Raw genomic sequence first — 68743 nt, forward strand, 5'->3', positions numbered from 1 at the left:
CCTGGGCACTGTTCCTGAGCTTTTCTAGCTAGCAATTTACCACTCTGAGCCACAGCTCCACTTCCAGTTTTCTGATGGTTAATTGGAGATAAAAGTCTTAAGGACTTGCTAGCTTCGAACTGCAATCCTTAGATCTCAGCTTCTTGAGTAGCTAGGATTACAGGTGTGAGCTACCAGTGCCCAGCTGGAACAGTTTAGATGAATGAATCTACGTTTTCAACAGTTAATCTTATGAAACCTAATACAGGTAAGTAAGCTATTTCGGATGCAATGCCATAAGTATAAAATACACTGGATTTCAAAGACCTGGTATAAAAACGTTAATGTTAAATGATTTCACTACAGATTTTTATACTGCTACCATTGAAATGATAAAAGTTGGGGTATGGGGCTGGGAAGTGGCTCAGTGGTAGAGTGCTTGCCTTGCATGCATGAGGCCCTGGGTTCCATTCTTCAGCACCACATAAGCAGAAAAAGCCGGAAGCGGCACTGTGGCTTACGTGGTAGAGCACTAGCCTTGAGCTGAAGAGCTGAGGGACAGTGCCCAGGCCCAGAGTTCAGGCCCCACGACTGGCAAAAAAAAAAAAAAAAAAAAAAAGTTGGGGTAAATTGGGTAAAATAAAATAGTATTAAAATTAATTGTATCTGTTTTATTTTGATTTTTTTTAATGTGTGGCTACCAGAAAATTTGAAAATACACGTGTGACTCAATTTCTCTTTCTGTTGACTGTCTTCTCTTGAGATGTTCATGAAATGTTCCTCAGCAATGTCTCCCTATGCCAGACACACATCTGTTCCTGACTGCCCCAGGGGCCTTCGCAGAGAAACTTTGTCTAAACAGCAGGTTGCTTCCACCAGTATCTGCATTGCAGAAAGGGCAACCAGACTAAGAACCAGGCTTACAAGTCTCAATAAGATGCAGATGGAAGATTGTGGAGAAGAGGGCATGTCACGAACTGGAGAATAGTTAGCTGGATGACCATTGAATTGTGTGTGAGGAGGCTAGGGGCTCAGGGATAGGCATTTTCAAGAATGTTGGCTTGTCCAGCTTTGCTCTTTAAACTGCTAGGTTCTCACATTCACCTTCACTCCCCTGAAGAGTTTGTCTACCCTGAAATCCAGCTTTGCCTCCTCAGTGGCATCAGCTGCTCTCACCTGTCTGGGAGTCTCCTCGGAGCAAGGACGACAGCATTGGCTAGCAAGCTCAGTGTGCATGTGGTTTGGTGGCAAGGATTCCACAGGAAGAAGGAAACTAAGGACACTGGGCAGGTGTTGTTGCCGAGAGAAAGGCTCCCAGCCTCGTGATTCTCTGTCTGCCCTCCTCCTGCTCCTCTTGGGCCCCCCCTTCCCCCCTTTCCCCTGTGATGATGCTGATGCTGTCGCCTGGTCTCTTTAGCTCTCAGCATCTCTGCATTTTTGGGGTTGTGCTTTGTCCTCTGTTGGAAGCATACTCCTTGGTCGTCAGCAGTTTCACCGCTCACTCCTTCCCTATCTGGGTGACGTCTCTCCAGAGACAACTTCCCACTGAGTCTGTGCTAAACATGGATCCTATGGACTTGCAAAGTTACCAATGAGGCATTTCTCATGGCTGCTGCTTTTCCCCCACTTTTTCACTGCAGCTTGCTAGGCTGCCCTCCCTTGTTCCTTCAGCCTAGCCCCTCCTGCTTTTGGGGTCTCTCCTTTGACAGCTTTGACAGATTATTCATTTTCTAGGAGTTCCCTTCTTCTGACTTTCCCCCAAGGGCACTAGGGATCTTCAACCCTTCCAAATGACTTAGAAATGTGAAGGAAGACACTAGGTGTCCTAGGCTGGAATTTCTGCATGAAGGATTACCCTGGAACATGGAATCTCTCCCCCAGGCCCAGAGATGAAGCATAAAAGGGAAAGTATTGAGAATGAGAGGAGGGGCTGGGGGTGCTGATCTCTCCAGGCATGATGGGCCTCCCTAATCCTGAATGTCAGGTTGGATTAGGTGGAAGCAAGGTCTACTGGGGTACATGATCAATGAGCAGCCAGAAAGGAGTAGAAATAGACTGACGTAAAGAAAGTTCCAGAAATCGTGTTTCATTTTGACTGCAACTGTAGTGGCCTTTGGCAGCAGATTTAATGATCAGACAATGGAGGCTGGAAGCTCATGCAGACATCATGCCAGTGTATAGTTTGTCCTTTCCCCAGCCTCCATTTTGCATGCATCCTCTTCTCAGCCTGAGGGTCCTTGGCTCTAGTTCTTTGCACCTAGGAGGAGCGCTGGTATAGGAATAGGAAGCAGAAAAAAAAGGGAAACTGCCTCAGAGGAGCAGAGACTTTAAAAAGCAATTGGCACTTCCCAGCTTGAAATAATCTAGCTGTGTTTGGCCACTGTTACTGGTTATTAGAAAGGTAGAAGTGTGTGAAGAATGCCTAGTGATTAGAATAATAGGCTAGAGCCTTGGTTCTGTTTTCTGCTTTGTGGGTGGGGGAGGGAGGATTGGGCTGATTACAGAGTCTAGATCTGCAATTCCCTCAGAGGAGAGATGACAATGCTCTCTTCAGCCTGGGAAAGCATGGGGCAGCAGCCCCTCTATCAGAAGCCATCACTAGCTGCTCATAATGCAGGCGGCTGCTGTGGGAGATCTGTGCTGCTGGGGATGAAGTAGAGGTCCCAGGGGCCTTGGTTGGTTCTGTCTTCCCCTTTGGTATCAAAAGTGGACTTGGCTGGGTCTCCAGTGTGGAAGGAGATGTCAGAATAGCTTGGCAGTGACCCTGTTACCCCCAGAGTTCTTATCCCCAGAGGGCCGAGGTGCCACAAAATCGAAAGTCATGTGATGCTTGACTCGCCCCTTGCCCTTGCTCCAGAGGGCAATCAGACCAAAACAGAGGGTCACCGAGGTGAGGAAGGGTAGGAAGCCCATTGCTAACACCATAGCCACACCTCTGCTGTCTAGAAAAAATGGCCCTGGGGCTCCTGGCATGGTGATGTTGGGGTCCGAGAGAGTGCCATTTGGTGGTTCAATTTGGATTACTTCCAGCCAGGTTCTCAGGGAGTCATTCCCAGCTACATTGCTTACTACACAGACATAGGCTCCTCTGTCCCGTAGCTGCACCGAGCGAATCTCCAGCGTCCCATCCTCTAGGACCCTCACTCTCCCACCTCTTCCCAGCCAAGCCCCTGGAGGCCTCATCCAGGAGACTGTGGGGGCTGGGTCTCCATCTCCAGAGCAGGAAAAGAGAGCATGCCCCCCCTCCTCTGCAATGACCCACCGTGGCCCCGACTTGCGGATCAGGGCTGGCTTGCAGGTGAAGTGCCCTGGAGGTAGGATGTCTGAAAATTCCCTCAGGCTCTTCCCTTGGACATGCTGGGGGCCAGCACAGGCAGGGGGGGACGTGCCAAAGTCCAGGTGTCTTCGTAGCCTGAGCAGCCAGAGAAGACGGCAGTCACAGGTTAGAGGGTTACCAGACAGCCTCAAGGTGACCAGTTTGTCTGGAGAAGGAAAGGCTGTTTCCTCCAGGGTCTGAAGGGCGTTGTCTGCCACATCCAACATGTGGAAGGCAGTCAAGCCATGGAAGGCCTGGGCAGCGATGGAGGTGAGGCAGGCCCCCGATAACCGGAGCTCCTGGAGCCGCACCAGGGGACTGAGCCTTCGGGCTGGGATGGCTGAAATAGGGTTCTGGGATAGATCCAGGACCCTGAGGAAGCTCAGGTGGTGCAGTGCCTGGAAGGGCACTGAGCTCAGATTGCAGCGGGTGATGGCCAGGCTACTTAGATTGAGCCCAACCAGGCTTCCTGGGTCCAGAGCCTCCAGAGATGGCCAGTGGTGGATCTCCAGCTCCTTTAGTTGCCCCAGCCCCCGCAGGGCTCCAGCTGGCAGTTTCTCAATATCCAGTTCTCTAAGCCTAAGGGCCACTAGTGCTGGGAGCCTGGCAAGGGCTAGACCAGGTACTGTGCTTAGGTTGCAGCGCTCCAGGGTAAGGGTGCTTAGCTCAGTCAGTCCTGCAAAGGCTCCTGGAGCCACAAACACCAGGTGGTTGTCCCCAACCTCCAGCTGCTGGAGGCTGCCTAACTCACCAAAAGCTCCATCTAGGAAGAGGACAATCTGATTAAGGCGGAGATCCAGCAGTGTGAGGGCAGACAGGCCTGAGAAGATGCCGGGCCCCATAATTCGGAGCCGATTCCCTTGCAGCCTCAGAGTTAATAGACTGTGTAGACCATGGAAGGCCCCTGGCTCAAGGGTGGAGAGCTGGTTGTGGCTGAGGTCGAGTTCCCGGAGGAGGCCCAGTCGAGAAAGCATGCCCCGTTGAAGTCCCCACAGGCGGTTTCCACTTAGGTCGAGGAGCTCAGTGTCCAGTGGTAGGCCCCCAGGGACAGCCTCCAGTCGCCTGTGGGCACAGAGCACTGCCCGGGGCTGGGAGGTGCAGTCACACACAGCAGGACAGCTGCTGGTGTTCCCTCCAGGCAGGAGGAGCAGGAGAAGCAGGGGGTGCCATGGGGACCAGGCTTGCTTTGGAATTAGGGCTGCGTCCATCCCCTGAGTCCTGGAAAGATGGGAAAGAAGCTTTAGATGATGGTGGTCCCTGGACTTCCCTGGTTCTCCTTAGAGGGGAGAAAAAGTGATCTGTCTCAGCATTGCCAGAACAAAGACTTCAAGTGCATCACCTCCCTGGGGCTCCCTCTTGGGGAATTTTCTCTGTTTCACTCCCTCCCTGGATAAATGGCCATGTGTTTAGCTCATGGGACCCTAGTCATCTTGATTCCTATGGGGAAGGCTTTGTGGGAATGGGACGGAGAGCAACAAAGAAGTAACTGAGTCTGTAATGGGTTTTTCTGCACCTGTGAGATCTGGGCATACCTCAGGTCCCTCCCTTCTCCTTGATATCTGCTCTCTACAAATTCTTTTCTATTCCCTTTGACCCACCCGTTGGCCCAGTATTTGAACCCACAGTCTTCCCTAAGGCTCAGGGAGATCACACCCTTGGCCAGAACTCTCTGGTCTAACTGGAGAGAGGTCTTCTCTTTGACTAAGTTGCCGGAGTCTGGGGAACATGCTCACTACCCCCAGACTCTGCCCCCTCTCCAGCCTGGCCCAGAGCCCGCACCCTGGACTAGCAGATCTAGTTTCTGTTTGGATGACAGCACAGCTCCACATTGGCCATGGCATAGAGTACATGGGACACTTGATAGAGACGCTGAGAATCCTACAAGAGCCTCCAGGCAGTCCCTTTTCCCCTACAGATGGAGTTGTGGTGTGTGAAAGATCCAAAGGGTGCTCAAGTTTTTAATTCTGTTGCTTGGTCCTTGGTTTTAGGCTTCTTTTATACCCCTGTATCCTATGTAGGGATATATGGGTATTAAGGATGTTTTGTAGCTCTGAGAGAGAGCTCTTGACCTCTTTGGCCCTAACTGTCTGAGAATATATAAGAGGCAGATTGGGATCAAGTGAGGCATAGATAAGGGAGGAGAGGTAGCTTGGGAAGGAAGGGAGCTCTAGGTTTGCATAGCACATACCTGGGCACAGGCAGTGTACAGATAGATCCTATCTAAAGTGGTCTCTGGGTACCAAGGGCCTGGGCAATATCAAGAGGATAGTGCTGGGCAAGGTGATAGAGGAAGAGGGCTATCTAGTGGTAAGAGCCTCTTGGCTCCAACCATTAAGTGCAACCCTGGAGGAGGTGATAAGAGATGACAAAAGAATAGGAGCAAGAGCCAACTGGTGCTCCTGGAGGCAGCATGCCTCAGTTTCTCCCAGGCTACAGATCTCATCACCTCAAGGCTTTGGGACTTGAGGCTTTCTTAGCCCTGTGAGGGTTAGCTTTCTGCTACATGACCCATTTTCTCCCATGCTGAACCACAGAAGAGGCAATTTAGGAGATGGCGTGACTTCATCCTCTTCCTTTAGCCAATTCACAGGACTGTAGTATTTGAGCAACTAAAGAAAGAGGCTGATGCAGAGTGGGAGGGGGTTGGAATGAGGCATGCAGGAAACCATGCTTAGCTGGAGTGGTAAGAAAGAGAAAAAATGGTAAGGGGCAAAGGCTGCGGCTCTTCTTGCCCCTATCCTAACCTAACAGGTATCTCGGTGGCGTGCTAAGAGTTCTCCAAGGAGATCCATGTCCCAGCCTCCCTGTAACCATTCTGGGAAGTCCACCTGACTGCTAGCTCTTCATCATTGCCGCTGCAGTTCCTGCTCATCCTTTTTTTTTTTTTTTCTCCCTTTGTGTGTTCTGCATTCAGCAAAAGTGCAATGAAGCGTGGAACCCAGCTTCCTTCCTTCCTGCTCCTGTAAGTTTCCTCTTAGTCCCCAAAGCCTGCTGAGTTAAGGACTAGGGGACCTAGGGCTGGCCTCTTTTATTTTTAAAGTGGCTAATTTTTATCACAAACTATCCCTACCATCCTCTGTGGCTACACGACTGGCATCTGGCCACTTTGCAGGAAGAAACAGCCTTATCAAAAGCCCTTCTTTCTTCCCTGCAACGGGGTGGGGTCTAGGGTATCAGGGACCTCAGGGACAGGGAACTTTCTTCTTATCTCTGTGTGTCGGTCTGGAGACACATGCAAACATGGATGTCCTCTTTAAAGCGTACCTGATAGAGGCATAGGGACCTTGAGGAGGTGGGCTCCTGGGAAAGATCTCTGGAATATCCACACAGAGGGGGGTGCTTCCCAGAGGTAGAGGAAAAGTGGGAAGAAGGAAAGGGGATCTCTTTGGAGTCCTTCCACCCTGGGGTATTTTATTTTTCCCATCAAATTCCTGGGGTGGGGGGCTAGTCTTGGGATAGTCCGGGGCAGGAGGGCAAATCCTCTTTCCTTGATAGGCACATAATCTGGCCTTGTCTGTGAGAATGTTATGGCAAAGGGCAGTTGTGGCTTCAGGACAGAGGGTCGGGGCACTTACCAGAGAAGCTGGAGGGTAGCATCAAGTTGGGCACTGCATCTGTCCAGAGTTGGGGGCCTGTCCCATTCGTGCGGCACCTCAGAACCCCTGCACCCTCCTGTGTGTCTGACTCCCCACTCCCTGCCACCCGCCAGCCAGCCGCCAGCCGGCCAGCCAGCCAGCCGCTGCGCTGCTGTGGCTGCAGCCAATGCTGCCAAGACTGAGGGAGAGAAAAGAGCCAGGAAGCATTTCTCCTTTTTCTCTCTCTCTCTCTTTTCAAACCAGGCAAGAATGAGTCTGCCGCAACCCTGTTGGTGCAAAATAAATAAATAAAGCAACCAGGGAGGGCTGCAGCAAGCGCCACTACAGGATGACGAGTAGGGGGAGGATGCAAGAAGGGCTCTGTGCCAGGGAGGGATTGGAAAGCTTGAAAAGGTCCCTCTGACATCCTGCTCCCCCTCTGGGGTGCTGAGAGCTCTCGTGGGTCAACCACTACCAGAGGATTGTCTTTTAGTGGCTGAAATGCTCAGAATTTCTATGCAACCTCTAAACGGCCCCAAGGGAAAGTTCCCTGCCCAGAACATCCCCCTTGGAGCTTAGCTTGAAGCCCTTTCGTGGAGGTACCTGATGATCAGTTTACAAACGTCACAGGGAGATTGGAACTCCAGCCTTGGGAGAATCAGGGCTTGGGAAGGGAGGAGAAGGGGACAAAAGTCCTATGAAACAAATGGATTGCTGACTCTACATAGGAAAAAGACCAAAGGTCAGAAATGTAGGTAGTTGTATTCAAAAGGCTCCCTCCACCTCCAACACACACCCGCGCCCCCACACACATCCACACATCCCCTATACCCCACACACCATTTGCTTTAAATCATTTTATAAACAATGGCAGAAGTTGGGGTTTAGGTTTACCCAGCTAAACCTTTCCCCTGAGCAGAAAAAAATATCCCCTTCTCTCAATCATCTCGTACTTATCCCTTATGGAGGGTCTGCAGTCATTTACAAAGCTGAGAGAAGTTCAGGGGTGCGATCATGGTAAGAGAAACAGGTCCCTGCCCTGTTCCTGGTCTCCCCCTCATGCTGGAGTCAGAGGCAGGCAGTCACAGATGTGGGATGACACCAGCTTTCTGTAGAGTGAGAGCAGGGCTGGAGGCCAAGGTTAATGAAGTTCTCCCAGGGGTTGTCCTTGACATTTTGATTGGCAATTGTCCAGCTGTTTCCACTTCTATTGGGGGGGTTTGTGTGATAAAAGACAGCCGGAGCTGGAATGGAGTTTGTACATCCCAAGTTTAAGATAGGTAAACTGAAGCACCATGGAAATGTTCTGGGGTCCTGTCAGACAGGGGGACTTCCCTGAGGCCACTTGGTTTCTCTGAGTGAACTCAAGGAGATTGTGGCCAGGTGCTGGTAATCTTATCTACTCTCAGATAGAGGCCAGGAGACCACTCCAGATAAAGGATTTGTGAGACCTTATCTCAACCAAGAAAACTTGGCACAGTAATACACACCTGTTTATCCCAGCTGTTGGGGGAAGTGTAAATATGAAGATTGAGGTCCACACCAACCTGGGCAAAAAGCAAAGCCCTATCTAAAAAAAAATAACCAGGGGAGCTGGGAAGGTGGCTCAGTGGTAGAGTGTTTGCCTTGCATGCATGAGGCCCTGGGTTCCATTCCTCAGCACCACATAAGCAGAAAAAGCCGGAAGTGGCACCATGGCTCAAGTGGTAGAGTGCTAGCTTTGAGCTGAAGAGCTGAGGAACAGCACCCAGGCTCAGAGTTCAGGCCCCAGGACCAACAAAAAAATAAAATAAAATAAAAAATAACCAGGGCATAAAGGGCTGGATATGTAGCTTAAGTGGTAGCTCGCCTCCCATACAAATTTGAAGCTCTGACTTCAAATCCCAGTACTACAAAAACAAAAAAGTACATGATGTCAGAAAAGATATGTTCTTAGGACCACCTTTTATAGGATGAATTTAGTATGTGTTTCACTTGTATAGAATGGGTATGTCTGATTAGATTTGTGCTAACTCCTAAAGTCTGTTTTTAAAGTGCACGTGACAGGTTTTTACTTTGAACACTGATGCTCTTGGCCTCTTTTATGCTTTGTTTCCATACCCAAACCCCATAAAGCAGTTATCCTGGCCTCTTACCCCTATCCTTTACTCTCCACATATCCAGGTTCTTCTAGATCCCAGGAAAAGGACAGGGTGCCTAACAAATCCTTTGCTGTACTGAGAGAAAGGAAAAAGGTGGAAAAATCTAAGGGTCCAGATTCGTGTTATGTACAGGTCCTTCTGGGCGCTTGCCACCAGTCTCTGAGCTTGATCCATTTCCCCTAGCTGAAGCTCAAGGGGAAATGCAATGAGGTATTTCAAAGGTCGGTTCTTCGCTTTTGAGCCCAGAGTTGAGTCTTCTTCATCCAGGATGCTTGGATTCATTCCCTATATTCTTGAGGACATCTTAGTGCTCCTAGAGGTTCTTATATCTAACCTCACCCCACACCTTCCAGAAGCTGGGGCAGAGGCTCTGGGAAGTGAGGTGGAGCAAGACTTCTCTCCATCCCTATCCACTACTAGGCAAGCCTGGGAGGCAGAAAACCAGTCTTAGCATTTGTTCACCCCAAGGACATAGGCAGGATCACCCTCCAGGAGGCATAGGAAGGAAAAGACTGATGATGGAACAGAGTCCAGGGAGGTGGGCCAGCAGGCTGAAAAGAGAGGAAAGGTGTCCCTTCTCCAGGTCACTTGGATAGCCCCTCAGGAGACTCGAGTTCAGTGCTGAAGAGTTCCTTGTAGAGCGGAGGGAAAGCAGCTTGGACCACAATGGGGTGGAGATGTTGGAAGATCTGTAGTTTTTCTACATGCTGACTGCACAGGCTCCGGAGCTTCCCTTTGGGTGGCAGCTGGGGATGGGTTAATGGAGAGAACGGTCAGCATTCTCCTCAGAGCAAACAAGTCCTCTTGCCTATGCCGGACTGTACGACCTCTCCTTGTTTTTGCTCTAAGTACTTGGCACTTTGGATCAGTCAAATCCCATTGGTAAAAGTATGTATGTGTTAAACAAACAAAGAAAAAACCCAACTGAAGCTAAGTGAATGTCTTTTGCATGCAGCCCCCAAAATCATACGTGGATCCTCAACACTAGTGCTGTGCCTAGCATGTAGCAAAGGACTGCTTTAGTGATTATGCCAATGGATCCTCACATTGCTTCCCAAGTAAATTGCCTAATAACACCTCTAATTGTAGCATTTCCCTAGCTTCGGAACTCCCCATTGCCCAGAAACAAAGTCTTAACTCTTTCTATGACACTGGAAATTCTCCCTGATTTTCCTCTATTTTCAGACTTATCTTTGGCATTCTTCAGCCTCATCAATCCCATCTTCTGCTTTTTTTTTTTTTTTTTTTGGGTCCGGTCCTGGGGCCTGAACTCTGGGCCTGTGTGCTGTCCCTCAGCTCTTCAGCTCAAGGCTAGTGCTCTACCACTTGGGCCACAGTGCCACTTCCGGCTTTTTTCTTTTTGCTTATGTGGTGCTGAGGAATCGAACCCAGGGCCTCATGCATGCAAGGCAAGTGCTCTACCACTGAGCCACCTTCCCAGCCCCCAATCCCATCTTCTGAACTTACACTTTATTCAAAAAGTACTGTCAGCTATTCCCCAACTATACACTACTTTGCCTTCTTAGTTTTGCTCATATCATTCCCTAAGCCTGGAATTTCTGCTGCACCCTCACAGAGGTCTGTTAAAACCTTATCTCTAATATGACCTTGTTAAGTGCTACCTTTTCTAGGAAGCATTTATGTGTCACTCCTTTTGCACTCAACTTGTTGGAATCCTTGTTCTATTCCCTTTTTCCAAAGGCTTTTACAACAGCATACTGGGGACATAGAGACAAGGGACAAAAAAATAAAACTACTGGAATTAAAATGTGCATTTATCAATTGAGTCACATAAACAAGTCATTGCTACAGGAAGATTTTTAACACCTGTCCTTATTGACTGGGTTGCCAAAAGGATGATAGAACATATTAGTGAAAGCACTTTGTTAATCTCATTATTATAACATCACATATCACATTCTACTCTATATTAGGGGTATATTAAAAGGTATACAAATCTCGGGGCTGGGAAGGTGGCTCAGTGGTAGAGTGCTTGCCTTGCATGCCTGAGGCCCTGGGTTCGATTCCTCAGCACCACATGAGCAAAAAGAAAAAAGCCGGAAGTGGCGCTGTGGCTCAAGGGGTAGAGTGCTAGCCTTGAGCTGAAGAGCTGAGGGACAGCGCCCAGGCCCAGAGTTCAGGCCCCACGACCGGACCCAAAAAAAAAAAAAACCCAAAAGGTACACAAATCTCTTTATACCAGTCTAAAATATCTTGGTGAGGTCAAAAACTGAATCTGTATCTTTCCACAGTGCCTTATACAAGCAGGTGTTTTGTAAATGTTGGCTATATTAAACTGAATTGCTCCCTGGAGGTTCCTTTTAATTCCAGACTCTAACTTTCCATCTCTGTACACATGGAAGTAGTTGCTTGTTTCCTCAGTCCCTACTGCTGTTGCAAGCTCTCTGGCATAATGTGGCATTCAGCAGTCCTTCCTTTGCAACCTCAGATCCTAGCCCTGTGTTTCATACCCTGATGTCACAGATCCGACATTGGTCCTGGCCTTTTCTACCCCTGAGACTGCTCCTACCTTTGCCAGAATGCCTTGGCGATGGGTCTTGCAGAGATGATGATGGAAGGCTAGCTCCAGATTGTACTGCAGCTGCTCCACTTTCCTTTTCTCTTGGAGCCCTGGTCTGTCTGAAGGAAGGGATGGGACCAAAGAGAGAACAGAAAGAACATGGATTCTACAGCAAAAGGAATGTGTTGGGTCTTTTCACATATCTGATCTTCTGAACTGTGTGTACATTTGTATGTATGTGTACGTATATCTTGGTTTGGGAGCCGTTAGCTCTGGGACCTAGCTGTCTGCAAGGGAAACTGGAGAGAAATGAAGGGGATGGAAACTTGTAATCTTCTAACTTCAAGCTACCTTCTCCCTGATAACTTGGTATTTCACATAGCCCATTCTGCCACAGGGGGAAATAAAAATAGGAAGGAAGTTCCCAACTCTCCTATGTGAGTGGTTTCTGATAGGAGCCACTCAGGCCCTTTCCAGACCTCTGCAGCAGTCTGTGACTCACTTCAACTCCCAAATCACCTTTTGACCTGTTTCCCTTAAATACTAAGAAGTTGTATTTAAAGCTTTAATTTCCAGTTGAAAGGGGCATATTGGCAGAGCTATAAGAATGATTTGAAAATCCAGGTTGGCAGCCAGACCCATTTCTGCAGATTCTCTGAGGACTTAGTGTTTGGCTGGCTCAGGCTAGCCACTCTAGTCCAGTGGAGTTGGATACCTATAGCCATGCCATTGAAGGCATTCGGTCTTAAAGGATCTTGTACAGAGCAGGGATTCTCAATCTTGATGGCCTGGAGGAGGCTATTAAAAATTCAAGTGCAACTCAGACCAATTACATCAGAAACTCTGGAAGTGAGAGCCAGGCAGCAATAGGTTTTAGAGCTCCCCAGATAATTCCAATGTATGCTACAAAGGAGTCACCACATCAGACTAATTTCTATCAGGGAAGTAGCTCATTTCCTCTGACTCTCACTTCTCCCTGATCCAACCACACCACCTAATGCTGGTTTTTGTCCTGTTCCAAGGGTCCTTGGCATCTTTATTTGAACTGATTTGATTGTATAGCAGTATGGGGCAGGGCTCATCCTGCTAGCTCCTAGATTTAACCACATACATAGGCCTAGACTTAGTATCTGCTGTGCCTCAGCCTCCAGAATGTCCTTTCCCAAGTCAGGCCCAGTCACACTCACTGGCATTGATGAGAACAAGGGCAGTGTAGAGGGCAATTTCATCCTCGGAAAAGCGCAAGGCACTGAGGGAGTGGGAGAAGTCGAAGATGGAGCTGATGAGCTCATTGCAGCCTGATGGAGTAGAAAGCAGAAGAGTAAGCAAGGCAGATGAGACCATGTGCCCAAAGACACCGCCCTCTGGATGCTAGGAACAGAGGGGAAGATCAGCCAGCTCTATATAAAAGGATCACAAAGCATTGCATGGGGTTGGCATCAGAATCCTCCTTCTCATTCACCACTGCCCCTCACCCAAGGCTCGAAACAGCTCCATGCCACCGTATTTCCCTTCAAAAAAGACTGTATGATTATCAGCATTGTAGGCCCGGCACATCCTGACCAGCACAACCTCCATTGCTCCTGGTGAGAGGGAAGAAAAGATGGATGGACAGCATGAAACAAAGCCAGCAGCCTGTTTCTGCCCCACTCAGTGTCCTGGTATCTTTAAGCCACCTCCCTCCATTTGGCCTTTCCCGCTCCATGCTCTGTCCCCTTTCCCCAAGGTCTACCTCCCTATCCCGTGGCACCTGCTTTTAGTAGTACGATCTGGTCATTCTGGCAGAGCTCCATGAAGCCTGCGAGCCGCTTGGCAAACTCCACCACATACTGAATGGCTTCAGTGAGGCGGTGGGCACAGCGCTCCCACATCTCCCATATAGACTGCAGGGACAGAATGGAGATCTGCTGTAGCCCTCTGTGGCCCTGTGATCCCTCCAAGCCCCTAGGAGTTCCATATAATAAATTGCAGGTGGTAGGTTCTGAACTCCCATGTTCTGGAAAAATTCAAAACCTTTATTAGCACAAAGGCACAAGTCAATTCCTGTCATGTGATCCTACTTATTGAGCATCTACCATCTCAGTACAAAGGAAACAGAGGAGAGATGAAAGGGCAACTTTTCCTAACCTCAAGCTATGTTCTCCCTGGTAGCCTAGTATTCCATGTAGCTCTTATAATACTAGGCACTAAGGATTATGCTACAGGGGGGTGGAGAGTCTTCCTGAAGTACACTGCATTAGCTGTTGTGGGGGAATAAAAACCATATGAGGTATGGTTTACCCTCAAAGCCTGCTTACTCTTCATCTCCTCCCAAAACACACCCAAGGTCTTAGTAAGCTTCAGAAGTCAGTGAGATGTGCAAAACGAGTGCTTTTTAGAGTAAGTGGTATCGTCAGAGCCATTAGATCTGAATTTGATTTTGTTTCCGTCACTTTATGATTGTGATTAAATCTATACAGCAATAAATACCACTCTTGTAGTCTGGTTATTTGAAGGCTCAAAGATAATCTATGTAAGGCATTTATTATGGTGCCTGGCAGAAAAAGGGTATTCTCTATAACACAACTCAGGTTCTGAGTAGAGCTAGTACTGACCGAAAAGGTAAAGGAAGAGGAGAAGGAGGAGGAAGGGAGAGAGAGAAGGGAGAGTATATCAAGTTCTAGATAGTAGGGGAGTAGGTTGGAAGCTGAGTGAAGTTTAATAGCAGGGGCTAAGGGAAAGCTCTTATCCATCTGCTAGGGTGTAGGCAGAAACACACCACACTCGCAGTACATACACTTGTTGGGCAGCCTGTGTTTATCTGCAGTATCTTGCCTTCTTCCCCTTTAGCCCCTAAGCCTATGCAGGTATCCATCTCTGGTGATGGGACATCCTCACTTGCCACATGTTCTGGCCTTACCTTTCTCTGATAGCTGGTCACCTCCTCCCGGGAGAAGAGGTTATTACGCTGCCGTAGTAGGTCTTCCAGCCGCAACTGACATGTCTCTCGGTAGGACTTGCAGACATTCTGTACCAGATGTTCTGGGGCCAGAGAAGAAAGGCATGACCAAATCTCAGCCAGCTCCTACCCCCACTTACAAGATGCTTCCTGCTGGGTCTACTGCCTGTCTTGACCCCTTGTCCAGGACCCCTTGCTTTCTTGAGGCTCATGTTTGTTTGATGTAACTAATCCTCCCTCATTTCCACCACTGTCTTGGCTTTCCCAGGTGCTTACCTATCTCTGTCAGAGAGGCATACGGTGCCTCTGGGGTACTGCAGATATTGGGGCTGCAGTAGCTGTCTGGACCCTGTCCTGGATCCCCAAACCCAGAGTGCCTGGGCCCCTCCAAAGGAAGTCCACATTTTCCAGGAGTAATCTGGCTGTTTCTGCTATAGATGCTTTCTCTAGTCTCAGCCTTGGCCCTCTGAGTGCTGTACTCAAGGTGGCAGGAGGCCCCTTTGGGCTCTGTCTTGGCCAAGTTGTTAGAATATGGCAGCCCAGAGCCTGAGGCTCTCAGGAGACCAGGAGGACAGGCGGAGGCTTCAGGCAGGTCAGGTGAGGCACCGAGGGGCAGCTGGCCATCTGGGAGCCCCAAGGTGTAGGTGAGGATATCTGCTCCATGGCCCCCTCCTGGAGGAGTCTTGGCTACTTGTTCCTGTTGCTGCTGCTGCTGCTGCTGCTGCTGCTGGAGTTGTTTCTGCACTTCTGCATGCAGGCTGTCTCTCTGCTTCTTGGACATGCGGCCAAACTTGACAGCTGAAAGAGGCCAAGGGATCAGGAGTTTAGGAGGTAGAACATGCAAGGCTCAGGGCAAGGTCAGCAGCCAAGGATCATTCCAGGATGGACCAACTGCCCTCTGACTCCAAGCCCAACTTCTCTGGCCTTCCCCAAGAACCTTTACTTTGGGAACTTAGGTCTCCTCCCACCCCTCACTCTGAAACCCTTCAGGATATACCTGACCTGCCATTTCCATTTCCTGAACAAAATCATATGGATGTTCAACTAGCTTCTAATAGTGGCAGAATTCAAACAATGAACCTGGGTAGGGGGATTCTGGCTTTCTGAGATTGGGGGGGGGGAAGTGTCAGGTAGGGGGAGGCCTCAGGCTGTATTGGGGTCAGCGTGCCTGTCTGGGAGGGCCGGAGGAAGAGGAGGGCTGAGAACACAGGTCTCCCTGTGGTCAGGCCTGCAGGCTCCCTGGTGACCTAGATACTCACCACAGCCCAACCCAGGCTCCGTGGCTTGCTTCTGAACATCCTCTTCTGCTCTCTCTTTCCTGCCTTTTACTCACCCCCACCCCGCTCCCCCTCCCAGGTGTGGGGGCACAGCCCCTCACCCTGCCTGCCCCTTTGCACCCCTGCATGTTTCCTTTCGCTTTGTTATTTTGAGCACTGAAAAGTGCTGACAGGCTCCTTCTGCATCCTCATCACCTAGTGTCCCCCCCTCCCCCAGCTCCTCAGTGGTGGGGGACCTGAGGGGGCTGGTGAGAAGGTGGTGGGTGAAGACACTGGGAACATCTGTTCCCCTGCCCTTCCTTCTGGGTCTTCCTTAGGCTAATTCTGCTCCCATTCTTCGCCATAGTCCCATGTCCTTGAGTGGAATTTGTGGGGCGGGGGGGGGAGTGGAATTCAGGGAGGAAGATGGAGGTAAACTAGGTCTTCACAGACGTAAACCACAGTCAGAAGGGAAAGACACGGACACTAGATGAGAGCTGGGCAAGAGGGAAGTAGTGTGAAGAGAATTCATCTCAGGAAGAAGAGATGAGAGGCCTGGGATCTTGAGAAAGGATTGTTGGGTCAGAACCTCAAGTTGGGGACTCTGTTTTTTTTTTTTTTTTTTTTTTTTGTCGGTCGTGGGGCTTGAACTCTGGGCCTGGGCGCTGTCCCTTAGCTCTTCAGCTCAAGGCGAGCACTCTACCACTTGAGCTACAGCGCCACTTCCAGGTTGGGGACTCTGAAGAGCTTTAAAGGACTGACTCCAAAGGGAAGAGACAAGGGGCTGTCAAGAGGAGAAATGGAAGGAGGTCTCAGGAAGGGCATTTTGCAGGCCAATCCATCTGCCTAGCTATCCCTCTACAGACTGCAAGAAAATCTCCCCCACCCCCCCACCCCCACCAGAACAGCCTGTTTGGGCTCACCATCTCGGGACATGCCCAGTGCTAGGCACTTCTGCAGACGGCAGTGCTGGCATCGGTTACGGCTGGTGCGGTCGATGGGGCAATTCTGCTGACGGGTGCAGGAGTAGGCCACATTACACTGCTGGCTCCGACGGAAGAAGCCCTGGGGAAGGCATGGGGGAGGTCAAGGCTGCTCACGCTGGCCAGGCCCAGGGTGGTCCTGACCCAGCTTTTTCACATCCTTTAGCCATCCATCCTCCCATCCTCAGTCTTCTTACCATCTTCCCTCTTCCCTTCCTTCCTTCCTTCCTTCCTTCCTTCCTTCCTTCCTTCCTTCCTTCCTTCCTCCCTCCCTCCCTCCCTCCCTCCATTTTTTATGCCATTCCAGTAGTTTGAACTCAGGGCCCGAGCACTGTCCCTCTGAACTCTTTTGCTCAAGGCTAGCACTCTACCACTTGAGCCACAGCTTCACTTCTGGAGGTAAGAGCTTCACAGACTTCCCTGCCCAAGCTGGCTTTGAATCACAATCCTCAGATCTCAGCCTCTATAGGATTACAGGCATGAGCTTGCTGCACTGGCTCACCTCAATTTGTTCAATTCCTTGCAGGGAAACACCACTGGGAAGCTCCCTAGCTGCCTCAGTTGACCATTGAGACCTTGGCCTCCAGCTCTGAAGAGGAGTGTGCATACCCATGCACAACTTACCTTGCACCCCTCACAGGTGATAACCCCGTAGTGGATTCCAGAAGACTTGTCCCCACAGATTTTGCAAGGGATCACTTCAATTTGAGCTAGCAGGGGGAAAGAGACACACATCAGACCAAGATACTTTTTTTTTTTTTTTCATTTACATTCCACCACTATGTACCTGGGCTACAGACACCGGTGCCCCTTTCCTACCTAACTTCTCCAGGCAGCTCCAGATATTTCCCTCTTGTAAAATGGAAGAAGTAAAGTGGCAAATGCTTCTCAGTAAAGGATCTGAGGCCTTCTTCCCCGCCTTTCCCCACTGAGAAGGAAGGAGCCGGCAGAGTGGGGGCAGCCGGGAGTCCTATCAGGTTTATGGAGGCAGAAAGCAGCTGCAGAAAAGCCACCTGCTCAGCTCTTCCAGTTGAATGTCTCCAGCTGCCCCTCCATCCTGTCTCAGTCCTCACTGCCTCACAACACCTGCTTCCCGCCCAAGGGGCTTTCTTTGTAGCTCCCTCCCCCACTGGGGGCTCAGTTCCCATGGGCAGAGTGTGGGGCATGGCAGGAAGATGGAGTACATCATACAGGAGGTAACTGGGGGCTAGGTAAAGATACCAGCCATTCTCAGCCAGACAGAAAAGGCTTGGGGAGAGCTGCACAGAAGCAGGAACCAAGAGAGGGACTCAAAGAGTAGGGGGCAGAGAACCTAGGAAGAAGCCACAGATGAAGTCCAGGAGAGTGGGACTCCACAACCCAGCTTTGTTGGGTGCCAAGGAGAGAGTCTAGGCTCTTGGCCTGAGTGGACAGAAGGTGACTCTGTATGTATCTGTGTCCACCTGTGTGAGCACTGGTTGAGACTAGAGACCATCTTATTCACCAGCTCACTTAGTAGACGAAGGACAATGTCTGAGAAGGCTCAGGTTCACACAGCTAGTTTCTTTCCAATAAGTTATTGTTTTTGTTTGCTTGTTTTTGTTTTTGTGCCAGTATTGGGTTTGAACTCAGAACAGAGCCTCGTGCTCTCATGCAGACTTTTCACTCATGGCTAGCATTCTACCACAAGCCTCTAGTGCCAGCTTTTTGCTGGTTAATTGGAGACAAGTGTCTCTCATTTGTCTGCCTAGTTTTGTCTACCTAGTTTTGAAATGCAATCCTTAGGGCTCAGCCTCCTGAGTAGCTAGGATTATATGGCTGAACCCTTGGTGCCCAACCTATTGTGCTGCTCTGAATGAATGACTTCTTGAGTCACAGATCACTATTTTTTAACTTTATTTTTGTCTTTTCTTTTTTGGTACTGGGGATTGAACCCAGTATGTTGCACTTGCTAGGCAAGTGTTTTACATTTGAGCTACATCACAGCCCACTAAGCATGTTTATGAGCATTCTTTCTGTGTATGTACGCCTTGGCATGTCTGCTTGTACCAGTGTACACAGGGCACATTTGTGTATTAAAGCTTGCTCATTGGGCACTAGTATCCAGGTTCTTGTTCCTATTAAGTGCATTGTAAGATGTACCTGCTTATACTCCTCTGTTGCTTGCTTGCCGGCCCCAAATTCATCTCCTGTTCTTTGCCTAGTCCCTGTCAGTGCTCACAGTTCTCTGTAGTTTTAAGGTCTGGGATCCCAAGTCACTCCAGGTCTTTTTTTTTTAGCACTTCCAAGGACCTATGCGTCTCTTTCACCATCACTGGTTGGTTGGTTTTCCCTCTGAGAGGGAGGCTAGGAGAGGAGGAGGCCAGAAAAAGCATCCTGTGGCCAAAGCCTCTTTTTTTTTTTTTTGTTGGTTGTGAGGCTTGTACTCAGGACTTGGGCACTGTCCCTGAGCTTTTTTGCTCAAGGCTAATGCTCTACCACTTAGCCCATGGTGCCACTTCCAGTTTTCTGGTGGTAACTTGGAGGTAAGAGTCACGAACTTTCTTGTGCAGGCTGGCTTTGAATCGTGATCCTCATATCTCAGCTTCCTGAGTAGCTAGGATTACAGGCATGAGCCACCAGCACCCAGCTCTAAAGCTTCTTCTTACCTGTGACAGGTCTTCCACCCTAGGGAGAGAAGAATTTTTGCCCTTTGGAGGGCAAATCTACATTCCCAAGAGCTCACTTCCAACCTCAAGCCTGCCCCTGGTCATATGCAAGACCTGCTTATATAGGGTAGACAGGGAGACCATGACTTGCGTACCATGCCGTGAAATCTTATTTTCACCATCTTTAAAGTATCATCCTCTCAGGCCAGCCTTGGACTGAGTTAGGTTAAGTAGTTGCTTCCTTATGGCTACAGGTGTTCTGAAATCCTTCCATCAGGACTTGATTCTTTCCCCCACCTCTACTCATACTTGCCACCTAACACCCACATAGTAAGCTGTGGTCACCCCAGGACCAAATGACAAGTGAATTTTTTATTCTTTCTAGTAAATTATAAATAGAGGTCAATGCACACAAGGGAAGAGAGAATAAGAGGGGAGAGACTAGAGTTAGGAAGAAGGGTAGAAAGTATGGGGACTCTCATGCTTCTAGTCAGATTCTGTCTACCTCAGTTCTCTTAGCAGTGAGATGAGAATAAAAGTAAAATTGCCTGTCTATGAGTGACTGTAGGTCACACAGACTCACATTAGATGACATTACCAGTATAGTACCACATAGGGGCAGAGCACCATGAGTGGCAGTAGCTGCTGACCCAGGAGAAGCAAAGAAGCTGTGGACATGGCCAGGCCTAGAGAAGCCTTTGGGCCCCACAGGCTCTGTTCTCACCCAATATCTTCCCCTCTGTTTTGGTGATATCTCTCCTCCGTGGCCCTAAGACCAGAAGAAGGGGGATAGACAACATTGGTCACCCCAAAAAACAAGCAAGAGGGAGATTAGGCCAAGCCACAGTGGGAACTTGGGCTCTGGCCCAGCAGCCGACCACAGGCCTCCCTGCCTCTCCCCTTCTCCAAGAGCCACATCCGTGTGCGTGTATGCACTGACCACATGGGTAACCCTAGACACATCTCCCTGCCCCACAGCTGACCCACTGCTGGGCCTGGCCTTAGGGACCTCGCCACAGTGTCACCAAAAGCTTGCCCTTTTCATAGGAAGAGGTGAACAGCCAAGGACCTCTTTCACAAATACCATATTTGGGAGATCTAGAGCCTTGGACCTCAGCCTCCAGGCTAGCCCTTTCCCCACCTCCCTCAACCATAATCCAAGGCTGAAGAATACAATGACAGGAACTCAGAATCAGAGACTCTCAAAGTCAGACCCTCTAGCTTCTCCGAGCTGGAGGGACTAAGAGGTTCAGGACTAGGTGAAAATAGAGACAGCCCTAGGAAAGGAGAGACAGAGGCAGGAATGTAGGAATGCTTATGCTTATGTCCTGGTCCTATGTCCAATCCTCAGAATTACCAGGCTTCTTGTCCTACTCTTTCTCCTTCCCCTGCCACCTGCATCCCCTTCAATGACATCCACCCCAAACCTCAAAGAGAAAGTACCGGTACTCAAGAGAGCTAGTGGAGGGCGGTGGGGAGGGGAAAAGATGGGCACTTGGGGGATGGGAGTGCGAGATGCTGAGAAACACCTCCGTTAATCCACCTTCAGGACCTGCCCCATGAACCAGTCCTTGAGCAGCAGGTGGTGGGAACCCACATGGGGAGGGGGAGCTGAGTAATCACAGGATTACTCAAACTGTTTCCTGGGAGCCTAGCCTGCCAGGAACTTACCATCTTTGGGCCTGACAGTGCCAGGAACCAGAGCCAAACAAAGGTCAGGAGCCTCATAGCCAGCCCTAACCCCACTGCTCTCATAGCAGTGGGACTCTGCCTGTTCCCACTCCTGCTTGTTTGGGAAGAGCTTTGTGTTTCATCTGCTACTCACTGTACTTTTCTCCTGAGAAAGATTTGAAAACTGAGGCCTACAAACTCAGTGGCTTGACTAAGATTATAATCACCAGAATTGGCAGAGCTAGCATTAGGTCCCGTTAAGCACCCTTAACCATTAAGCTAAGTACCCTGAGGCACTGGTAGAGCAGGAGAGGAGCAACATTATTGGTTATCAAAAGAAAATCCTCCAATTTTGTATTTCCAAAAGGAGAAAGAAGAGAAAGGAGAGAAAAATGTCTTTTTTTTTTTTTTTGGTCTGGTCCTGGGGCCTGAACTCTGGGCCTGGGCGCTGTCCCTCAGCTCTTTAGCTCAAGGCTAGCACTCTACCACTTGAGCCACAGAGCCACTTCCGGCTTTTTTATTTTTGCTTATGTGGGGCTGAGGAATTGAACCCAGGGCCTCGAGCATGCAAGGCAAGTGCTCTACCACTGAGCCACCTTCCCAGCCCCGAAAAAAATGTCTTTAATAGCTCCTTAAATCAGCTAGTTGGGGGATGATTCTACCTTTTGTATCACCTACAGATCACAAGACAAAACAAACAAAAAATGTAAATCCCTGTTCAGGAGATTGGAGATGGGCTTGATAATTCTATATTTTAATGAGCTCTAGATTGTTACCTAAATTTGCAATACATTAGCATACCCTTAGAGTAGCAAGAACTTAGCCCTTCGGCCAGTTTTTGTGCCAGGTGGGCAGGGTAGGTTTTACAATCTCTTCCCAAGCTCTTTCTTCCTCCTCGTGGTACTTTTATTTCTTTTGTTTGTGTTGGTACTAGGCACTGAACCCAGCGCTGCAAGCATGCTAAACACCCACTCCCCCACTAAGCTATACCTTTGCTCATCAAGTTCATTCTTACACCTTCCCTACCTTCCAGTGTGACCTGTAAAACTTCATTGTGATGTAGGCTTAGAAAAAGAAAATGGGTCTCCTGGATTGTCTCAGAGATTGAAGGCTCCCCAGGAAGCATCTTGTCAAAGCTTCATATGAGGAGAAATACGGTAGAGGCAAACCTACTCTGCCTCTAATCTCACTCTGCTCACAGCTGTGAGATCCATTGATAGTGCTTTTTGAATGCATCCAGAACTTGGCCCTGGGCCATGTCCAGGTGCCCTATGCCACAGAGAGGAAGTGGTAGGTGCAGAGGAGGGGTGGCAACCCAGGGGGATCTTACCCCTCAAACCCCAGAACCACCTCCAGCCCAGTGGAGAACGATTCAGAGGATTCCTGGGATCTTCATCTTCCTGTGAGGTCAATCTAGAGCTAGGCCCTTTTCTTTCTCAGTTGCTTCTCTCCAATACATACTGCATAAGGAGGAATAATAATTATAAAAGGGTCTGGGAAGGTGGCTCAGTGGTAGAGTGCTTGCCTCTCATGCATGAGGCCCTGGGTTCGATTCCTCAGCATCACATAAAAAAGTCTGGAAGTGGCGCTATGGCTCATGTGGTAGAGCGCTAACCTTGAGGTGAAGAGCTGAGGGACAGCACCCAGGCCCAGAGTTCAGGCCCCATGACCAACAAAAAAAACCCCAAACCCTAAAACACACAAAACACACACACACACACACACACACACACACACACACACACACACACACACACACACACACACACACACACACACACACACACACACACACACACACACACACACACACACACACACACACACACACACACACACACACACACACACACACACACACACACACACACACACCACTGGCCATTTATTTTTTTTTTAATGGGGCTGAACTCAGGACCTGGGCATTGTCCCTTAGCTTTTTTTCCTGTCCAGGGCTAAGTGCTCTACCACTTAAACACAGCTTCACTTCTGGCCTTTTGCTGGATAATTGGAGATAAGAGTCTCATGGACTTTCCTTCCTCCAGTTGGCTTTGAATTATGATGGTCAGCTCTCAGCCTCTCGAGTAGCTAGTATTCCAGGCATGAGTCAATGGCGCCTGACTTTATACACACTTTTGAATGATCACAACCACCTTTTGTTGGAGGTACTACTGGTATTGTTCTCTCAGATGAGAAAACGAAGGCCTAGCGAGACTCAGATCTGCCACAAGTGGCAGGTCTGGCATTGGTCTCTGTAACTCTAGAGCAAGTGCCCTGGACCATTAAGCTATGTACCTTGTGAGGATGAGATGCCCGAAGGGCCAGAGTGGGATGAGGTGAGATTATTTCCTGCAGGGGAGGGGAAAGTGAAAGGAATGGGCTAGACAAATAATCTAGGGAGAAAACTTACAGAACTAAAGCCACAACTCATGTATAAAGAGTCAGATATTCCCTCGGTCCCTAGCTTTTCCTCTGTAATCATCGTCCCCTCCTGCTCTTACCTGTTTTGCTAAGGTGAGACAATGTGTTACACCTAAGTGAGCTCCTAACCCTTGCCAGACCATAGCTCCCTTAGGGTGTGGACGAGTTTCTTGCTTCTTAGTAGGCCTTTCTTTGCAGAAATGAATGATAAATGAGTGAGAAAGAGGAATGCTTTTCTTAGCCTGACCCTTCTCTCACCACTGAGACCACAGCTCTAGCCAGGGGTCCTCTGTGTACCCCAATCTGTTACCAGCCTCCCTCCTTCCTTGGCTCTCAGTTCCCCCCAGCTTCTGCAATGCTGAAAACCAAGGTGGTTGGCACAACCACAGGAGCAGCAGGAGGAGGGCTGGGTGGGGAGGCGCTGTTCTGCCTGGTGGACACTACCCCAGCCCGAGCAGGGCTCTCCCCACAGTCCCCAGTGACAATTTTATGCTGATACACTCGGATCCTAGAGCTGAGAAAATAGTGAAGCTAAAACTCAGGTGGGCGAGAGAGAGTCTGGGGTTTTGCAAAGCCATGAAAGACAGCCAGTCTCCCGAAACCCCCTCTTGCTGCCCCCACCACCCCCGCAGTCTGGGGCAGGAGAAAGAAGGGGAAATAAAAGAACCCAGTGAAAACAACCAGTGGATGGGGGGAGGGGATGAATCACCAGGAAGAAGCTCTGAGGAGTGGGAGCCCAGACGGCACACTGTCACATTCAGAGGCCTCCCTTGCCTCCTGAGCCTCCGGTCTTCGTTCTAGACACCACCATTGCTCTGGAAAGCCACCAGACCCGGAAAGGCCGGAAGGCCCTGCCTTGTTACCATCCTGACATTCCAAATAGGCATCCCCGTCCTTTTTGAACCTCAGCACCCCAGGGAAGGTGGTTAGATCTCAGGAAGAACTACGCATTAAATGGTACATGAATGAGACTCCATGACTGCTTTCCTTGGAGAGCCCTGAGCATGGGCTTTAGTTTGCGGTGGCACAGAGGCAGGGGGAAGGGAAAAGTGCATCCTTGTCAGGGACAGACATATTAACATACATTATCTTCATAGTGATAGGACAGGCTGAGACTCCACATTCTAGTGCCTTGGGCTCCAAGCCGTTGGGATTTGTGCTAGGAACAGGAAGAAAGGAAAAGAGCAAGAAACAGGAATGATGCTAGAAAGGAGAATGTCTTCTACAAAACCCTCAGATGGCCCTGGACCCTTATGGTGAGCTCTGTGGCACCCTGGGGATTTGCAGTTCCTACTGGCCCATTATTTCTCATTATCATGACAGGATTAAAGATCAGGACACAGAGAGGGCAGACATGTGACCTCTCACCCATTGGCATCCCACCTCCCGATCTAGGCTCAATGCCAGGGCCTCAATGTCTATTGGCCCCTCATTGGCCAAGCCTCTTAGAGTGAGTACTTGGGCCACCTTCTGGCCAGCTGGGAGTCTGTTTGGTTAATGGTTAGCTTCTCTACCTGTCCCTGTATCTGTACATGGTGAACTGCATTCCAGCTGTTCTCAGGCGTCATACCACACAGCTTTGGTTCTCTTGGTAAGCTCAGTCCACATCTCCATCTAGCCAATAAGCCTGTTCCTGTGCCTTTCATAAATCAGTCCTTTGAGTTTAGTTTCTGTATCTCTTTATTTCTTGGACTGTTTCTGCTCCTTGTTTGTTTGGCCTTAGTGTTTGGGTATGTCACAGACACAAGCTTCACAAGCTTCTAACTCTCCCTAGGTGTTGGTGGCTTAGTACTACCTAGGACCAGAAAACGTGGGGTTCTGAGATATTCAGAAATGCCCACATGAGGACCAGTGGCACTGTCCTCCAAATCGGATGAGATCCCCTCTCCTAGACAGCTGTGTGTATGTGAGGGGTGGATTTAAACCAGAGCTGCCCAACTGTCTCCCCAGTCACTTCCAGGAACTCCTGCCTTTATGCTGGGCTTGAAACATACCCAGCATGGCATCGTAGGGTTAATGTGCTTATTTGGGGTCATTTGTGGTCGGTCCAGCCTGCTAGCCTTTGCTGCTAATGAGGAGAAGCTAGAAACAGATGTTCCTACTTGCATTGTTGGATGCCTTTGGCTTGTCCAGGGCAGCTCATACACCTGCACTGCCGTCTCATCCCACTTACAGAAATGAAGCTCCTTTCTTGCCTTGGTCTCCTTTTCTTCTACTGCCTGGGAGGGCAGAAACTCTATTGGGGCACACCTCAGAAGCTAGGATTCACTCTTTAGTCCTCCTTTATAGTTGGCATTGTTGTTTTTAAGTTTAATGTCCTTGTTTTACACATGAGAGACCAGGACTCTACAGACTTGCCAAAAGGTGACATGGTGACAGAAATGGTACCAGAATCTGTTTGTTAGACTCTCAGTCCATGGGTCTTTCCAGGACTCAATATGACCTCTCTTCTGTGGCTTGTGGGAAGACCCCATTTGAGGCTGAGGCCGTCACAGGCCTCAGGCCGCAGGGACACAGGCTTCCCTTTTCTTCATTTACCCTGTGCTCTGAGCGGTTCTCTGGAGGTCCTCACATGAACCATCTGATTTGTCCACCTAGCTCAGCTGAAAGAACCAGGACCCCAGACATCTTCCCACCAGTTGTTGGCCCAGTGTTTCAAAGCAGAAAGGGAATGATGCTAAAGGTTTTCTGCTCCTATTTCCATTGCTCTGATCCTTCTGATCCCTGCATTAGTGACTAAACCTGGAAAAGCATGCACATACACATACACACATGCATGCATGTACACAAAGCCCATCCTAGCTGGAAGGCACTTAGTTCTTGCATCCCTGGATGAGCAGAAAGTGTGGTGTCTGTGAGGTATAGATTCTGGCATTCTGACCCATCATTGCCTGCCTCAGTTTACTCTGACTGTCCTGCTTCAGAACGTAGCAACTCCCCTGGTTGGAGTCACTATGGGATCTACTTCACTAGGAGCTGAGAGAGTAAGTTCAGAGCTCTGGTAATTGCCACCCTCCATCAGCTCCCAGCTGTGTGCTCTGGGGTGTACCACTACCCTCCCTGGGTCTCTGCTTTTGTGAACTTAGGCGCTGGACACCTCAGGCATTCTCAGGGAATCTTTCCAGAACTTACAGCAAGAATTCCTCAACTGTTCTTTTGACTACTGCTTCAGTAAGGAAACTGCCTGGAAGGGGGTGGGGGGTGGGGGGGTGGGAGCACAACTTTCCAGCCACTCCTCCCAGCTTCCAACGGCTCTTGCCCTTGACCACGACACACCCTTCCAGGGAGGAGCCCTCCAGCTTTGTTCATACTGTTCCCAAGGCACCCTCCTCTTGAGAGGCTCAGGGATGGTGACCCCACTCCCAAGCTTCCCCCGCACCCAGGTGGCCCCAACTCACTTACTTCTCATGATTGAACCTAGGCTTGGCAGCTTAGCCGGCCTTGGCTCCCTGTCCTTCTCAGCAGGGTGGTCCAGGTACAGGGAACAGCTGGCAGTGGAGGTGGGGGTGAGGCCCTCTCAGCGGAGCCTCAGCCTGCAGCTCTGCACCTAGCTCTCCCCCAGTGCTTCTGAAAGGGGGAGGGGGGGATAAACTCTGCAACACACAGGTGGCTAAGTGACAGCCCCCCTAGTCCCCCAGGGGTGTAGTGGGTAAGATGACAGGCGCTCCACGTGGCCAATCTGGGCCTGGGGCAGGGTGTGAGGGGTGGAGCAGCCAATCGTAGGGGGCGTTGGAAAATTCCAAAACCACATGCAACAACCACTCGCGGTAAAAGCTGTTTCCACTTGCCAGGGTAGTTCTGGCTGGGGAGCCGGAATGGACCTCCTATTCCCCTCTCTCTAAGGATCCCAGCCTGACTCTCTTTGCCAGAGAACTCGGAGGACAGGAATGTCCCAGAGGTAAGTTACAGGATGTCTGCTGAGGGTGGCAGCATCTGCCATTGAAACCCTGTGGACTAACCCAGCCTGTTGTGTCTGAGGTTGTCTACCCCCACCCTCATCCCTATGCTCCTTCCTACCAACATGCCATCTACCCTGGGCTAGGGAACATGAAAATTATAGTAGGAGCCAAGGACCAAAGGTGAGCATAATACGAACAGTAGTAACAATTATCAGGCAAATACTCAGAATCGGCAGGAGGGGAGAGTCAGTCCATCAGACATTTCCTTAGGGGCAACTTTGCTAAATTGGAATGCAGATAATGACATTTATCACTGTCTAACTCATAATCATAATAATAGTCCTTACTATGTGCCAGAAATGGTTCTAACATATTATGTGGCTTTAGCTAATCCTCACAAAATATTTTCCAAGGTAGTTTTCCCCTTTCAAAGATGAGAAAAGCGAAACGGAGAAGTTAAGTAACTTGCTAAAGGTCACTGACCTAGTGAGTAGTAGAGCTAGAATTCAAGCCCAGGCAGATTGGCCTCAGCTCTCCCTCAAAGGACCAGTAGGGTTTCTCTGGTTCAAGTCTGCTTTTGAAGGTGTCTCAGACTCAGATACCTCCTGGCCCGAGTTTCTCAGTAGATTGATATGGGGTTCCAACTGATGGGCCAAATAATTTTGGCAGTGTACCTCAGCCTTGGGGATTCAACTGTGAGAGACCTGAACATCTAGATTCTTTGGGCCAACTCTCCTGAGAAGTCTTTGATTTTGCTAGAACTTCACAAGCAACTCAGGCAGTGTGAGCTTTTCTAAGCAGGCTTTTGAGAGCTGGGCAGCAGAAGGGAGGAGGGCCTGATGGCCTGGATCCTAATAGTAACTCATGAGTTTGGGGGTTACCGAATGTTTGCCAGGGTTATTGGGCCTGGGACAGGAGCCAGAGATAGGGTCCTGGCCAGCAAGGTTTCTGTGGTAAGGGATTAAGAGTAGGAATGGTTTCACCTCTCCCAGTTCCCACTGCTCCAAAAGTCCCCTTCTTCCCCCCAACACTCCCCCCCTCCTCTAGCACACCTACGTCACTCTCTGACCTGCTTTCCTCATAGGGCCCTGCTCAGCATTTCCGTGAGGCCCTGTGACTACGGGCAGGCAGGCGAGGCTTGATCAGGATTGTGCTGAGCGAAGCAGCCCCCATCCCCAGGAGGATGTCAAATCCTAGATGGTCCCCAGCCCTGTCTCTGGCTCAAGGAGGAGAAGCTCTATGCCCTCTGAGATGGCTCTGCCTAGAATAGGGAGACTGTCCATGGTTTGAGCAGTTGAAAGGAGGGACTTATGGGAGAAATGGAGGATTCTCATCAGATCAGGAACCCCTGCTAACGGGAAGCCTTTTCCAGCGTGCCCACAGGCTGCTGAGCACATGTGTGGCCCTGCTAGGGATGATGAGTTTTGCTACTGAAATGAAGCATGTGCATCTTCTGGGAAAGTAGTTTAAAGAAGATGCTGACTTGAATGTATCCATTAGAAAGCTCTACCTGAGCTCTAGCTTTCTTCTCACAGATTGTAGTCTTTTACAGCCCCAGGGTAGAGAGTGTCTTTAACTCATTCTGTTTCCTACAGAGCCAAGGCTTTCCTGCTCTTCTGTGTGGCACAGCCAGGCTCCAAGCTTGTTCACACTTCAGGATGTGTTAACCACAGAGATGAACACCAAACCTGGCTCTGCTGCCGCAAAGCCTGGGGCCTCCCATTGTGGCATCCCTGAGTTTCTGAGGCTGCTACCCAGCACTACCTCTCCACCTCCCCCCTTCCCTGGACCACCAGTCTCCCTCTGGCCTCCCTCTTACTTCCTGTGTGGCTCTGTCCAACTTCTCTGCCTGCTTTTCCTTTGTTCTTTGTTTGTTTCTTGACATCTTTCCCTTATCAGGCTTGCCCTTGGCTGTGGCCCTTCACCTGTCCCAACCTTTCCTCACTCCCTTGAGTTCCCAGGCTTGCCTCCTTTCCAGCCTATCATTTCTGTCTGGCTCTTCTACCTCTGTCCAGCCCTGGGGCTTTCTTTACTTTGGACCTCCCAGAGTCCTTGACGAATTCTCTCTCACCACAGCTCAGCCCTAGTTCTTGGTCCCAAGCCCTTACTCACAAGTGTGGGTCTTCTTTGTAGCCAGCAGCTCTGGAAAGAGAAAAGAGGGGCTCAGTGTCAACTGTTGAAGGCACATCTCCCAGTTACAGGATTGGTTCCATTCTACTCCATTCCTTCCCAGCAGAGCCTGGCTTCTGAAAGAAGCTAGGCCACCTTTGCCAGCTCCCATTCTGCTGCCTTCTCTGCCCTTCAGCCATGCTGGCCCTCTTCCAGGTTCTCAAAGTGCCAGGCTCTTGAATGCCTCCAGGACTTCCCCCATGCCACTCTTTCTGCCTGGAGTGACCTTCTCTTCCCTACCCCTTAATCTACCATCCTCTCATCACTCATCAAGTCTCAGATTCTATCCCTTCCTGAGAAGCTGTCCAGGCACTCTCCCTCCCCTGAGTTTTTACTGAGGTTTACTCACTCAACACCTTACACTTAATTTCCTGGCACTCACATATTACCCAACCACCATAAAGTATGCTGTGATCTGTAAAATGGGTCTGCTCTGCTAGACCGTAAACCCTAGGAAGACAGTGCCTATATCTGTCTTGTTCAACTTGCTGTCCTGACAAATATCTAGAACACTCCCTGGTACCTGGTACAGTAGAAGTGCACCATAACTGTTCTGCACCCAGAGCAAAATCTGCATGAAAACAAAACTCTTGGTTGCTGATTGATTCCTGAAAGTATCCGGAAGTTTCAGAGTAGTGGGGCTGGTGGCAAAGCAGAGAGCTTTGAACACAAAAGCCCTCCCTGGCCTCCATCAGCCAGATTTCATTGGCCTGCCATCTGCCCAGGGAAGAATTTGCTTTTCCTGTGCTGCTCTGCTGTGTGATTAGATCTGGATGGAGCGTTGGCAGAAGAGGGCACAGGTGGGTGGTGATGTGATAGAGGACCACCTAGGAGGAGCAGCTGCTGAGGGGGGAGCCTTAGCCAGAGCATGGTTGTGGAAGCATTCCCTCACACAGTTAGAGGTGATGAAGCACCTGGGAAGGGAGCCTCATGGGAAGAAGCTTCCAGACCAGATCTTGATCCATTTCCTATATCCACATAGTGGCAATTCATAGATCTTATGTCTAGTCTTTGTCCCAGCCATGCCTGTAACTTCCCTAATCATTGCCTCTGGGTTTGTTTGTTTTTTTTTAAAGTGTATTTTTTGTCTTCTTTCTTTTCTTTCTTTCTTTCTTTCTCTCTTTCCTTCTTTCTTTCTTTCTTTCTTTCTTTCTTTCTTTCTTTCTTTCTTTCTTTCTTTCTTTCTTTCTTTCTTTCTTTCTTTCTTTCTTTCTTTCTTTCTTTCTTTCTGGTGTTTGAACTCTGGGCCTGGGCACTGTCCCTCAGCTCTTCAGCTCAAGGCTAGTGCTCTACTACTTGAACCACAGCGCCATTTCTGGCTTTTTCTGCTTATGTGGTGCTGAGGAATCAAACCCAGGGCCTCATGCATGCAAGGCAAGCACTCTACCACTGAGCCACCTTTCCAGCCCTGTCTTTTCTTTTTTTGGTACTGGGGATCGAACCCAGGACATTGTACTTGTTAGGCAAGCGCTTTGCCACTGAACTACATCCCAGCTCCCTAATCATTGACTCTGTTCTGTTACTTTTCTCCTCTTCTCTTGTCCAGTCCAAGCCTACCACACATACCCTCTCTCCAATACCCCTCCCCATCCCCGTCACTGTCCCTCTGTCCAGGGGATGCTCCTCCCACAATTGGGCTGTCATGGTGCCAAGTGGGCCTGGTAATCTGGGATCCCTGGGTCTGCCCAGAGAAGGAATGACACCACCTAGCCCCACCCATCCTGGCCATCCTATCCAGCCCCACCTAGCTTCCTTCCTGATGTGGCACCCCTGTCCCTCCTCTAGCTTTACACCTCAGAATAGTCCTAAATTTGTATGTGTGTGGGGAGGGGCGGGGGGGGGGGAGTGTGCTTCTTTTGCCCAGAGAGCAAGCTGTTCTTCCACCAGGTGGCCCTGGAGCTTGGCAGCTCTGGCACTTGCTCAGCTCACATATTTCCCTGGGTGCTCACATTGACCAGGCATGGGGTGAGGATGCCTGAGTTAGTCCATTGGTGGGGCCTAGGGCTAATCCAACTCTCGGTCCCTCTCCGTGCTTGGCCCAGTGCCCCACATTCTCTGCAGAAACGAAACCCCATACTTCTGGGCCAGCGGGAGGAAAGTGCCAGGCTAGTGGGCATGGGCAACTAATGGGGCGTGGTGGCTGTCCCCCTCCCTCTTTCATAGCAGGACCGGACAGGTTCCTCCACTGGTGAATGAAGCAGCCAGCCTTCCTGTCCCTGTTGTCCAGGGGCCTGGCCAGCTGCTGAGATCAGTAAGGGTGGGGGGACCCTGCCACCCCTCAGAGGCACTCACACCTGCGAAGGCCACCGTGTTCTCATTCTTCACTCTTCTAGCTACCCTAATCCTGCTCTCCCCTCCTCCCCCTACCCCAAATTGTCTTTCTTTTTCACTTCTTCCCTTTCTCCCCCCCCTCCCCTCCCCATAGTGTTCTTGCCACCTCTCCCTGCCTTTCCTGTTACCCTCTCTTAGTTTCCAGTCCTTTCTCCTGTTTCTTCTTCATTTTCAATCAGGACTTGTCCTATCTTACCTACCTGGGCTCCCCTACCAGTCCATCTCTCCCTTTCTGTGTATTCTTCTCTGTCCCCCTCTCTACTTGCCCACTGACTTCCCATCTCTCCCCACCTCTGAGCCTCCTGGCAGTCCCTTCCACCTGCTTACAGAGCTGTGGGGCCTCTTACCCCTTGAGGCTCGGTGGTGTCTCTGTGGGGCCCTGTCCATGGGGCAGCTCCCTTGGTGCCGTCCTTGCTGCCCTGGCTGCCCAGGAGGGCAGGGAGCAGGGCCCAGGGGAGGGAGGGAAGAGGAGGGAGGGAGCACCTGGCTGTCAGCAGGCAGGGAAAAGGAGTGGCTGGCAGAGCTGTCTTGGCACCAGGAGGGAATGTGGGGAGAGACCAAAAAACTAGAGATTAGAGCCTTTGAGTAGAAACAGAATAGATGAAAAGAAGGGACCTAGGGCTGGGAAGGTGGCTCAGTGGTAGAGTGCTTGCCTAGCATGCATGAGGCCCTGGGTTCGATTCCTCAGCACCACATAAGTAGAAAAAGCCCGAAGGGGTGCTGTGGCTCAAGTGGTAGAGCACTAGCCTTGAGCTGAAGAGCTGAGGGACAGCACCCAGGCCCAGAGTTCAGGCCCCACAATCGACAAAAAAAAAAAAAAAAAAAAAAAGAACAAAAAGAAAAAGAAAAAGAAAAAAAGAAAGTAAAAGAAGAAAAGAAGGGACCTAGCATTTAGCAATCACCTACTATGGACCAGGTCCTTTGTCAAGTCCTCTCTGTAAACCATGATACTGCTTTATGTAATTCCTCATGACATCCACCACAGGAAACAATTATTTTAGATTAATCAGTGAGTCAATCAAGTGATGCTTAGAGATATTAAGTACGTGCTCCAGAACTTGCACAAAATGATGCACGGTTGAGTTATGATTTGAACCCAGGTCTCTGTGATTTCAGAACCCCACAGTTTCTATCAGACTAAGACAAGTGACAGAAGTAACGGTGAAGGGAGAGCCTGTTTGTTCTGCTTCTTTGGGATGGGGTTAGACTCATCCTGGTGTCTCTTTGGTTCTTTAAGGACACTGTCTGTCCCTGATCCATGCTGCCCTTTCCTGTGGTCTGGATTACACTGGACTGGTTGTATGGAGACCCCCCCCAAGTCTGAGCCTGCCCTCATTGAGGCCTGCTCTGGAGTCTGAGGAGCACTGAGGAGCAAGGCTTCTGTGGAGATGTTGCTATTCTCCTGCCCAGCATCGGCCCAGAGTTTGATTAGCTGGGCCTGGCACTCCTAGTTACTCAACAGGCAGCTGGCCAGGGGCCAGGCTTCAGGGAAGGCTCCCTGGCACCTCCTCCCTCTTGCTCTCTCCCAGCTGGTAAACAGCAGAACAGGAGCCAGCCACGACACAGCCTCGTGACTCGCCCACTCCCCCCACCTGATGCACGTGGCACCTGGCGTGGAGAGGGCAGGCAGCTATCCCTTCGCACCATCATCCTCTGCTCTTGCCCCGCCCTGGAACTTCACACTCTGCTACCATCAGCACCTCTGTCCCAGGGTAGCTCCCAGAGTCTCCCAAGAGCTGCAGCTCGAGGGATAAGGACTAGAAAATGAGAAGGACTTTCTAACTCCTGGGGTGGTTGACAGGAAGATGGGGAAGAAGAAAGGAGGGTAGATTTTGAGGTCCCTTTGGCACTGAGAGTCTGAGGGTATGTGTTGGTACCCCATGTCCTTTTTTTGATAAACACAGGTCCATGGTACACTCTGCTCAGAACACAATGATAGTCTGTTTCAGGGCTCTACCTCTTGGGCAGCTTTGGAGTAAGATGCCAAGCTCTGGAAACATCACCCCACCCTGGGGGGGGGGAGGGTTGGTAAGTAGAGTAGGCAAGAGGTAGCAAGAGAGGAGAGTGCAGGCAGCATAGATCTGTTTTCCTTTCCCCCAGAAAGAAGAGCGTGGTGTCCCTGTCTCTTTCTCTCCTGGTCCGTCTGCCCCTGGCTCTTTGGTTTTTCCGTGCCTCTCCAGGTTGCCCCTCCATCTCCTCTCCTCTTTAGGCTTTTCTTCCTCCATGACACTATCCCTCCCCCAAACCGTAGCCACAGGGTGTGGGGGGAGGGTGGTCATGCAGAATGCAGAATGCTTGTGGATGGGCTGGGCCTCCACATCTCCAGATACCACTTCCAGAGGGCCACTTCCTGCCTGCTGTGTGGAGTGGGCAGGAAGTGATTGGAGGGCTGGGAAGGCAGGGGTCTAGCCTCTAGGCTAAGCTTTCTCTGCTCTAAAATATGGATGGTTTGGGTTCTTTTTCTTCAAGGGAAGAAAGGACTTAGGTTACCCTTTTGGGAAATGGCCTCTCTAGTGAACCCTTCCTTCCCATTTGCTGTAATCACAGCCCCTTTCCGGAGGTTATCAGTCCTTTCAAAACTGAGCACTGGTTATTTCCTCCTCAAATACAGTCGTACATTCTTATGCAAGGAAGAGGCTGATAGGGATCAGAGAATCATTTCAACCCCCCTCCCCCCACGTGCCCAGTCCCTTTATCAGGCTGGGGAATCTCAAAGCAGGGGGCAAACAGCCTGGAGGGGGGCTGCTGGTGGTGGCTTGATTCTGGGGAGTAGTCACCAACTTTTCTTTCCCTTCCTCCCCACCCCCTAAACCACAGAAACCACTTAAAGCTCAGAACAAGCCTGTCCTTCCAGGGAGGGCCTAGGGGGTAAAGATGGAAAATAGGTTGGGTTCAGAGCCTGTGATGCCACACACAGCTCTAGCCCCATCCATGGCAGGCAATTGCCCGGAAGACGCTGCCTCAGTGATAAGGGATTGCTTTTTTTTGGGTCTGAGGGGCTCCAGACCTGAGAAGCCCTCAACTTACCAGAATGACTTCAGGAGGGGAGAGAGTTTCAACCATTGACCAAAGGTCAATGCAGACTCCATAAATAGCTGTAGCCTCTCATCTCGCTGCCTCCAGACCTCCCCTTGTAGTCACAAAGGCCACCATAGCCCCAGCCCTGGCCTTGAACTTTGGTGACCCTCTTCAAACCGTTCATCCAAATCAATTCAACTTGAGAGTCACATAGACCTAGAAGCGTTGAAAAGCACTGACAGGTTGGAGCTCTGATTTCTAGAGCCAAAAGGCTTGTAGCGATGTGGTCTGCTGGGCATCAGCTGTGGGCCTTGAGGCCCTTCAAAGCCCTCAGTGACCACATCAATCAGAAGTGGCAATACCACTATTCCTGGCTTGCCTGGCTGGAGGCGCTCAGCAGCTTGAGCAGTCTGCACATAGGACAGCTTTTCTTGACTCATATGCCCCTCGGGTATGTGTCTGTGGCTCTTCCAGTGATGGTGTAGCCCCCATCACAAGCCACTGTGGGCTGTGCATGCCGAGAGCACTACTTTCTACTTTATAGCTTCCCATGAGCCCCTGGGTTGCAGCTGAAGGTACATTGGTAGAATCTTAGTCAGAAACCTTTCCTGAAGCCAAGGCTGACCCTGGGGCAGTTTACTTAACCTCTCTGATCTCTTCTCTCCTTTGTGAAATAGGAATAGTATCTACTTTACTGAGTGGTTGTGATGACAGAGATAAGGGCATGGGTAAAGTATTGGACCTAGCACAAAGTACCACAGTTACAAATAAGTATTTTATTCCCTCTCTTCCATTTTCTGTTCCTCCCTTTCCTTATTTGACCACCACTTTCTATTTCCTTTGTTGTTTCTTTTCCCCTCCATACCCTATCACCAAGTGATAGTGTTCATTTTGCAATTTGTCTGATTTCTGTGTCTGTTTTGATCACTGCTTTATCCAAGGTCTGGCACCTCATAGACTTTCCTGAAAAGTTACAAATGAACATTTTATGATCTTTAACATTCATTCCAGATACTTCCAAATCCAGCTATTCACTAAGGATTGTCAGTGGGAGGATTTTAGGGCTGAAGTACAAATTCAATACAGTCAGAGAGATAAAGCTAGACCTTCAGGTAGGCTTCAAGAGACCACCATTATGTATTCCAACTTCTAGGGTGTGAGATGATTGGAGAGCTATCCTCGTGGGCAAGGAAGACCCTTTCAGAGCGACCCAACAGAGCTAGAATCAGGTAGCACCTGGGGAATTTTATAGTGAGGTGATGAGGAGTACTGACTCTGGAGCCAGTCTCTCCCAGTTCAAGTCCTCTTCACTAGCTTAGCTGAGTCAAGCTCAAGGTCACATTGGATAACAATAGGACTGCACCTCTACGGCAGTTGCTGGAGAGAACAATTGACTTGACAAATTGTTGGAACATTTCCTTGTATGAGGCTAATCTGTGCAGAGCTCCTGCCACTTATGATCATCTGGTCAATGCTACCACCTGGTGGATATCTGGAGCTAGGTTTCCTAGGTCTAGGGCACAAGTAGTGGGGATCTAATCAGCCTGGGGAGAAGGAAATAGGGAACCATCTGAATAGAGGGGTGTGTGCCTGTCCTTAGAGTTTTGAGCTCGGGTTCTATAGTTTTGTTCAGATTCAGAAGGCTTAGCCTTGGAGCAGTGTAAATCTGCGACCATTGGAAGTAAGAAAGGGCCCAAGAGGGAGGAGGAAGGTAGACTGGCCCAGTGCCTTCTCTCCTCCTTCCTTCCCGAGTCTAACCTGAGCCAAGAGGAACCAGTTCCCAGGAAGGTGGAGGTAGAGAGAAGAAGGTCATTGCTGACGTAAAGGATATTCAGGTAAGAGGTAAACATAATCTGACCCACATTTACTTTTTTGTCCTTTACCTCCTCCTCCTCCTCCTCCTGGCCAGGTTAGCTTTTGCTGAGAACAACTCTCATACTCTGGTAGCTCTCCTTCTCCATCTCTGGGACATTCTATTTCAGGCTTTGGATATCTAAATGCTGTTCTCTTGTTCTTGGCTCCAGTCTTGCTGTTAGGAAGCATAGGTGTGAAAGACACAGGCAAGAGGGAGACAGGAAGGTTAAAGGACACACACAGGTGTGTTTGTGTGATATCCCCTGACCCACTCCCAAGGTGCAAGGATGTCATTTGTTTTCAGGACAGATGTAGGGGGTAAGAGGGAAAGAGGAAGAAAAGGGCTAATTCCCCCCCGAAATCCTCCAGGAACCTCTAGGGGAAGGTGGCTTTTGCTGCCTTTTGTTACAGAGCTCTTGCTGGGGGTGACCCAAAGAGCCCTCCGGATTTTTGAAGATCTAGGGCCCTGCTGGACAGGGGCCTTGGGACCTATCAGCTCAGATCTTCTGGAGTAACAGGCCTTTGCGTTGGAGGTCAGGATTCTGTAGGTTTAACACGCTCTTGCAGGATTTCTGATGCTCGGTTATTGCGAAACTCCTCCAAGTTTGAGAACCACGACTGAAGGTCTGCTCCTGCTCAGATAATCCGAATGAAGAGCTCCTTCCGTTTTGTGTACAGCCTGCCCGAAAGTAGCTTGCGAACTCCAGGGCAGTAGGGCACCAACAACGGAACTAGAGACAAACGGACGTTTTATTAACAAAAATAAATACACCCTGGGTAAGAATCACCGCGGACCCAGAGGAAACCTCCAGAGGTGCCCCCAGTCTCCGTTTACAGGCTGAGATGGGCAGGTGCCAGGGAGGACCCTGGGCCTAGACCCCCTCCCAAGGGGGGCAGCAGGGCAATAAGCGGCGTCTCACACTCCCCCAGCACCACATCCCGGCGCAGCCCTGCGCCCCTGTCCAGCACCTTTGCCCTCAGACTGCGGGCCGCCAGGTCTGGCGGGCGGAGCCCGTCGAAGAAGAAGTCCTCATTGAAGATGGGGTTGGCGCTGCCCTTCACCACGCGGCTGCGCTGGGCCTGCGGTCGGACGCGGGGCTGCAGCCGCAGCACCACGCAGCAGCCGCCGCCGCCGCTCCCGGGCCCGGGCCGAGGCCGGGGCAGATCCTCGGCGCTCACCAGGCGCAGCCGCAGCCGCCCGGGTCCCGCGTGGTAGGCGGCGGAGAGCCGGAGCTGCCCGCCGCGGGGCCCGAGGCGCAGCACGCTCTCCTTGGTGGGCCGCAGCTGGCAGCAGAGGAAGTCCAGGTGGAAGAGGGGCGGCGCGGCGCGGCGCGGCGCGCGGGGGCTCGGGTCCCTGGAGCCGGCCGCCTCTGGGGCCAGGAAGCGCGGCCTGGGCGGCCCCGGGGAACCTAAGGGCGACGGGTCGGGCGACGAGGCGGTGTCGCTGTCGGGGGCCCGGCAGAGGCGCAGGTCCGGGGCGGAGACGTGCAGCCGCGAGTGCGCAGGCGGGAGCCCCGCGGCCAGGCCCAGCGGCGGCGAGTGGAACAGGGACTCGCGCCGGCGCGTGTGCGGGCTCTCGGGCAGGAAGGCCCAGCCTTCGCGGCCCGCCAGGTGCGGCAGAGAGCAGGCGGCCAGGAGGCTGCGCCCTCCCGCGTCGCGCCCGGCCGGGGACGCGGCGCCGCCGGGATCGGGGAGCCGAGGCGGGATGAAGAACTGCGGGATGCGATCCGGGGTGAGGACGTTGGGGCAGGCGCGCGTCGGCGGGGCCGGGGCGCGGCGCCTAGGGAAGAGCCTGGAGGGGGCCCACCGGGCTCCGGGCTCCGCGGTCCCCACCCCGTAGCCAGCTTTTTCCAAGAGCCACATGCAGTAGGGAGGGAGTAAGGAAACCTGGAGATCCGTAGGGCCGAGAGGGTCCAAATCCAGCAGCTCAGTTGGGAGAGGTGGACGGAGCTGGGTTGAGAGAGAAGAGGATCCGGAGGTCAGTGATTTAGCGAGTCAACACTTGACAAGTCCAGCACAACCACCTCCCCGCCCTTCTTCCCCAGACTCCTGGGGCCCTAGGTCTCTATTTGAGCAGACAGACGAAAAGAAAGAAAAAAGGAAGGGAGAGAAAGAAAGAAGAAAAGAAAGAGAGAACTGGAGCTCGAAGGAAGGAAGGAAGAAAAAGAAGGAAGGAAGGAAGCTGAAGAGAGTTAGAGCTCGGGACCAGACTGACATTTTCAGATTCAAGCCTCAGATTCTCAAGCACACAGACCTTTCCATTGTTATGGAGGATGCCTCGTCCACGTCAAAGTTATAAGGACCCAAGACACCCACTGAACCCCTAGGGTACTGCTAGAGGAACTAGCATAACCACAAGTTCTGTGGTCACAAACGCAGACTCCTAATCCTGCCTGTAGACACTCTCCCCTGTAAGGACGTTGGTGCCCTGGACCGGCTTTACCTTCTCTCTTTTTCTCCTCGCCCCTCCCCTCCCCTCCCCCTGGCCCATTCTGATGACTTGAGCTTTCTTCCAGGATCTGGTCTGGCCCTCCTCCAGGCCTCCAGGATCCCCCCCCCCCCGTCCCTCGCCCCCGCCCCCCGTGCCGCCCCCCCCCATTGGGAATCTCTGGTCAGTGCCATCCCTAGATTTTAGCCCCACCTATCTACCTTGGCTCCTCCCATAAAAGTTGATCCTGACCTTTTCAAGTTGTTCTGAACAAAAGGTGTCTCTCTTCTGCTCCAGGACACAGGGGACACGCCGGATCTGAGTAGATGCAGGGCCAGTCCAAGTAGATGCACCTCTCGGTGGGCCACAGATTCCCGCCTGGGCCACAGATTCCCACCTTTACTTGTCAAGAAGTCTCTCAGCCCTATGACATCCCGAGTCTGCGGGGCGGGTCCGGGCCGTTGGGTCGCCCCTCCCACGCCCCACTCTTTCTTGCTAGGAAACCACTCCACACAAAGGCTGCATTGATTCTTCTCCACCTCCTGAGTAGCTCCTAGCTCCGTAAGGCTCCTCAGCTGTGCCTCGAGGTCGCCACAGCTCTGCAGGGGTGGGGGTGGGGGGTGGTGTCGGTCTGATCGTCCTGCAGGGGTGAGGGTGGGGGGACGGTGTTGTTCTGATCATCCGCCTGGGAGTTGGAGCCCCAGGCCTGAGTGCTGGTCTTAGCTGTGGGCTGCCGATGGGGCCTGGATCTGGCTTCTAGCCTGGAAAACGCGTGAAGAGCTCTAGAGGAGCAGCTTTCTTTTTCTTTCTTTCTTTCTTTCTTTCTTTCTTTCTTTCTTTCTTTCTTTCTTTCTTTCTTTCTTTCTTTCTTTCTTTCTCTCTCTCTCTCTCTCCCTTCCTCCCTCCCTCCCTGCTTCCCTTCCTTCCTCCCTCCCTCCCTCTCTCCCTTTCTCTTTCTTTCTTTCTCTCTCTCTCCCTTCCTCCCTGCTTCCCTTCCTTCCTCCCTTCCTCCCTTCCTCCCTCCCTCCCTCCCTCCCTCCCTCCCTCTCTCTCCCTTTCTCTTTCTTTCTTTCTTTCTTTCTTTCTTTCTTTCTTTCTTTCTTTCTTTCTTTCTTTCTTTCTTTCTCTCTCTTCCTCCCTGCTTCTCTCCCTTCCTCCCTCCCTGCTTCCCTCCCTCCCTCCCTCTCTCTCCCTTTCTTTCTTTCTTTCTTTCTTTCTTTCTTTCTTTCTTTCTTTCTTTCTTTCTTTCTTTCTTTCACCAGCTTGCCCCCCCCCATTACTTCTGGGAGGAGCTGGCAGGGGCCCCTGTTGCCTGCGTCTGACTTCTTTTCTAGGATAAACAGAGTTCTGTCTCACCCCAGCCTTCTAAACTTCTTCCTTCAGCCAGATCCAGATTTCTAGCAGAACCTGCAAAGCCTAGATCCAGACTGCCTGGGTAAAGGTTAAGGGAGGACTGCAGAGAAGAGGGAGACTGTCATCAGTGGCCAATGGCCCATTCCTTTGTTGTACTGACTCTAGTCCTCCTCGTGAAACCCAGACAAGTCCCCTGGCCACATGAAATTTATTCTTTAATGGGGAAAGAAAGAAAATAATAAAATTATATTAGCAAAGTCATAGTTTATTAGTTAGACGTAATTGTTGAGGAGAAAAAGTATGAGAGGATGATAGAGAATGAAGGCATGAGGGCATGCAGTTTAAATACAGTGGGTTAGGGATGGCAATATTTCAGAAATAATAAAAGGGAGAAAGACTCCTAGGAAAAATGTCTAGGCAGAAGGAATTACCAAGATCCAGGAGATGTCTGGAGTCAAGGAGACCAAAGGCCAGCATAGTTTGAACAGATTAAATGTGGGAAGGATGAAGTCAGAGAGGTAACAGAGCCAGGATGAAGCAGCTTGTAACCACTGAAGCAATTTAGTCTTCTACTTTCGGTGTGTTAAGGAGAGATATGGCTGGATTCCTATGTCAAAAGGAGTCCATTTAAGCCAGGCACAGGTGGCTTATGCCTATAATTCTAGCTACTCAGGAGGCTGAGATCTAAGGATCACGGTTCAAAGCCAGCCTGGGCAGGAAAGTCTGTGAGACTCTTACCTCCAATTAACCACCAGAAAACCAGAAGTGGCTCTCTAGCTCAAGTGGTAGAGTGCTCGCCTTGAGCTGAAGAGTGCTGGGACAGGGCCCAGGTCCAGAGTTCAAGCCCCACGACTGCCCCCCCTCCAAAAAAAAGAGTCCATTTGGTAGCCATGTAGAGAACAGAATTAGGGGGGAATCAGATAGCAGACTAGTGGAATAATCCTGGCCTTGGATGTCTGGGGTATGGATCAGGGTAGTAGTGAGTTTCTGGATATAATCTGAAAGTAGCCACTAGGGTCCCTGAGGGCCCCAGCCTCATCCTGTTAAGACTTGAACTGGAGACCCCTGAGCGACCCCCCCAAGAGACCACCATCAATGCAAACAGCAAAAGAGTCGTTTATTTGCAAGCTCGAGCCTGGACTCACAATTGTCACCGATGCAGCAGGTCAGAGTTGTGAGCCCTGACCACATGTTCAGTAGGGTTCTTATAGGGTTTCCAGCAAATAGGAGGGGGTTGGTTTGCGGGCTTCTACATAATTGGTCGGCAACTGGTCAGCATTTCACGGGCAAATTTCCCGGTAAACTCATTGGTTAGGGGCATAATCATTTCCAGTAAGGGTAGGGGCTTTCCAACTTAGTAGTTACAGGATTGGTTAAATCATACATAGCAAGCAGATCATTAGTTGGGATACATAAGACTAACCATAGGAATGCAGGCAACAATATATTTTTTAACTGTTTATGACCCTATAGCTTATTCCAGGAACTTGACCAACCTGTCCATTTTCTCAACCCTTACCTAACTGGCAGTTGCTAGGAGTATAATTGTAGTTTTGATTGTGGGTTTTCCGAGAACTTTTCCAAAAACTGTTTTTTCCAATAACTTTTTTGTCCCTTAAGTTTAACCTGAGGTCAGTTTTACAGGTAATGACGGTTTGTTTTTAGAATGGAGTTAACTTAGTCCTTCAATCCAAAGAGAAGGGATGCTCAAAAGTTTTTGGCTTGAGTGATGTAAGAATGGTGTTACCATTTTTCTGAAGGGGAAATATCCTTGGTTGTAGATATGCTAAGTTTCAGATGCTCAGTAGACATCTAAGGGGAGATGTCGAATAGGCAGTTGGATATGTGAATCTGGAGCTCAGAGAAGAGGCCCAGACTGGAAGTGATAAATGTGGGCACCAAAAGAAATGAAAATAAAGAGTTTAAAGTCATTAAACTTGTTAAAGTGAAGGCAGAAAAGAGAAAATGTCCCAGCACTGAGTCCTGGGTGCTCCCATGTACAGAGGCTGAAGAGAGGAAAAAGAACCTGCTGAGCCAGATGCCAAGGAGAGGTGGGGTAAGATGAGGGGTAAGTTTGACAAGAGTGGTTTTGGAGGAGAGGTGGAAGTAAATGCCTAATCAGAGTGCAGTCAAGAAAGAATAAGGACAGAGAGAACAAGAGCCAAGACAATGCTTTTGAAGTACTGACTGAAAGGGTAGGGGAGAAGTGGGGCAGAGGCTAGGGGGTAAAGGAGCATCAAGACAATGTTAAATGAAAGGAACGACAGAGGGTTTATATGCTGATAGGAAAGATTCCATGGAACAGGAAGAAAATCTGCTAATGCAGAAGAAAGAAGGGAGAATTGTAGAATAATGTTCTTGAATAGACCAAGAAATGAGTGCCCTGAGTTAAAAAATAGATGTAGGGTTGTTCACGCCGGCTGTGTGGACAGTTTACCCACAGATAATAGAAGAACAGTTGATTAAATGGGGACAGATTAGCAAGAGGAGAGATGTGATGGCAAGAACTTGTTATCTTCTGAATGCTTGTAATTTCTTAGCGTAATAGGAAACACGGTTACCAGCTGAGAGTAAGGTGGCATTTGGGCCAGCAGAGTGACTGGGGTAGGGAAGTGCGGGATGATTGCTGGGCAGCATGAATGACCCACTTTAGGACGGTGGTCATGACTTTAAAGTGAAACTGGACAGCATGGTTGGGTTTTTCCCTCCACTTGTGAGCAATGTATAGGAAGAAAATGGCAGAGATTTTTTTTTAAATTTAGCTAGGATTGTGCTCAATCTTTGACAGTTCACTTTTTTCCTTTTTTTTTTTTTGGTGGATACAAAATGAAGATTGCATTTGAGACTGCACACTAGCTATGGGATTGAAAATTAGCTATGAACAATTCACTGTAGTAGTCAGAGTCTAGCCAGGAAAATGGCACTTGCTAAGTAGTTCAGCAGAGGTGGGAGTTAACAGGAAATTCCTTACAAAGGTATTTGAAGAGCTTAAAAGGCAAACAAGATGATGGGGTGGGAAGTGTCTAGAAAAGGGGTTGTAACTATGGTGATCCAGTTACTGCTTTAGTTGCCTCCCAAAACAAAGAGCAGTGAAGAAATAGCCTTCCTTATCCCTTCTTGGCACATTCTAAACTGTCTCTGGACTTTCCTACAGTTGATGACAAAGGGGGTCAGAAAAGATAGAAATATTCTGCCATGTAAAGCAGAATAGGAGAAAAAAATATATTCTGCTATATAAAGTAGACTAGGAGAAATCTTGGACTTGGTTGAGCAAGTAGATCAATGACTAGCAATGTTGCCTCCCTTGGGACAACAAAGTATCTACACATTGGAAGGAATCCATTCTTGTTTTTGCAGGACAGAAAACAGATCTGGAAAGAAATGATGGCCTACAACAATAGCAGGGTCTAGATTAGAACTCCAGTTTTTTGTCTCAGAGAGCAATTTTTTTTTTTCTTGTTCCCTAAGGATTTGAGCAGTGCTTTGTTTTTGATTGGGGACATGAGTACTTTTTCACTTTTCCCAGTGTCACTGCTCCATACTTTTTGAACTTCTTAGTATACTTTTTTGTTGCTATAAAAGAATAACTGAGCCAGGCGCTGGTGGCTCATGCCTGTAATCCTAGCTACTCAGGAGGCTGTGATCTGAGGATCATGGTTCAAAGCCAGCCTGGGCAGGAAAGTCCATGAGACTCTTACCTCCAATAAACCACCAGAAAACTGGAAGTGGTGCTGTGGCTCAAGTGGTAGAGCACTAGATTTTTGAGCTAGTGCTTTGAGCTAAGTGATAGTTCCCAGGCCTAGAGTTCAAGCCCCATGACCGACAACAAAACAAAACAAAACAAAACTGAGTCTGTATGACTTTCAAAGAATAGAGATTTATTTTGGCTCATGCTACTAGAGACTGGGAAATCTGTGAGTATGGTGTTGGCTCCAGTATGGTCCTTGTGTTACATCATAATATGGTAGAAAAGTGGTGGACAGAGGAAAGAGATCATAGGAGTGACTTCACTTTATAATAACCTGCTCTTATGAGAACAAGCCCACTCCAAAGGGAAAGGCATTGATCTCTCTTAAAGACCTAGTCACCTCTTAAAGGCCTCTCTTCCCTGGACCACCACCATGGTGCCATGATTCAACATGATTTTCAGAGGGGACAAAGCATATTCAAACCATAGTACCCTGCAGGTATCCCAAGGGACTCAATTTCTTGGCTCTTGCTGGTGGCATTGAAGAAAAGCACTTAGAGGACTAGGAAGTACAGAGTGCTTTCCCAGATCCAAGTCAGATGGAAGAGGCATAGAAGGAAAGGCTTTTCTTGCAGAGAGGAAAACCACTGCCACAGGGTCCCTAGATTTGGGGTCTTGCAAATACATGGGTTCTGAGGTGGCTTCAGGTGTGTGACTTGGCCACCAATCCTCACTGTAAGCTCTAGAGGGTGATGGGGTTGGTGATAAGCTGTCTTCCAGCTTGGGCTTGTCACTGAGAACCTGTGGTGAAGATCTAACTCCGTGGTCTCGGTTCCAAGAGGGCCTAAGAGGCCCCTTTTTAAAAGCTGGTGTCCTGCCAGACACCAGTGGCTCATGCCTATAATCCTAGCTACACAGGAAGCTGAGATTTGAAGCCAGTTTGAAGCCAGTCCTAGGCAGAAAAGTCTGAGATTCTTTTCTTCAGTTAACCAACAACAACAAAAAATACAAGCCAGAAGTGAAGCTGTGGCTTAAATGGTAGAGTGTCAGCCTTTAGCAGAAAGTTAAAGAAGAGTGCCCTATCCCTGAGTTCAAGCCCCATATGAGTAATAGAGAGAGAGAGAGAGAGAGAGAGAGAGAGAGAGAGAGAGAGAGAGAGAGAGAGAGAGAGAGAGAGAGAGAGAGAGAGAAAGAGAGACAGACAGACAGACACAGAGACAGACACACAGAGAGATAGAGACAGAGAGGAAGACACACAGACAGTATCTTCTACTGATATCCTCTGCCTTTTTGAACTGCTTGATTTTGCAATGGCTATATACGTTTTTAAAATTTCTGTTAGCCCAATGAGCTCCCTTCCCATAGCTTAGCATGCTCTTTCCCTAGGCAGCAGTAGGCCCATTTAGTAAAGACAGTAAATAATCAGCCTCCAACCCCCCTTTACCTTGAGATGGCACTCCTCTGGGGTACCACCACCATATAAGGCAGCAAGAACCCCTTAGAGTGACCTTCAGGTCTGGGCAGCTGCAGCCCCTAATCTACCACTTGGGCAGCAGCCATCAATCCTAGACTGCCATGAAGAAGCCCCTGGCCCACAATTCTACACTAGGGTCTCTGCCTCTTAGCCCCTTCTAGCCCCTCCTAGCTTCAGTAGGTTATATAGGTCACCTCAGACAATAGCTGGCACCACTTCTCACTCCTCTCTTGTGAAAAGGGCTGTTGCCATTCCCTTTACTGGCATAAACTTTTTCTTTGTTCTTTGTACCTGGATGTCTGTGTGGTTTTCTGGCAAGTCTAATATACTCTAACAATTTCTCCTGAAACCCAACTCAGGTATCGGGAGAATATTCCCTGCCTCAAACAGGGTAAGTTACCACCTGTACTTGAATGGCCTACGAAATGCTATTCTGTGTACTCTGGAGCAGCTGTACTACAGATAGCTGCTACACATGGGAATGGGTTTGCAAATGTGGAGGTAACATCTCCCCTTGTTTCACCCAAATAGCTGTCAAACTTGGTCTTGTGGGAGGCTTTCATCAGTCAAGCCTTAGATACTAGAGACATGTCCTGGGGGGACTGACCTTATTTCCCTTCCAAGACCCCTGCTTACCCAGCTGACTTTGCCCAGTCAGGGCTGATACTTCCAGTCTTGCCTTGGAACTTTCCCTGAGAGTTTTCTATCTCCTTAGTAGAGGATGCATTCAGCTTATATTAATATGGAAACCCAAGAACTGTTTATTCTGCACAGGAAAGATGAACTATATTTCCCTCCTTAAAAAAAAAATATATATATATGTATTTCTGGAAGTAGTGCTGTGGCTCAAGTGGTAGAGCACTCGCCTTGAGCTGAAGAGCTCAGGCACAGCACCCAGGCCCAGAGTTCAAGCCCCATGACCGACCAAAAAAAAAAAAAAGACAAAAATTTGTTTCTTTTCTTGAATGATAGTTAAATCTTCTTGACCATGAATAGACGACAACTAGTTTTTCCAGGATACATTGATTTAGCCTCTAGGTTTAATAGATTATTAAGGGTAACTGTGAAATCACAAAGGGTAAAAGGTTTTGAGGTGAGTATATGGGGAGCAGCCAGTTGGTTGTTATAAGATTTCTGGCCTCAGCCTCCACTATGTCCTCACCTTTTGGGAAGCTCTGGGTCAAGGCCCTTCTAGTCTATGTCTGTTTTCACTTAGAAGTATGTTGTATATCACTGCTGCTGAGTTTGCACACAACTCTTTGGCCTTGTTCCATGCTGCAAAGGATTACATTCTCTCTGATCCTCTGAATCCTCAGTCCCAGCCTCAGATCCTGGAACTTCAGTGTAGGCTTGAAGCCAACTCCTTCACTTGGCAAGATGAGTGTTTAGGCACAGACTCTTCCTTCTACAGATCTCAAACAAAGGCAGAGGCTGCTAGTTACTCCTTGAGCCCCTTTTTCCCTGTCTTTCAACATATAGTTAGACAATATTTTTCTTTTCTTTTGTCGGTCGTGGGCCTTGAACTCTGAGCCTGAGCACTGTCCTTCAGCTCTTCAGCTCTAGGCTAGAGCTCTACCACTTGAGCTACAGCACCACTTCCGGTTTTCTTGTGGTTTATTGGAGATAAGAGTTTCATGGACTTTCCTGCCCGGGCTGGCTTTGAACCTTGATCCTCAGATCTCAGCCTCCTGAGTAGCTAAGATTACAGGCGTGAACCATCGGCGCACGGCTGACAATATTTTTCAAACAAAACTCCTTTGTGGCTTTGTGGGGGGGTTCTTGTAACTGTGTTCTAGTGAGTGGAACCACTTTGAGGCCTGATCCCCACCTTTTGTGGGGATTCTCTCTTACTTTATCTGGCCCCTGGAAGTCACGTGTTTAAGATGGCAGAACTTTTATCAGCCAAGTTCCTGAATGACTCTTAGACACCACTAACTGGAATTCAGGTGAGTAAGAACTATATTCTGTATGGATAAAGCTATGGACAGTTAAAGGCTTATGTATTTCAACAGTTGACGTTACCACACACAATAAGAAATCCCTTTATCATATGGCATTTCAAAACATTCCTAATCTTGACCTCTTCTTAAACATCCTCTCCACCTACTGGCCTTACTGCAGTTCTGACTGTCCTGAGCCCTCTTCTCTTGCAGTTCTCCCTGTGAAAGCTGCACAGTTTCTCGCCCATCTCCTCCCCAGGTCCTGAGAAGGTACAGGCTACTCTTAGGTGAATGTTACCTTCCTCACGCCATCATCTCCATTACAGCAACATTTCTTAACAGGTGCACCAGCCATGTTGCCCTCTTTCTATTTTTACTCTGCTCCCACCTGTCTTAGCCGCCCTTGTCCCTGAGCTTTGCTGGCTAGCTCCCATCTTTCCCTCAGGCTGGTGTCACTCCAGAAACCCATTTTCCACTAGCAATGGGGACCTCAGCATGCCTTGGTTATATGTGTATTTGATCAATTGCTTTTCCTCATCCCTACAGAGCTTTTCCAAGTCATTGTTCTTCCTCTCTCCACCAAAGGCTTTGCCTCCTCTTTCACTGAGAAAGTTGAGACAGTCTGAGGAGGATCCCCTCAACTTCTCATCTTGCTCTGTGTCCTCACTTCCTGCCTTTTGGTCTCAGCGTCAGTCTGATGCTCTCCCATCTCTTTGTGCTCTCGGTCCATCTGTGAGAGCAACAAGCTGGTCTCTGGGATGATGCTTTTTCCTAAAATCTTTAGCCTCTCTCTCTACTAGCTCCTCCAAAACAAATTTATAAATACAGTTAATGCCTTTTTTGCTTTAGCTAAAACAACACAATTCCCTGAAAGAAATCACTACCTTCATTTCATCATCATTTTTCAATTGATCACACTTTGGGTTTGGCTTCTACTTCTTAAATTGCTCTGGCAAAGATGATGTCACTGGGTGTGGGTGGCTCACAGGTGATCCTAGCTCCTCAGGAGGTTGAGATCTGAGGATAGATGTTTGAAGCCAGTCTGGACAGGAGACTCTTCAATAAACTACCAAAAGCTAGAAGTGAAGCTATGGCTCAAGTGGTAGAGTACTAGCCTTGAGCAGAAAAGCCCTGTCCTGAGTTCCAGCCCCAGGCGTGGCATTAAAAAAAAAAAAAAAAAAAAGACTACCTCCTTTTTCATTGCCAAATCCAAAGGCCTCTTTTTAGTTCTCTTCTTCCTTGCTTTCTTGTTAGCATTTGAGACTGCAGATCTCATCTTCTCAGAGATAGGCATTCCTATTCTTTTTTCTGTCTCTTTAGTGGGTCCTTGGCTTTCTGTTCCAACTTTAAGCCTCATTGTGGCTTCAGGCTCTGTCTTTGGCTGTTTTCTTCTCCATTTCCTCTTCCCTGCCTTCACTCTCATTTCCCTTGTTTCCTCTCCACTCTCACTCCTAACAAGCTACTCCCAGGGGTGCCATGTGGGCTTTAGTATTTAATCCACAAACGGAGTCAGTAGCTTCTCTTTTCCTGAGCGCCAGATCATAATATCCAGGATCTTGCTGGTGTTTCCTTCACAATGTAGGTTCCATGAGTACTTCAAGCTCAGTCCATGTGAAACAGCTCATTCTCCACTTCTGCTTTTCCTGTGTTCCCTATGATATTATGTGGAACAGCCCCTGCTCCACAAACTAGAAACTTGAAATCATCTTAGATAGCTCTCTTTCACACATCTACTATGTGTAACCAGTAGCAAAGCTTGTACTTTTTTTTTTTTTGCCAGTACTAGGGCTTGAATTCAGGGCCTAGGCACTGTCCCTGAGCTTCTTTTGCTCAAGGCTAATGCTCTGCCAATTGAGTGCTATTTCCGGCCTTTTCTGTTTGTGTGGTACTGAGGAATCAAATCCAGGGCTTCATGCATGCTAGGCAAACACTTTACCACTAATCCACATTCCCAGCCCAAGCTTGCACTTTTATTTGCAGCTTTCCTCATAGCTCTTTCACCTATATGGTTGTGACCCTCAGTCCTTCCTGTCTTCAGCACTGAGTCCTGAAGGGGTCTCCTAACCAGCATTCCTCCCTTCAGTCTTGCTGTTGCTTCCTCCCACCTGTCACCTCTATTAAAAACAGAACATTATGTCTCTCCTCAGTGCAGACCTTTTGTGGCTGCTATTATCTATAACATTCAGTTCCTACTTTATGGTGGTGATTCTGAAGGTTCCCATGGTGTGCTCTTGCCCTGAGCACCTTCTCTTTCCCGAGACTCCTGCCCTATTCAGTGCCTTGCAGTTGTCCAAAGTCCCTGTGCTCTTGTATGTGACAGTGCCTCTCTTCTTTTGGTTCCCTCTGGCTGAAATATCCCATCTGCCCCTCCTGCCTGGTGAGTGAGTTCCACTTTTGAGACTTATTTCAGGCACATTTTGCTTTAGGAAGCCTTGTCTCATTGTGTTCAGAGAGCAACATGGACCTGCCTCTGTTTGTCTTTACTGTTCCTGCACGGTTGAGACAGAGTGGTACACAGACCCTCTGTGTACCACTTTCCCCTTGTGCATCTTTCAATGCCCCACCCAGTGCCTGGCACCTAGGAGGAACTCAATAACTCTCTGAGATCTCAGTGATGGTGGGGGGGTGAATGGGAGGCCCTGGGAAGATTTTGGGTTCCATTTACAGAAGACTCTTGGGCTAAGCATGGGGTGAGAGTTTATTTACTTGGAGAACATGTCCTTTCCCTCACCTGCCATCTGCTTCCTGGGGAACCCTTCCTGCTGTGTGGTTGGTACCAGACTGGAAGGGCCATCAGGGTCATCGCTACTGAGGACACAATGACTGCTACTGCAGTGACTCTTCCTCCAATTGCAGTTGAAGGAAAACACCTACAAGAGAAGGGTGCGTTGAGTCTAGAGGACAGGAGGGCCACGAGGGCAAGAGCTTGCCTATGTGTATGGATCATTAGACTCCAAATACCCACTACCTGGAACTGTCCCCTGTTACCAGGGCCAGCGGCTCACCCCTGTAATTCTAGCTACTTAGGATGCTGACATCTGAGGGTGGAGGCTCCAAGACAATGTGAGCAGGAAAGTCCGTGAGACTCTTATCTCCAATTAACTACCAGAACACCGGAAGTGGCACTGAGGCTCAAGTGGTAGAGTGCTAGCCTTGAGCTGAAGAGCTGAGGGATAGTGCCCAGGCCCAGAGTTCAAACCCACAACCGACAAAAGAAAGAAAGAAAGAAAGAAAGACAGAAAGAAAGAAAGACAGAAAGAAAGACAGAAAGAAAGAAAGAAAGAAAGAAAGAAAGAAAGAAAGAAAGGAAGGAAGGAAGAAAGAAAGAAAGAAAGAAAGAAAGAAAAGAAAGAAAGAAAGAAAAGAAAGAAAGAAAAGAAAGAAAGAAAGCAAGCAAGAAAGAAAACAAGAAAGAAAGCAAGAAAGAGAAAAAGGAAAGAAAATCCTAGTTGGGTTCTTCCTCCCTTCATCCAGGTCTCTAGTAGTAGTAGTAGGTGCCCTGTCCCACCCCTAAAACTAGCTAGACCCCCAGTTTTGGAATGGATCCCCAGCAGTCTTTGTTCTGAGGTGGGTCATGGCAGGTCAGAGCCTAGGGCTGAGTAATTCCTTACCTGAGGATTTGGCATAGACTGTCTGCTGATCTCTGCTTTGGGCAACACAAGACATGTAAAGCTTCTGATCTTCAATCTTTTCCACTTGGACATCCAGGACAGCCAGTGAGCCCACAGGGATCAAGCTGGGAGAAGAGGCAGTTTAGCCCATCCTTCAACTTCACCCTCATTGTGACCCTCATCTTATTTTTACCCCACCTGGCCCCAGGGACTCATACATGGGCTCAGAGATTCCCAAAGTGGGATGGCTGAGGTTGCACTCTGGCCAGGGACTCGGGGACTGCTTGGGGACTCCAGGAATCCATACTTACTTTTTGAACCTGATGTTGAGGCTTAGGGTGAACAGCCCCTCTCCAGCCAGGTAGGCAGTTTTAGAAAAGGTCTCATCTATAATGGCTGCCAGAGATCCTCCATGGGCAAACCTAGGGATTGGAGCAAGTGTAAGAATGGGCAGACCACCTCACCACACCTTCTAGCCTACCTCAAAACTTTTTTTTTTTTTTTTTGGTTATGAGGTTTGAACTCAGGGCCTGTGTGTTATCCTTGAGCTTTTCTGCTCAAGGCAGACTTATGACCTTTGGAGAGCGAGACAATCCATCGAGTCACAGTGAAAGATGAACAAAAGAAGTTTATTTACACCAGAAAAGGGTCTTGAGACTACCTTGTCCTTGTCTAGATACCCAGAACCAAGAGCAGCTTCAACCATCAAACCTCCAAGCCTCCAATAGGCAGCCCCGACCTCCCCCTCCCACCATTATTTGTTGGTCTGCAAACCCCAATTAGTTGCCTGCAAACCTCCAAACCTCCGTAGCTCCAAAGCTCCAAACCTCCAAAGGGGAAGGCTTTTCCCTTTCTTCCCTTCCTCCTCCACTGAAGGCCTCTCCACTCTCCACAGGCCACAGGCCTGCCCTGCTCTGCTCCGGGAGGCGCCTCTCCATAGGCCTCTCTAGATGGAGATCCCAAATGACCTCCGAAGGAGGACCCGAATGGCCCCTCGAGGAGGCCCCAAATGGCTTCCTTGAGAAGCCCCAAATGGCCTCTGGAGGCTTGCCCTGTCCTTCACAGGCCTGCCCTGCTCTGCTCTGGAAGGCTTTTCCCTCCTGCCGTCTCTCCCTCCACTCATACTACTCTCTTCCAAGCTTTCCCCTTCTCCCTCTGGGCTAACGGTTTTCCCCCCAATGGTTTTCCAACTGCCATTCATGTGCCTCCCCCAAGCTGTCCACGGTCCAATCACTTCCTGACAGCTAGCCATGTGGGGATCAATGCCCCACCCCTCCAGTAGCATGCCCCACCCCTTTCAGCAGTTGTGCTATCTTGCTATACTAGCTCACAGTTTCATGACAGGTAGATCTGAGAAATAACTTATACCATATATGCCAGCAAGGCAGACTCCTGAGCAGCATTGTTTGGAAAAGGTAAAAGCCTGCTCCAGCAGGCTGCAAACATGCTGCAAACATTTGCTTTACTTATTGGATATGAAAACCTTCATTTCCATGCAAGCTGGCCTTCATGACAAAGTCACATCATTTTAGTTAACCAGGGAAAATTCAGAGGCCCCCCAACTTTAGAATGCAAATAACAAAATAGGTTTAAGTTTCTGATATTTGAGAGTACAATTGTAGCCAGGCATTGGTGGCTCATACTTGTAATCCTTGCTACTCAGGAAGCTGAGATCTGAAGATCGTAGTTTGAAGCCAGCTGGGACAGGAAAGTGGTGAGACTCTTTTTTTTTTTTTTTTGGTCTGTCATGGGGCCTGAACTGTGGGCCTGGGAGCTCTCCCTCAGCTCTTCAGCTCAAGGCTAGCACGCTATCATTTGAGCCACAGTGCCACTTCTGGCTTTTTCTGCTTATGTGGTGCTGAGGAATCGAACCTAGGGCCTCATGCATGCGAGGCAAGCATTCTATCACTGAGCCACCTTCCCAGCCCCAGTGGTGAGATTCTTATCTCCAGGTAATCACCAAAATGCTGGAATTAGAGCTGTGTGGCTCAAGTGGTAGAGCACTAGCCTTGAATAAATACATTCAGGCCCCAAGTTCAAGTCTCAGGATTGGTGCATGCACTTGTGTGTGTGTGTGCGCGCATATGTGTTCATGCTGTAGTCCAAAGGTTGTTTTCCAGATTCTGCCATCAGTGAACTTAGCAGGCCCTCACATTCCCTTTCCTCTAATGGAAAGAGCTGGGGGCCATGGCACCACATCAGCTGGTTGGTCTCCTTGTTTCACTGCTAACAACCTGTTTGCTTTTGAGCAAGTTATTAAACTTTTCTGAACCTTAATTATTCCATTATACACTGTGAATAAAAACAATTCCCATCTCACTGGATTCAATGAACAAATGTTTGTAAAATGCATATTTCCAGGTATTTACCTCCTCATCTCCTAAAGTGCTTAGAAAAGGGAAAAGACATTGATGTGAACAACAACAAAACCACCGAGATCTGTTCTTCCTTCTTTATCTTGCTATCCAGAAAGGGACCTATTAGTAACTACTGATTTTGCAGAGTGGCTTTTGACCAATGAGTTGTTCCTATTGCCTGGGGGGACCAATGAATATTAATCTCTTGTCTGGATCCTTCTCAATCTGCTGGCCAGCCTGTGTTGGATGGTCTGTTTTGCTTCCTTAGCACACATCAGACATCCATCTGCCTCGTGGAGTTTTCTTCTGCAGAAAGAAAGGGATGGTGGCCCAGGAAAGGCTCTATTCAATGGTTTGGAGAACAGTGTTTCAGTGAAGGACATCTGTGGGATGGCTAAGACTCTGAGGGCTGCAGTCTGTGCCCACAGCCTATGGAGCTGACATACTTAGCACTCTGATACTCTTTAACCCTGTAAAGCTCCTGTCAGAATTCTTAGGACTATAAAGCTTATGTTACACTTTTGGTCCCTCTTTCCCTTGCAAGAACTCTGCCCTCAACAACTTTCTCCTTTGGTGACTGGAGTAGGAATAGGAATGGAAGAGAAGGTAGACAACCATGGACTTGAAGGTCCTGTGGCCTTAGCCAAGAGGCCCAGGGACATCCTGATTTACGTCCAGTATGACTTTCTTCCTAGGTCTAGTATATGTTTGGCAGTGGTAGAGTACAGTAGAAGGAGAGTTGGCATCCCAATTCCTGGATTAGAGTCCTGGATCTGACTTTGATTGGCTGTGCTACTTCAGACAAGTTAATGTCTCTGCACTTCAGGGTAATACAAGAGTTTGGATATACATGTATGATAACTATATTGCGATTTTTGGCTCATGAGAGCATACACTATGTTCATTATATAGTCTATTATGGCAGGCAGGTATTATTGTCCTAGGATTCAAGTAAGACAGATAAAAAACAGAGGCGATACTGCTTGTTTGCAACTCCAGAGCAGGTATGGAGGTCAGGCTCTTGCTTCCAGATATTACCTCCCAGGTAATCACATCCTGCTCAAAATGGCATCTTGGAGCCTTTCTTTCCCTTTTTTTCCCTTGTGGTGGTACTGGAGTTTGAATTCAGTATTTTGCACCTGCTGGCAGGAGATCTACTGCTTGGGTCATGCCTCCATTTCTTTTCTTTTTTTTGGAAGCCATGGAACTTGAACTCAGGGCCTGGCACTGAGTTCAAAGCTAGTACTCTACCACTTTGAACCACAGCTCCATTTCCAGTTTCCTGGTGGTTAACTGCAGAGTCTCATGGACTTTCCTGCCCAGGCTGGCTTTGACCCTCAGATCTCAGCTTCCTGAGTAGTTAGGATTATAGGCGTGAGCCACCAGCACCTGGCTTCATTGGTTATTTTTAGGAGAGGGTCTTGCTCCCTGCCTGTACCACACTAAGCCTATTTTAGACTTCCTGTCTTTAATGGGATGTCAATCATGCCACCACATGCAGCTTCCTGACATTGAGATGTGAATCTCGCAGACTTTTTCTGTTCCAGCTGGCCTGGAACAGTGATTGTCCCATTCTCAGTGTCCTGATCACTAGGATTATAGGTGTGAGCCACCAGCACCAGGCTTTTTCTTGCTAGAAAATCGTGAGACCTCAGTAAGGGGGCTTTCCCTTACCTGAACAACACAGACTGCACTAGATAGCCCCGTATGTCCTCCCAGGCTGCCCATTGTGAGACTGAAGCCCAGTTTCTCACATCCCCATTTTGGCTCCTTGAAGAGAGGTGCAGACCCACTCTGTTGAGCCAGGAAGGAGGAGCCCACCCTGGCCGTGCTCTTACCCTGGAGGCCCCTCCAAGTAGGGGCCTGGTTGGAAAAGACAGACTGACTTCTTCTTGGATGGTTGGAAAAAGATAACATACTCGTAGCCTTGTCCTTCTGCCTGGATGCACCTGGTGAAGATGCGCCCGTCACTTTTGTCTGGGGAGAGATGGACAATGTCCCAATCGGAGAAAACAGATGGTTGAAGGTGTAGCATTCAGTCAGGATGCAGCACTGAGAGTTGAGCCCTCTATCAGCTGACCTGTCTAGACTAGATCAAGGTGAGTGAACCAGAGGACCCCAGGCTTCAGGCTTCACCCTCAGGGAGCCTTCAATCTTGGAAAAGAGACACAGTCCCTGTCTTTAGAGAGAATATGGCCATGGAGACAAACAGTTCCCTGGGTGAAGGTGGAGACAGGATCAGAGTCCAGGCAACACTTGAAAAGGCTGTCAGCACCACTAACTTAAAAAAAAAAAAAGATTACTGGGGCTGGGAAGGTAGCTCAGTGGTAGAGTGCTTGCCTTGCATGCATGAGGCCCTGGGTTTGATTCCTCAGCACCACATAAACAGAAAAAGCTGGAAGTGACACTGTAGCTCAAGTGGTAGAGTGCTAGCCTTAAGCTGAAGAACTGAGGGACAGCGCCCAGGTCCAGAGTTCAGGCCCCATGACCAACAAACAACAATGACAACAACTAATAATAATAAATAAAACTAAAAAATAAATAAGTAAATAAATAAATAAAACCAGCATAAGGATTGTTTAAAAAATGATTACTCGTGGAACTTGCATATAATTAAAAATAACATTATTAGGTTGAGGGTGTGACTGGAGTGGTAGAATGCTTGTCTAGCAAATGCAAGGCCCAGAGTTCAAACTGTAATAAAACATACCCATATCCACATGCCCCTCCACCCCACCCCCCACACAGAGTAAATAAGTAAATAAATAGAGTCTACCAAAGTTGTTCTGAACTTTCCCTCTAATGCAACTAACTGTATCCCTTCTTTATTATTTTTATTTTTATTTTTTTCTCTCGGTGGCACTAGGGTTTGAACATAGGCTCTTGTGCTCCCTAGGCACGTGCACTATCACATTCCCAGCCCTTTTTAGCTTTAGTTGTTTTTAAGGTAGAGTCTTGTGTTTTTGCCCAGGACTGGCTTCAGACCACAATCCTTCTACTTATGCCTCTCCAATAGCTGGGATTGTAGATGCACACCATTACGCATGACTTGCTGGTTGAGATGAGGGTCTTGCTAAAGTTTTTGCTCAGACTAGCTTTGAGTCATGATTCTCCTGATCTCTGCTTTTCCCAAGTAGATGGGATTACAGGTATGAACCATCATCCTGTGCTCTCAATGTGTGTGTGTGTGTGTGTGTGTGTGTGTGTGTGTGTGTGGTGTGTGTGTGTGTGTGTGTGTGTGTGTGTGTGTGTGTGTGTGTGTGTGTGTGTGTGTGTGTGTGTATCATGTGGCTTGAATTCAGGGCCTGAGCTTTTTTGCTCAAGGCTTTGAGCCATAGTTCCACTTTTGGTTTTTAGGTGGTTAATTGGAGAGTCTCACAGATTTTCCTGCCCTGACTTTAAACTGTGATCTCAGCCTCCTGAGTAGGTAGGATTACAGGCATGAGCCACCAATACTTGGCTTCAAATTCTTAAATTATTTTGTGCCGACTACTCTCATGCATGCATGCATGCATGCACATACACACACAAACACACACACACACACACACACACACATGCATAAGCTCATGAAGAAAGATGAAGGTGGTAGTACACTACAATGGTTGTCTAAAATGCCACTCTGAGCCTAGCTAAGCTGAGGCCTGAGGGCAAGGGGGGCTGGGGAAGAGAGCACTGTGAGAAAAGACCTGCCAGTGAGAAGTGAGAAAGGGCACATACCGAGCAGACAGCTCTCCAGTGGGGACATACAATCGGCTGGGCGCAAGGATATCACCGGGAAGTGTTCCATTCAGAGGGAAGGAAGGGGGTGAGGGACCTGAGCGGACACCCTTCCCATCCACAGCTGGGGAGCGTTCAGACCCAGGAAGAGTTTCTAGGTTGAGAACTGGAAAGGGCTTTGTAAGTCCTCCAGATTTTTTTTTTTTTAACACAGGGGTGGAGCTAGGTGAAGTGACCCACAGGCCCCACTCAGGGTCCCATCAGTGTGGGTTAGGATGTGTGTGGGTCTGAGAGGGCCAGGACCTGTCTTACCTGAGGTAACTCCCAACTCGAATGGCAGTTTGAGCCCTTGAATGTGTTCTCTGTTAGACTTGAAGGAGGGCATTTTTACCCAACTGCCGGATTTGGTCTTCTCCAGAAACTCTTGGTATAGGCTCAACATTTCTGGACCCCAGCTGCCATTGGGAAGGGCATAATCCTTCAAGTCTGTCTTCTCTAGACAGAATCTTGAGACCTGGGTAGGAAAAATCAAGATGACAGATGGTGTCCTGGAGGTTAGGGACTGCTGCTTGGGCTGTGGGACCTCCAGATAGAGGAAGAAAAGCTGCTCATCTGACTGGGCTGGGAATTCACTCACCAGGGAGTCTGTCGGGGATCCAGATGCTGAGGCCATGTTGAGTCTAGGCAAGAGATGGGGTATCTTGGAAAGAGTTCTTTGGTGGCCAAGTCTTGCTGCCACTTGGAAGCCTCTTCTCATCATGGCTGAGGGCCAGGCTCCTGGCCTTACTTGTATCAGAGGTGCAGCTGATTCTTGAGAAGCGGTTGATAAGGTAAGCGCTGTGAAATACTCTGGGCAGAGGGTGCAGCCACCTCCCACTAACCACTCCTCGGTGTCGCAAGCTTTGTTCTGGCACACAGAGCTCATTACAGAGGGTGACTGTGTGGGGGTGGGTTTGGCCAGACAAGGCCCCCAGTTGCTTGAGGCCTTCATCTGCTTCCAGAGCCCAACCCAGTGCTTGGGGGAGGGACAGATATTGCTTAAGCATGGTTGGGAAGGAGGACTGGCTTGAATTCCAAAAGAAAATTTTGTTTAAGGAATAAAACGTGCATAAACAAGTAATAGGAGGGTACATGGAGCCTTAGAAAGATGCCCTGGGGCCGGGCGCTGGTGGCTCACGCCTGAAATCCTAGCTACTCAGGAGGCTGAGATCTGAGGATCGCGGTTCAAAGCCAGCTCGGGCAGGAAAGACCATGAGACTCCTATCTCCAATAAACCACCAGAAAACCGGAAGTGGCGCTGTAGCTCAAGTGGTAGAGCGCTCGCCTTGAGCTGAAGAGCTGAGGGACAGCACCCAGGCCCAGAGTTCAAGCCCCACGACGGACAAAAAAAAAAAAAAAAAAAAAAAAAAAAAGAAAGATGCCCTGGGTATCTGGGAAGGAACTAATAAAAATTTCCAGAAAGAAAAGTGGTTGTCTACCTCTTGATTGGTGGATGTCAGTGGAGTGTTTGTGACATGTGCTCTGCAGCAAGACTGAAAGCTCTGGCATGATTTGGGGTTCAGAAAAACAACTCTCAGCCCCTAGACACCCCTTTTCTTATGTGTCAGACAAGGGTTACCACAGGGAGGCCTTCATCTTCACCTCTGGCCAGGGATTGGAGTTGAGGGTATGTGTGGAGAGATTAAGGGGAAGGATTGAGGGGGAGGAGGTAGGAAGGAAGAGCCACATGGGAAAAGCAATTTAGCAAGAAACTCATGCTTTGAGAGAGGGAGTGAGGTGGGGCAGACTGTAGAGGTTTTGTGTATCTGCGTATTGAGGGAGATGCTTGAGTGCTCAGCCAATATCTACAAAGCTGTGGATGCTTTTTGGTAGCATTGTTTCTTCTATTAGCTGAAACCTGTCAGTTTTAAATTAAAGGGCCAGATCCTTTCCCTCTCTTTCTCTGTCCCTCCTCTCTCTCTTTCAGTATTGGGGATTGAACTCAGGGCCTCACACATGCTAGGCACATGCTTTACCATTTTGAGCTCTATCTTCAACCTCCCTCCTTCCCTACTTGGACAGCATTTCACTAAATAGGTGCTAGGATTATAGGTATATGTCATCATGCCTGGCCGAAGGTGCTAGGATTACAGGTATATGCCATCATGCCTGGCCAAAAGCCTTAGTTTTAGTTTACTAAAATAAAATAAACATGTTCTAAAGATAAGAACAAGCCAGGTGTCGGTGGCTCATGCCTTAATCCTAGCTACTCAGGAGGCTGAGATCTGAGGATCATGGTTCAAAGCCAGCCTGGGCAGGAAAGTTTGTGAGACTCTTAACTCCAATAAACCACTCAGAAAACTGGAAGTGGTCCTGTGGTTTAATTGGTAGAGTGCTAGCCTTGAGCTGAAGAGCTGAGGGACAGTGTCCAGGCCCAGAGTTCAAGTCCCAGGGCCCACAAAAAAAAAAAAAAAAGATGGGACCTATACAAAGATGGAATTTGATGATGATATGAAGTTGACAGTGATGATTATGATCTCTTGGCAGGTTCTGAAAGGTTAAACTTTAAAATATAAAGTTAAAACATTTGTCATGTTATGGAATCAGATCCATTTTGACAGCTACACAATAAGCAAATCTCTGAGACAGGTTTTACAAAAGAGATTATTTGCAATGCAGTTGAGCATGGAGGGAGAGCACCCAAGTCTCAAATCTGCCAATCTGAGGATGGCATTTGGAGTATTTAGGTTGTGGAGACAGGCGATTGGGAATGATCTGGGGTCTGTGCACACAGTTAAACCTCATGGCAATTCATGTGATATATGATCTTGAAGTCAGCCTTCTGACTTCAAAAGGTCACCCATCAGACACCTATGCAAGTACAAGTGAATAATTGGTAGTTTTTGATAAAAAAAAAACCCACCCCAAATCCTTTTATGTTCCTGAAAAGCAATTTAGGCAATGATAATCATTATAACCTATATGTTAAAGTATTATGTACAGTATAGTTAGTGTGAGTGTAATATATAGCTCAGTGTATAACCTGCAGAATTAATGATTTTGTTTTCATTTTCATTTGGGTGTGTGAGTGGTTACTCAGGTTTAAACTCAGAGACTTGAGCTTAGTTAGGTGAATATTCTACCACTTGAACTAGGACTCTATCCTACAATTAGTGATTTTTTTTTTTTTGTCGGTGTGGGGCCTGAACTCTGGCCCTGGGCGCTGTCCCTCAGCTCTTCAGCTCAAGGCTAGCACTCTACCACTTGAGCCACAGCGCCACTTATGGCTTTTTTCTTTTTTTGCTTATGTGGTGCTGAGGAATTGAACCTAGGACCTCATGCATGCAAGGCAAGCGCTCTACCACTGAGCCACCTTCCCAGCCCCAATTAGTGATTTTTTAAAGCCAACTGAAAGGAAGTAGTCAAGAGAGGTAGAGCATTTCTCTCAAAGTCAGAGAAGTAAAAAGTACAGAAGAAACCTGGCATTTGTGGCTCATGCCTATAATACTCAGGAGGCTGAGATCTAAGGATTGCAGTTGGAAGTCAGTCTAGGCAGGAAAATTCATGAGACTCTTATCTCCAATTAACCACCAAAAACCCTGGAAGTAGAGCTGTGGTTTCAGTGTAGAGCACTAGCACTGAGTAAAAATCTCAGGGACAGTGTCTAGGTCCTGTGTTTAAGCCCCAGGACCAGTGTACTCATGCACACACATGTTGTGAATAGTGTAAATAAAACTAGGCTTACTGTGCTTGTTGGGGTGAGTTAACTGAGGATGTCAAAGGATGGCCTAGGAGTCCAGGCAATGTATGGTGTGGCTAGAGTCCCACAACTGCGATTACAAACTCTTCTTTTGATAAATGCCAAGCAGATAGCTATGGCCCGTGGCTTGGTTTTAATCACCTTCTGGGTTTGACTGCTCTAGAAAACTACAATATACACCTCTAAGGAAGGTTTGTATTTCCCAGGAGCTGGAGGAATCAGGTTTTTCCCCTCTAAACTCTCTCAGGCACCAAGTCTTAACTAAAAGATAATTTATTAATTGATAACAATGTAAAACAGGGAGTTTTGTACAAAACAGAATGTCAGAGCTCTCCACAGAGGAGAGGAAAGGCTTAGCAATGGCATGTCTCAGCAGCAGCTGGCTGGGCTGCTGCCCTGCCTGTGTTTGCTCAGGCCTCTTCTGGTGCTGGGCTTCCTTTCATTTTCTTTGATTTAAAAGGTGAGATTTGAGGAAGAGACAGGGGAGAAAAGAAGCATGTGAGAAGGATGAAGAGGTAAGGGAAGCGGGGACAATCGGGGGCGCTCTTCAGGTGTCTGTGACACTGGGAATTGATCCCAAGATGCTCAAGGAGGAGGAGGAAATGATTATCCTTCCCACAAAGAACCAGCCGCAAACCTGGGTGAGGACAGTGTTACCTCATTGTCCAAGAGCCACGAAGGGAGCTGGTTTTTACCAGGCCCAGTCAGCTCTAAGTCTTGTATTGCTAGACCAGGGCAATAACACTCTCTTCCTTCACAGTTTTTGGTGATATCCACTTTCAGGTATCTACATAATTATGCGTATGTGACTTTTGATCTCAGTCTTGCCATGTAATATAGATAACATTCCTGTTTTGGGGATAATTACCAAAGCTTGGTGGGTGGTGTGGTCCCTGAGAATTAGGGAAACAAGGAATGAAGGAGTGGTTGAGGTGACCAACCTTTATTTCCCAGCTGAGAGGGAAGAGCATCCGGGTGGGAGAAGGTAAAAGCAATGAGGATCTGGTGATATCTATGCCATGGAGGACGGACTTAGTAGAATAAAAGATATGATAAATTGGAGGATATTAGAAAGATAGCTGGGAGAAGGCAAGAGGAGCCTGGTGCCAGTGGCTAATGCCACACACACACACACACACACACACACACACACACACACACACACACACACACACACACACACACACACACACACACACACACACACACACACACACACACACACACACACTCATGCCATTGTCTAGAGCTATCTTGGAAGAGAATGACAAAGATTTTGGAGAAATGGCTCCCTTTCCAACTCTTTGTTTTGATTCATCATTCCTCACATCCTTTTTTTTTTTTTCCTGCAAAATGGAGCTCGTTGTAGATGAGGTCAGCTGTTTAGGGATGTGGAGGAGTGCTTTGCTAATACCTTTAACATTTCATTAATCCTACTGATAAAAGCCCTGAGTTTTGGCTGGAATGCTCCTCCATCCTTAAGAAGTTAGCCATGTGTTCATATTGATCTGGAAAGGGCTTCCAGGGCCACCCAAGCTGAAGTAGACTTGGTGATATTTCTAGCAATACTGATTTTCATGTTTCTTCTTAGTGATGAAAATAGATCTAAACAACAACAAAAAATGTCTTATGGATTTGTTGGATGTTTAGCAAAGCAGATAGGCTGGGAAGACTAAGAAATACTCCATAGTCAGCCTTTTGAGAAAGAGAACTCCAAAACACACCGAAAGGTAATTGAATTTAGAGCTGGGACAAAGAACTGATATATTAAATCTACTGAGGTTTGGTCAATCTTGTGGCTTCAGTTCAAGCCAGAGAAGTCACTCATGCAGTGGTGTGCTGGAGCCAGTTCCTATTTCACCAGAGCTAGATCATGTATACTCCTCTCCAACTTGAAATCAGCCACAATGACAATATTTGCATCACAGAAATGGAAAAATGTTACGAATCACCACAACCACCATTTATCTCCAACTCCAAAGTAGATTTTTTTTAAACATGTCTCAGCAGATCACACAGCTGGGTCTTCTGCCAGGCTCCGAATGTGCTTCTAGATTCCAATATTTTAGAAAGAGAAGTTCTGCCAGGCTCCGAATGTGCTTCTAGATTCCAATATTTTAGAAAGAGAAGTTCCTAAACCCAATACTCACTTATGGGTCCCAAACTAGGAATAAAGCAGGCAGAGCAACAGAATGAATAAAAATCTACCATTACTGACTTCCCCTGCCCTTTCTGCCCCAGACGCTTCTCCAAATACTTTAGGTTGGAAGGGAGATTTTCTTTCCTCTGAGCATTTTCTTAATTTTCTCTAGAGAAGGGGGAAATCATAGGGATAAACTTGAGTCTGGATTTACAGGAGAGGAATTTCCCCAGATGTATAATTTTGCCAGGTTCCTCTTTCCTTGAAGAGTATGTCTTTTCCAGTCAGACTGACTCAGGTAAAGCTCCATTGAACTGCCAGATCCCAGACTGAGTCTGGGCAGGCCTCAAAGAGCCATTGGTCTAAGTCTTACATTGTAGAGAGAAGGAAGCTCAAGTTTATTGAGGTTAAATGACTTTTCTATCCACATATAGAGCCTCATGGATTGTATTTCCAGAATATATCACAATCTGTTCAATTTCTATCATCCACATAAAATCCCAAGGAAAGATTCCACTATCATGTTCCTCTTTGGGAGTGACTAAGGCTAGCGGCATGTGTGTCTTAATGCCAGTGGCTCTCAAAGATTGTGAGAATTAAGGAAAAGCGGAAAGGGTTGCCTGCCACTGCTGCACAGCTCTGTTAAACAGAAGACAGGGAGAAGGGAAGGTAGACAGACAAAATAGTGACTAAAATCCATAACTGTATCTTAACAAGTCCAGGGATGAATAGGAAAACAAGCCTTCATGATGGGCGGGAGTAGCCAAGGAGGCATGCCTCCACTGTAAAGATTATGTTTTGGGAACAGAGGGGATGAAATGGAGACAAAGGAAGAGAAAGAGGAAGTGAAAGTGGTCCTCTTGGTTGAGGCTTATTTAAAAATACTGCAGATCAGAATTATCCAACCATAGAGTTCTTCAGCAGCTTGCTGATGTTGAAGATGTGGAAACAGTCTCCTCCATATTTTAGATTTGGGTGGTGTGGGTATTATTCCTGACTCATGTTCCCAGTACTTATCCTATTGTTCTATTCACCTTTCCCTATAGTAATGGCCTCATTTTGTTTTATTATTTTTTTCTCTCTGTGTTTTTCTTTTTCTTATATTATTTTTGAAGACTAGCAGAACACTTTATAGGAAATGAATAGAGCATTTATTTTTATGTGTATTTCTTATCAGATAATATACAACTACAGACATCTAGCTATAGCTACAGCTCTATAATGTTCACTTCCAGTAGTGTGTATGTCCATTTACTTATGGCTGGTATTAATTTTTGGGGAAGGAAAGAGATGGAGAAAATGGAGTTTTGCTATATTTCCCAGGCTTTTTTTTTTTTGTCAGTCATGGGGCTTGTACTCTGGGCCTGAGCGCTGTCCCTCAGCTCTTCAGCTCAAGGCTAGAGCTCTACTGCTTGAGCCACTGCACCACTTCCGGTTTTCTGGTGGTTTATTGGAGATAAGAGTCTCATAGACTTTCCTGCCTGTGCTGGCTTTGAACTGTGATCCTCAGGATTACAGGAGTGAGCCACAGGTGTCTGGCGCCCAGGCTTTCTTGAACTTGTCATCTTCCTGCTTCAGCTTCTTGAGTAGTTGGGATTACATATATATATATATACCACTGCTATTGACTCTATGCTATTATTTCAGAGGATACTTTTTCTGATCATAGATACTAATTCTATACTACTATCAAAATGGATTTGAGGTAGCTTTTGTGTGTGTGTGTGTGTGTGTGTGTGTGTGTGTGTACCACTCCTGGGGTTTTAACTCAGGGCCTAGGTGCTGACACTGAGCTTTTATACTCAAGGCTAGTGCTTTACCACTTGAGCCACAGCTCCACTTCAGGTTTTTGGTGTTGTTTGGAAACAAGAACTTCACCTTCTTTCATGCTTGAGCTGACTTAGAACTGTAATTCTCAGATCTCAGCTTCCTGAGTAGCTAGGATTACAGGCACGAGGTATCTTTTTTATTTTTACATAAAATAGAAAAATTTCAAAATTCAGTATTGAAAACTGGCCACATTTTACTTGATAAAAGAAAACAATCAAGCTGGGCATGGTGTGTGTACCTGTAATCTCTACTGCTGGGAAGGTTGAGGCAGGATTGTGAATTTGTTTGGTGCCAATCTATGCCACAAATGCAAAATCCTATCTTAATAAAGAAAAGAAAAGGAATGTCCATACTGCCTACCTGCTGTCTTTAGGACGTCTGTTTACTGATTCTGCTACACGTTTACATACTTCTATGTCCTAGTATGTGATCACAGGATGATAGTAAATCCCTGTGTTGGAAGTTTGGGATCTAGAGTCAGGGGGACCCAGACACAAATTTCAGGTTTGCTTTAGCTTCCTCATCTAAACATGGGGATAAGACTATCCAACTTATAGGGCTGGCTGTGTGATCTGGGGAAATTTGCTTCAACATCACAGAGCTTGCACAATTTACAGATGTAAATGGAAGCTACTGATGGTCTTGAGATGGACCAGGACAACCTGACGCTCTCAACTGATATTAAGGCGAGGGGTGGTAGTGCTGGTGGTGTAGTGGTATTAAATAAAGAAAACGTTAAAGAAAAATTGATTCTTTTTTTTTTTTTTGTTGTTGTTCGTGGGGCTTGAACTCTGGGCTTTGGCGCTATCCCTGTGCTCTTCAGCTCAAGGCGAGCGCTCTACTACTTGAGCCACAGCGCCACTTCTGGTTTTCTAGTGGTTTTATTGGAGATAAGAGTCTCACAGACTTTTCTGCCAGGGCTGGCTTTGAACCGAGATCCTCAGATCTCAGCCTCCTGAGTAGCTAGGATTACAGGCGTGAGCCACCAGCGCCCTGCTCCAGGTTGATTCTTTATTGCAAGCACTCCTTAATCCTCTTTTAAATGACTGAAGCTGTCTTATGTGGCATCATTTTAGCTGCTTTTGACACCTATCAGGCCCCCCCCCCCTCGTGTTTGTCTGCAGCAGTAGTGCCCAGAAGCAGAGCCAGGCAACATCCCCAGCATAGCCAAGAGGAGCAGCTACAAGGCCACTGAAGTTTCAGAGAGTGACTGGGAAGGAACAGAGACTGCAAAGAGAAGAGACTATAAAGGACTACAGAAGTGCTGAAAGAGTTAGAGACAGCAGGGAGCTCGAAGGCAAAGGCCTCTGAAGAGCCACGGCTGTGGCAGAGCTGCAAGCCCAAATGCTGCAAGAGTTCCAAGGAAGCCAGCAAGAGTTAGCAGCTTGGGCTGCCAAGTAGCTGTAACACTAATAGTGAAAGGTTCTGACATCTTAAGCTCTGAGCTGTAACATTAGTAGCTGGGCACTTACAGTCAGCAGCGGCCACAATAAAAAGCAGGAGATTCTGACACTCTAAGCTTGGAATTGCTGACAGTAAAGGAATTGCACTTTGCCTATTTGTGATTTCCATCCAGATAGAGCAAAAGAACACCCAGCCAATTGGTAACAATATCTACAAAGGAGGTAACACAAATACTGTGTTCACACCAGGCCTATCAAATTGTAATTTTAAGTAATTAGCTACTATGGCTTTTCACAGTTACTTGTACTGCAAAGGTTTGGCCCATTTAGACAAGTGTTCTGGGTCAATGCAGGTTCACCGTGTCTGGATACAGCCTCTTCCCAACAGTTTCTATACCTTCTTTAACACTGTCTCTGCCTTGGCCAACAAAACACAAACAGGTGAGTAGAGTAGAGCTGTGAATTAAACATGTGCTCATAAAAACGATTCTTTAAGGTCAATGTTAGTCACTGCCACTTGGCAGCTGGCACACTTCATTTCTAGCCCTCTTCTCCCCTCTCCTTCTGCATGTGGCCAGATTGCCTTGTAGTAGAAGGACATGAGCAAGGGTGGGAAATAGCTTACTAGAGTCCAGAAACTGCCACACCTCAAGACTGGGCATGTGTCCTCGCAGAAGCAAGAAGGGCCTGTCATTTTAATCAGTGTCACCATAACTACATTATATGTATTATGGCCTGTTTATCCATTGTTTATTGATAGATATTTAGAATATTTTTCCTCCCTTTCCAATTTGCATTGATTTTGTTTCTTTTTCTCATTTGATCTCTGTTTAGGACTTCTAGAACTATACTAAAAATAGCAGTAGTATCAGGCATCAATTGCTCACACTTGTAATCCTAGCTACTAAGCAGGTTGAGATCTGGGGATTATGGTTCAAAGATAGCCTGGCAGGAAAGTCCATGAGACTCTTTTTTTTTTTTTTTTTTTGTCGGTCGTGGGGCTTGAACTCTGGGCTTTGCGTGCTGTCCCTGCACTCTTCAGCTCAAGGCGAGCTCTCTACCACTTGAGCCACAGCGCCACTTCCGGTTTTATGGTGGTTTATTGGAGATAAGAGTCTCATGGACTTTCCTGCCTGGGCTGGCTTTGAACCTCTATCCTCAGATCTCAGCCTCCTGAGTAGCTAGGATTACAGGTGTGAGCCACAGGTGCCTGGCTTCCACGAGACTCTGATCTCTAATAACCACCAAAAAGCCAGAAGTGAGCTGTGGCTTAAGTGGTAGAGTACAAAAGTTCAGGGACAGCATCCAGGCCCTGAGTTCAAGCACTCCTCCTCCAAAAATTTTTTAAAAAAGAGTTTTCAATTCAACATGTCAATTTATATGCACAATGCATGTTAGTATCACCTCTTCCACCTTTCTCCTCCCTCTCCCTTCTATCCTATCCCCCCCTTCCTTGATTCCTCGTTCCAGTTTCATGTATGTACTTTGAGTATTATCACTATATTGGCCTACCATTACTTTCTGTACTTGTCTGTACCCCTTCCCTTGCCCTTCACCCTGAGACAAGACATATTTTAGCTTCTTTTTTTTTTTTTGGTGGGGGGGGGTCCGGTCGTGGGGCCTGAACTCTGGGCCTGGGCGCTGTCCTTCAGCTCTTCAGCTCAAGGCTAGCGCTCTACCACTTGAGCCACAGCACCGCTTCTGGCTTTTTTCTTTTTGCTTATGTGGTGCTAAGGAATCGAACCCAGGGCCTCATGTATGCAAAGTAAGTGCTCTACCATTGAGCCACCTTCCCAGCCCCCTTTATCTTCTTGATATTCATTTTGTTGAACCAATCTATTAATTGTTCAGAAGTTAGTCAGCTTGACTCTGTGTGTGTGTGTGTGTGTGTGTGTGTGTGTGTGTGTGTGTGTGTAGGTATTTTCATTATGAGTTTATATTTTAGGTCTAACTTCATGTAGTTTTATTGTGTTCTATTTGTATTACATTGAATTATCTTTTTCTTTTGAGGATGGGTTTCAATAAGTATCTTAGGCTGCCCTTGAATGATCAATTTTCCTACCTCAGCCTCTACTGTGCTGGTATTACAGGTATGACCCATCATGCTTGCTTGCTTCCTTGAGTTTCATATACTGAACCACTTCTACATTGGTAGGATAAAAATCCCTTGGTCATAATATGTAGGGTTTTTGTTTTTGTTCTTTTGGTGCTGGTCCTGGGGCTTGAACTTAGGGCCTGGGCACTGTTCCTGAGCTCCTTTCACTCAAGGCTAGCACTGTACCACTTGAACTATATCTCCATTTCTGGCTTTTTTTTTTGGGGGGGGGTAGTTAACTGGAAATAAGTTTCACAGACTTTACT

The 68743-nt window shown here is 48.3% G+C and overlaps 4 protein-coding genes across 7 annotated transcripts; all 4 read right to left on the reverse strand.

The window, feature by feature from the left end:
- Positions 1 to 2091: 2091 nt before the first annotated feature.
- LOC138827435 (leucine-rich repeat and immunoglobulin-like domain containing-NOGO receptor-interacting protein 4) lies at positions 2092 to 6949 on the reverse strand. The gene is made up of 2 exons (XM_070022925.1): positions 6871 to 6949; positions 2092 to 4513 (listed from the first exon to the last, which is right to left on the reverse strand). The coding sequence occupies exon 2, from the start codon at positions 4501 to 4503 to the stop codon at positions 2722 to 2724; it is 1782 nt and encodes a 593-aa protein (XP_069879026.1). The 5' UTR covers positions 4504 to 4513; positions 6871 to 6949; the 3' UTR covers positions 2092 to 2721.
- Positions 6950 to 9460: 2511 nt separating this feature from the next.
- LOC138827519 (nuclear receptor ROR-gamma-like) lies at positions 9461 to 32265 on the reverse strand. 2 transcript variants are annotated; one of them, XM_070023118.1, is made up of 11 exons: positions 32175 to 32265; positions 29440 to 29469; positions 17334 to 17419; positions 16650 to 16791; positions 14747 to 15268; positions 14432 to 14553; positions 13283 to 13415; positions 13008 to 13115; positions 12720 to 12830; positions 11542 to 11651; positions 9461 to 9757 (listed from the first exon to the last, which is right to left on the reverse strand). In XM_070023118.1, exons 1-11 carry the CDS (start codon positions 32212 to 32214, stop codon positions 9596 to 9598), a joined length of 1566 nt encoding a protein of 521 aa, XP_069879219.1. In that variant the 5' UTR covers positions 32215 to 32265; the 3' UTR covers positions 9461 to 9595. The 2 variants fall into 2 exon arrangements, with proteins under 2 accessions (XP_069879219.1, XP_069879220.1); XM_070023119.1 differs by lacking the exon at positions 13008 to 13115.
- A 5172-nt stretch (positions 32266 to 37437) lies between these two features.
- LOC138827520 (C2 calcium-dependent domain-containing protein 4D-like) lies at positions 37438 to 39702 on the reverse strand. 3 transcript variants are annotated; one of them, XM_070023121.1, is made up of 2 exons: positions 39380 to 39702; positions 37438 to 38649 (listed from the first exon to the last, which is right to left on the reverse strand). In XM_070023121.1, the coding sequence occupies exon 2, from the start codon at positions 38560 to 38562 to the stop codon at positions 37531 to 37533; it is 1032 nt and encodes a 343-aa protein (XP_069879222.1). In that variant the 5' UTR covers positions 38563 to 38649; positions 39380 to 39702; the 3' UTR covers positions 37438 to 37530. The 3 variants fall into 3 exon arrangements, with proteins under 3 accessions (XP_069879222.1, XP_069879223.1, XP_069879221.1); XM_070023122.1 differs by lacking the exon at positions 39380 to 39702 and adding an exon at positions 39143 to 39159; XM_070023120.1 differs by lacking the exon at positions 39380 to 39702 and adding an exon at positions 38954 to 39035.
- A 10560-nt stretch (positions 39703 to 50262) lies between these two features.
- Positions 50263 to 58118, reverse strand: LOC138827437 (acyl-coenzyme A thioesterase THEM5-like). Its single transcript, XM_070022926.1, has 6 exons — positions 57908 to 58118; positions 57583 to 57784; positions 55389 to 55527; positions 51505 to 51615; positions 51194 to 51318; positions 50263 to 50452 (listed from the first exon to the last, which is right to left on the reverse strand). Exons 1-6 carry the CDS (start codon positions 58028 to 58030, stop codon positions 50409 to 50411), a joined length of 744 nt encoding a protein of 247 aa, XP_069879027.1. The 5' UTR covers positions 58031 to 58118; the 3' UTR covers positions 50263 to 50408.
- Positions 58119 to 68743: the final 10625 nt, after the last annotated feature.

The sequence above is a fragment of the Dipodomys merriami genome, unplaced genomic scaffold (genome assembly GCF_024711535.1).
Source record: "Dipodomys merriami isolate MVZ:Mamm:240054 unplaced genomic scaffold, mDipMer1.0.p SCAF_156, whole genome shotgun sequence".
NCBI lineage: Eukaryota > Metazoa > Chordata > Mammalia > Rodentia > Heteromyidae > Dipodomys > Dipodomys merriami.

What these genes read in the sequence shown, in the direction of transcription:
- LOC138827435 (XM_070022925.1), bottom strand. Translation starts at nt 4,503, where the DNA reads ATGGACGCAGCCCTAATTCCAAAGCAAGCCTGGTCCCCATGGCACCCC.
- LOC138827519 (XM_070023118.1), bottom strand. Translation starts at nt 32,214, where the DNA reads ATGGACAGGGCCCCACAGAGACACCACCGAGCCTCAAGGG. An exon ending in TCACCTGTGAGGGGTGCAAG is followed by an intron (nt 16,792 to 17,333) that starts GTAAGTTGTGCA and finishes TGCCTTCCCCAG; the next exon opens with GGCTTCTTCCGTCGGAGCCA. An exon ending in CCTTGTTCTCATCAATGCCA is followed by an intron (nt 11,652 to 12,719) that starts GTGAGTGTGACT and finishes CCCTTCCTTCAG; the next exon opens with ACAGACCAGGGCTCCAAGAG.
- LOC138827520 (XM_070023121.1), bottom strand. Translation starts at nt 38,562, where the DNA reads ATGTGGCTCTTGGAAAAAGCTGGCTACGGGGTGGGGACCGCGGAGCCC.
- LOC138827437 (XM_070022926.1), bottom strand. Translation starts at nt 58,030, where the DNA reads ATGATGAGAAGAGGCTTCCAAGTGGCAGCAAGACTTGGCCACCAAAGA. An exon ending in GATCCCCGACAGACTCCCTG is followed by an intron (nt 57,785 to 57,907) that starts GTGAGTGAATTC and finishes TTTCCTACCCAG; the next exon opens with GTCTCAAGATTCTGTCTAGA. An exon ending in CTCAACATCAGGTTCAAAAA is followed by an intron (nt 51,319 to 51,504) that starts GTAAGTATGGAT and finishes CTCTTCTCCCAG; the next exon opens with CTTGATCCCTGTGGGCTCAC.